General features: G+C 41.7%; 6 protein-coding genes and 1 long non-coding RNA gene across 10 annotated transcripts in view; 5 read left to right on the forward strand and 2 right to left on the reverse strand.

Annotated features, from left to right (window-relative positions):
- Positions 1 to 8,345: 8,345 nt before the first annotated feature.
- Wnt6 (Wnt oncogene analog 6) lies at positions 8,346 to 23,479 on the forward strand. Of its 2 annotated transcripts, XM_070209112.1 has the most exons (5): positions 8,346 to 9,260; positions 9,645 to 9,901; positions 20,051 to 20,271; positions 21,796 to 22,298; positions 22,643 to 23,479. In XM_070209112.1, the coding sequence occupies exons 2-5, from the start codon at positions 9,840 to 9,842 to the stop codon at positions 23,102 to 23,104; spliced, it is 1,248 nt and encodes a 415-aa protein (XP_070065213.1). In that variant the 5' UTR covers positions 8,346 to 9,260; positions 9,645 to 9,839; the 3' UTR covers positions 23,105 to 23,479. The 2 variants fall into 2 exon arrangements, with proteins under 2 accessions (XP_070065213.1, XP_002052573.2); XM_002052537.4 differs by having other exon boundaries at positions 8,346 to 9,901.
- LOC116651618 (uncharacterized) lies at positions 20,100 to 21,091 on the reverse strand. Its single transcript, XR_004304625.2, has 3 exons — positions 20,739 to 21,091; positions 20,314 to 20,619; positions 20,100 to 20,237 (listed from the first exon to the last, which is right to left on the reverse strand). It is a non-coding gene; the product is annotated as an uncharacterized lncRNA (long non-coding RNA).
- Positions 23,480 to 38,380: 14,901 nt separating the features above from the next.
- On the forward strand, positions 38,381 to 54,320 carry Wnt10 (Wnt oncogene analog 10). Its single transcript, XM_002052536.4, is given in 8 exon segments — positions 38,381 to 39,426; positions 39,428 to 39,465; positions 39,468 to 39,585; positions 45,142 to 45,289; positions 45,771 to 45,849; positions 51,284 to 51,666; positions 51,830 to 52,265; positions 53,701 to 54,320. Coding segments are annotated over 8 exon segments (1,440 nt in total). The 5' UTR covers positions 38,381 to 39,376; the 3' UTR covers positions 53,889 to 54,320.
- An 88-nt stretch (positions 54,321 to 54,408) lies between these two features.
- Positions 54,409 to 61,058, forward strand: ninaC (STKc_myosinIII_N_like and MYSc_Myo21 domain-containing protein ninaC). The gene is made up of 14 exons (XM_002052535.4): positions 54,409 to 54,528; positions 54,996 to 55,322; positions 55,385 to 56,248; positions 56,315 to 57,252; positions 57,321 to 57,613; positions 57,693 to 57,964; positions 58,027 to 58,313; positions 58,378 to 58,527; positions 58,591 to 58,688; positions 58,749 to 58,802; positions 59,437 to 59,624; positions 59,680 to 60,095; positions 60,155 to 60,446; positions 60,497 to 61,058. The coding sequence occupies exons 2-14, from the start codon at positions 55,038 to 55,040 to the stop codon at positions 60,872 to 60,874; spliced, it is 4,515 nt and encodes a 1,504-aa protein (XP_002052571.1). The 5' UTR covers positions 54,409 to 54,528; positions 54,996 to 55,037; the 3' UTR covers positions 60,875 to 61,058.
- A 138-nt stretch (positions 61,059 to 61,196) lies between these two features.
- LOC6628628 (MTOR-associated protein MEAK7) lies at positions 61,197 to 63,893 on the reverse strand. Its single transcript, XM_002052534.4, has 8 exons — positions 63,675 to 63,893; positions 62,922 to 63,146; positions 62,548 to 62,863; positions 62,112 to 62,485; positions 62,020 to 62,047; positions 61,876 to 61,954; positions 61,714 to 61,804; positions 61,197 to 61,570 (listed from the first exon to the last, which is right to left on the reverse strand). The coding sequence occupies exons 1-8, from the start codon at positions 63,801 to 63,803 to the stop codon at positions 61,466 to 61,468; spliced, it is 1,347 nt and encodes a 448-aa protein (XP_002052570.1). The 5' UTR covers positions 63,804 to 63,893; the 3' UTR covers positions 61,197 to 61,465.
- Positions 63,894 to 64,419: 526 nt separating this feature from the next.
- Positions 64,420 to 68,930, forward strand: LOC6628704 (probable serine/threonine-protein kinase DDB_G0272254). Its single transcript, XM_015173156.3, has 10 exons — positions 64,420 to 64,819; positions 64,875 to 64,989; positions 65,053 to 65,352; positions 65,755 to 66,188; positions 66,310 to 66,382; positions 66,436 to 66,750; positions 66,806 to 66,985; positions 67,039 to 67,180; positions 67,234 to 67,406; positions 68,870 to 68,930. Exons 2-9 carry the CDS (start codon positions 64,948 to 64,950, stop codon positions 67,383 to 67,385), a joined length of 1,638 nt encoding a protein of 545 aa, XP_015028642.1. The 5' UTR covers positions 64,420 to 64,819; positions 64,875 to 64,947; the 3' UTR covers positions 67,386 to 67,406; positions 68,870 to 68,930.
- Positions 68,871 to 70,583, forward strand: part of LOC26530817 (mitogen-activated protein kinase kinase kinase 7) — a 3,527-nt gene continuing 1,814 nt past the window's right edge. The window contains exons 1-4 of one of the 3 annotated variants that reach the window (XM_015173374.3): positions 68,871 to 68,951; positions 69,234 to 69,421; positions 69,483 to 69,788; positions 69,896 to 70,386. In XM_015173374.3, the coding sequence (XP_015028860.1) occupies positions 69,395 to 69,421; positions 69,483 to 69,788; positions 69,896 to 70,386 (824 nt within the window). In that variant the 5' untranslated portion in view covers positions 68,871 to 68,951; positions 69,234 to 69,394. Of the gene's footprint in view, positions 68,952 to 69,233; positions 69,422 to 69,482; positions 69,789 to 69,892; positions 70,387 to 70,583 lie in introns of those variants that run through there. The other 2 variants (XM_032438414.2, XM_015173373.3) reach the window with 2 other exon arrangements.

The raw sequence follows: 70,583 nt of genomic DNA on the forward strand, positions 1-70,583 counted from the left end.
AGACATCGTTGTCTGTCTGTGCCCTGTCTGTGGCAAAGAGACTTTTGCTCTAGTGGCTGCTGCTGCCGCTGCTGCTGCTGCTGCTGGCAATGGGTATTTAGTGCACTTAATCTACGCCAAAATACCAACTAAGCGAGATAAATAGCTGCGAAATAAGAATCCATAAAACTAAGCCCAGTAAAAAAGAGAGAGAAAGACTGGCGCTCCATTCCACTCGAATCGAGTGGAGTCGATTCCCTCTGCAACTGGGCAACTGGGCAACTGACGGCAACGTTGCCGGCCAGTGAAAATGGCTATAAAATCGGCACGACTTTTCAATAAATGTTGACAACCGGCTACGGCAAATGCAATGCGCCAAGTTTTATGATATCCTGAAGGAAGTGAAATATGATATTATGAATCGCTTGGCCAGCTGACGACAGATTTCCAGATCGTACGCGGGAGGGTTACGTACTTGTAACAAAAACAACTGCGCTTGCGGTTGGCGGCCTGTGGCGGCTCCATCTTCAACTCTTCAACTCTCTCCCCATACCTCCTAAAAGCCACACTCCCCGCTTGTGGCCTGCAACTTTGTGGTTGCTTAACTTGAAACCTGTTGCTCGTTGTTGTTGCCGTTGTTGATGCCGTTGTTGTTGCTCTTGTTGTATGTCGCCAATGTTGTATTATGAGTTTGCGGTTTGTCATGTTAAAGTTAAATGCATGCAGCACATGCCCTGCATTCAGCGACTGAGTGCCATTGACAGGCAGCAGCAACAACAACAATAACAACAGCCACAACGGACAAAAAGTAGGGGGGCTGTCGAAGCTGCCGCAAACAGCACCAGATTGGTTTTTGGTTATTCTGGTGTTAAATCAGGTCACTTAATTCTAAATTAATTACGCATTAAAAACTTCCATCGCATATACTTTAAGCGCAATAGAATTTTAATTTGCAAAATAAGTTGAATGTTGAAAACATCAAGAAGGTAATTCGGGAAAGTAGAGTCCGAGTAATTTAAAAAAAAAAAACTGGTCTGTGAGCTTTGTGAATCATACAAATTGTGAATCACTCAATAATTATTGAGTAAAAGGCGATAATTAGGAAATAAATTGACCAAGGATGATGCGGATGTTGAATAAGTGAGCTTGTCGAGCACTTAGCAAAATTCGAAATAACGAAATGAATTGACAGCAATAAATGAAATGTGAGAGTCAAATTCGGAGAATCATGTGTGGTCAAAAGGATGTTAATTGAGAAACAAGTGAATGGGAAATCAATAAATTATTATTATTAAATAAATATTTAAAAAGTATATTGGAAAGTATTTTTTTAAATCAATATTAAATAATAAAACATGAATTTGTTTCGAAACTACACAAATAAAACTTTATGTTTAATAAGCATGGTCGAATGCTGATAATACAATTATCTATAGCAAACTTTCTACATCTCATAATTTTATTTAGTTAAAGTTTATTACAACAAAAGTGATTTATTGTCTTATATTTATAGAGATAGCATGGGAGGTAGTTTAGATAGTTGGAACTTAAGGACCTAACTTTTTTCCTTTGCAACAATTGTCAATGTATACACAGTTTCCATCTGTTTGTCTACGATCGTCGTATTGTATACATTCTACAATATTAGTCATATGGTTTCTTCTAATTCCATGTGCGCTTCTTCCGGCAACTATATTTGGCCCAGACAAACTCATGACATTCAGTATTGTATGCCAATTCGCAGTTGAATAAAAATACTATCGATTAAGTTGATTTAAGAAGTCGTTAATTAATTAGCAACTAAAAGGCTATAAATAATTAAGCCATTGAATAGCTGACAGGTGACCCATTTGCAGCACGTGACACATTTGAAAAATATGTTGCAATTAGTAAAGTCATAAGCGTGCGAAGATTCAAAATAAAATCCATTCATGGGAGAACTCGGCGCCAAATGTTGGCTTAATTAGCGACATAATAAAATCAGGATCACATGAATGAATTCATATAAAACTCATAGCTTTCGTCTTAAATTCATCAAACAATAAAATATACCAACGGTGATTAGGCAAATCCGCATACCTGGCAACAGTTCGCTGGCCACGCGGCGTATGCGCAATATTTTGGAACACACATACGTGTTTAAGTGTACACATGCACATGGCGCATACGCAATATCAACTTGAGGTACACATAAATTTGTTAACAATTGCCAAGTTCCAAAGTTGCTATAAATTTGTAAGTATTGCTTTTGAAATACCAAATCGAATTGCAACCTCAGCCTCGAGGCGGATCGTAAATTTGCGTTTTAATGAACTTCGCTGCATAAATATTAAAATAAATTTTTTCGGCATTGCCAATACCAACTAAACAGCCAACTAATGCTGCATAAACAAACCGTTAACAATAATTATAATTGCCATTTGGGCCTCATAATTTGTGGGCGCCAGGCAGGAAAAGCGCTGCTCGAACCGAAACAAATTATGAGCTGACAAAATATAAACACAAAATATAACAGCACCCTGTACGAACGAAAGAAATCCAGTGAAATTAGAGGAGAACGAAGCGAAAGTGGAGGGAAAATTTAAAAGAAAGCATATTTTCATATTTATGCAAGACACACAAACATAACCAGACCGGATCCCAAAGGCAATAGGTGTTAGTTAATATTGGAGAAAATTTCTAGAAACTAAGCCAAGTCAAACCTGATGCCAAATATAAATATTGATTTGTTCCTCTTCGGCTAGGTTTTGTTCATAAAAATAAATAAATTTAGATAAAAATTTAATTTCAGTTCATAAATATTATTCATTGCCACTTCCTTTAAGTACAACTAAATATCAGATGAAAAGAGTTTATTTTGTAGGCTGCTCGTCGATAAATCCCAGTAATTAAATGAGGTCTTAAATTTTCCTCAATGCCAGCGACATATTTAAGTTGGACGCCAAGGCAGGCAAATTGTTATTAATTTTATGCTCATCGTCGCTGTGGTGGGTGCAAAAAAGTAATTTGTTTTAATTTGTTTAATCGCTTAATCCGCCAGGCGCAGAGCCTGCCAGCAGAACCTGTTCTGCAAATTAAAAGCAGAAGCCCCCCAGCAGCAGCATATGCCAAGCGAACCGAGTCGCATGAAAGCCGAATGAAATCCGGAATCTCTGGTGGTCCTGCTGCAAAAACCAAGGCAGCGGTCTTTTGTTTTTGATCGCCAGCGTCGGCCATCGAGCACTAAGGCCAATTTATGATGAGCTGTTCCAGAATTTGCGAATATCTGAATTGGCTCGGCTTAATTAAACTTTGGCACTTTTCGTCAGCTTGAAGACTACGCCAGAGAGTTGCGTTAATTTATTGTGGCCAGTAAAAATTATGTCGAAATGCCATTTCATAGAGTTGCGGCCCGAACTTCAGTCCACATTTCCCCTTGCCCCTGCGCCTGCTCCAGCTACTACGATTCTCTCTCCAGATCTGCAGATGAGCCTCGAGTGAGCAGCCGCACACAGCTGACAAAATGAGCATAAATCTCTTTTAGCACGCCGCCTCTGACTGTCCGTTTCAACACGCCTGTCAACACACAGATACACACACACATACGCACACATATACACATGCACGCACACTCACACACACTTAACTTGAGGGGCACCCGAAACGGCCTCTGACGGGGGCTGGCTAGTAAATCAACTGAATCGCTCGTAAAAAGTCGCGCAGTTGTCTCAAATGTTCTTGTTGTTGTTGGGCCTGTTTTTTTATTTTTAATTGTTTAAACAACAATGGGTGCTAAAGAAGCTAAATAAATAATAATAAAAGCGCGGCATAATATATAAACTAAGTTTATATTTTGTATATTTTTTATATTATTATTTTTCTCTGTGTCATTTCCTGCGCACTTTCTACTCGCACCTCACAAAAAACAAATGTGAGTAAAAATCCAATTAAATGAAAAAGCTTTTATTGTGCCATTAAAACAATTGAATTATGAACAGAACATTACGTGAAAACAATTTAAATTGAGGAGAACAATTTACATATTTCTTGTTGCAGCTGCGGCGCAACTTTGTTGATTTCGATTTTATGCGTTTTTAATTACAAACCAACAAGAAAATAAAACAACAGGGCAGAAGCTCTGGGAAAGTTGCCAGACTATTCTTTTCTTTCTGTAAGCCTTTGGAGCTGCTAAGGAGAGAGACGCTTCATAATGTCATGGGACGAAAGTGTTGCATATTTCTGGGATGTCATAGAGCATTTGCTTAAAAATATTATACATAGTATTTGAGGAGAAACTTAAAATTACACAAGTTACACATTTTTATATGCGTTGGACCTAGATTTAGACATCAAATCGTATTCCCAGAATTTGATTCAAAACTCAAATCCCAAACTGGCTACTTTAACTAAACCAAATTGCAAATGAAATTGTTGCAAGCTTTTTACTATGAAAGAAAACCTTAGTACTAATTGCAATCAAAGCAGTTTTTTAAACAAAATTTCCAGACAGGAAATTTCACACAGTTTTTTTCTTGAGAACTTGCCTTATTCCTAGAATGCGATATTTTTATTTTAGGCAACTGATATATAATGTTTTTCTTTGATGATTTTTTTTTTATTATTTTAATTAATTAGTTAAATAATTAATCTTGAACAGTGCTATTATTTTCAAAATATAGTTCGGTTAAGGCTTACGTACGGCTTATTAAACTGATCCAGTTTCTGGTTTGGTTTATAGGGTCAGCCTTCCTATTGAGTAGATCTTCTAATGGAGAATATATTTAAGTTCTCTTTAAGTTTGATCTCCTAGGAGTAGATATGTTCTTATCATCATTAAGTAACTACTTACGGCTCTATGTAACTGTTGTACCCTTAGAATGGCCAAGCACCACGGCTGAGGAAGAAATGGAACAACTCAAATGCGCTCCACTTTGCCCAATGCCATTTTCCAATTACGTTAATTGCTCATAACATGACGTTTTTGTTTGTTGTTCTTCGGTTTGGAGGAGCTGTGTGGCACAATACGAAATCGTTTCTCCGAACACAAACAACAACAGTAACAATGCCCTAATACCAACACACACACCCCCAGAAGCACAAACACACCCACATCCACACACACCCACACACACACACACAGAGATGGACTGTTGAACAGACAAGTGAGGAACAGTTCTCCGTCATGGATCTATGTGGATCGCTTGTGGCGTATTTTAGCTGACTTTAAGTTTATGAAGAATTACGAGGAAGGCACTTAAATGAATTGTTGCTGCGTATATGCTGCGCGTATGTCTGGTCCATAAAAATTTTATGACCCATTGATAGTGCGAACGAATCTACAGAGCAGCACACCAGCCGCCCACCCCTTGGCCACTGCAGCCGTCTACCCTTTGGCCGCCCACCTTGTTGTGGCAGGTGAAGCAAGTTTGACAGTTGATTTTGAATTTGATTGAAGCCAAGTGCAATTGCTGGCCCGATCTTCGGTATGAGTACATTGTTTATGGCATTTCGCAAGCAGCGTTTGGCATCCATTAATCATGACCAGAAATTGCGCCGATGCCTAACCGATTTTTATTGTTTTTTAAGCAACCGACAAGAGGCAACATTTTCAGCTTTTCCTCACAGTTTTTTTTCGCTCTTCCAGGTCCGTCAGTGTCTATTTCCATTTAATAGACATATATTTGCCTGCCTCGGAAAGTTTTGCGCTTTGTTTATTTGTTGAATCAGCGCCGTCAAACCCATAACAACAATAGCACTCACATATCCACGTCAGTTGCTGGTAATGTGTTAACAGAGCAGATAAGTCGAGAGCTGAACGCCCGAGACTTGTGCGCAAACATTTTGACAACTTGTGAACTTTAGAACGCCAGCCAAAAAAAAAAAAATAACGAAAAGGAAATTAATTCCAACAAAAACAAAAACTCTAATTGCCTTAATACGCACAGTGGTACAAGAGCAATCCTCATAAACCATAAATACCGCACAGTAAATAAAAATAAGCAACAACAACAAACACAACGATCACAAAATGATGCCGAAATCTTTAGCCACTCACAGAATTCAACGAAAAATAACTTTGAAATGTTCTGTAAACAAACAAAAAAAGCGCCAAGCAACGATTAGCCCATATACGTAACACTGGAGAGCTGGAGAGCTGGATAGCTGGAGTGCCCATAGAGCTAATCGAGATCATCGTCGAGCCGAGGCACGACTGACTGCACAGGGGTTGCCCAAAGAGTTATCATGAATTGTTTAAGAATAGCGGAAAATTGCTAGATAAAGACGATTATTATTTTATTTTTTTATTACAAACATTCCATTTAAAGTGTTTTCTCGCAATTGAACTTAATAGTATATTCAATTAAAATATTTATAATTAACCAATGTTCTTATTATGTAAACAAAAGCATTTTCATATATGAAAATCAAACAATCAAATTAGACTGTCACTAGTATTAAAGATTGAGGGTGAAGTTGGCTGGAACTTAATTAGTACCCTATTTTTTCAAACTTTTAATTATTCAAATCAACTAAAAAATAAATATTTACATAATACTAAGCTTTTATTAAAATTTAAGTAAGTATTACTTTTAGATGTCAATCGTTTAAATATTATCTTAACAATTTCAGATCTAACGAGGAAAGAGCATACAAAAGTTGTTCTCTGCCCAATAGAATTTCAGTCTTGTCACATTTCGAGATGCGTTTGTGGGACGTGTGTGGCAGGGAGGGGCGGAGGGACGTCCGGGCGGGCGTTTGCTTTGCGGCCGAGGCGCCGTCCGAACGACCGCCAGCAGCACGAGATCAACACGCCATGCTCTAAATTCTGCTGACTGTTGACTGACTAAGCTTGTGGTAGCAAGCTTCTGCTGCTGCTGCTGCTACTGACGTTCGACTGAGCTCTGTGAAATGAAATCTGTTTTATTGTATTTGAGAATGATTAGCCGGCCAGATACGAAGACGAGGCGTTATTACGCGAACGTGTGTGCCCAGCTAAAGATGGAGCTGGAGATCTGAGCCCCCGGAATGGACTCTGTATGCAAACCAACTGGGAAACTGTGCGACTGAGTGGTATACAAAGTGGCACAGTTTTACGAGCCTGCGACTTTTGGGTCGACAGTTTCTTACCTGCTGCCTCGAAGTGGCCTAGCCCAACAACCGGAGCAGCAGCAGACGACATGGCCAGAGACAAAGTCGCTAACCTTTTTTGGGGTTTTATCGCCGGGGCAGAGAAACACATAAAAAACACAACACAGATGACAAGTTTGTCGCGTGTAAACAATTTGCGGCAGCCCAAAAAAAAAAAGGCGGCGCGGGTGGTGGTTCAGCGACACACAGAGAGAGAGAGAGAGAGAGAGAGATAGAGCTGTAGATAGTGAGAAGAAGAGAAGAGCTTGTGGGGAACGTTGCGATATCAGTAAGTCGGATATCAAGAGAAATAATGCCTTAACTAGGTAGGCGTTGTAGGAGTTAACACTGGGCGCTAATATTAAGCGAACAGCTTGAAATGTTGAGGTAGGCGCAAAGAAAATTCGGTGGCATAATTAAAACATAAGCTGAAAAGTCTAACAATAAGAACACAAAAAATAAACTTTAGAAACTGAATCGAACAAAAATAAATAAAATGAAGCAAAGAAAAATCATACTATGTGGAAAGCTGCTCTCCTTGCATTTGTATTATTTCCATTATATTAAAGAAATAAATAATATTCAAATTACAAACAATCAAACAGAGAGTCAGATAGTATTATAAACTCATTAAAAGCATCTTTGCTCTTATAATTCCCAACCATTTCTAGCGCTGGGACTTGCCAATGCTTTGAAAGTTCAATCAAAATATAATAAACTCGATATATGCATTTTGCGTACTTGTAGACGCGTCTTTTACTTGGTACACTTACAATTAGCGGCAACTGTATCTGCTGTGGGCAGAGCACACAGCCGAACGCAGTACCATTCACATATCTACAGATACATTAGAAAATATCTCAAAAAATCAACAAAATAACAGAGACGTCGACGGTGACGGCGACGCTGACTGCGAGCAGCGACGTCGCGACGTCAGCGACGTTGTTGTTGTTGCTTTTGCTGCTGCTGCTGTTGTTGTTATTGTTGTTTTTGTTGCTGTTGTTGTTGTTGTTGAGCGCACAGAACGCGCATGAGTGAAATACATTTTCACGTTTCTAAACAGAGCAGCAATAAGAACAAGAGCAGCAGCAACGGCAGCGGCAGCAGAAGAGACTTTTTGACTACGAAAACAACAACAACAACATTAAGCAGAAGCGATCCGAACGAAACGCGTACGCGTCCGCGTCCGCGTCCATTCATAGCCTAGTGCCCCAGCACATAGCCGGCGTTTGTGCTCCCGATGCCAAACGCAGACGCAGATCAGTCAAGAGTCAGAGCAGAGCCAGCGTCGATCACAGTCGCATTCGCAGTCGCAATCGCAGTCGCAGTCGCATTCGCAGTCCGGACGGAGACGCAGACGTAAACGGGAGACGGACGGAAGGCGATGCCGTAGATTGCGAACCGTTTTTCGCCAAACAAACACGAAAAGTGTGCGCCACTATTTTCAAATCCCGCAGAGCGTCGCGAGCTGTGGCCGGCAACGGAACAGAACGAGAGATTCCCGACAAAATTAAGGCCCAAATTCACAGCAGCAGCAACACCAAACGAAACACAACAACCAAGTAACAACAGCAACAACGAGAAAAAAACAACAACCACAACAGGAACGCGATTGTTGTGTGTTCCAAGCTCGTTCAACGTCGCGAGTTTTTGTTTTGTGCACTTTTTTCGGTCGGGTTCCCAGGGCCGAAGAGCATGGGAAAAACTGGCTAAGGATACGGCCGAAAGGGAAAAAATCGGGCAGAACAACAACAACAAAAACAACAACAACAAGATCAAGAACGAGAGCAACAACAACTAAAACACAAAACGAAAAACTGAAACTGAAACTGGAAGCTGAGCTTCAGCTTTTAGCCTGGGACTGCGCTTTGATTAAAGCGCGCGCGTTTAATTTCATTTTTTACGCTACTCCGCGAAGAAGTTCTGCAACCCTCCCTGACACCCTGAACGCCGCTCGGCCCCGCTGTGGTGCGGCTCCACCCTTCCAACTATTTTTCAACATTTTGCGCTTTAATTCGCTGTTCACATTTTGGGGCCCTGGCCAACTAGCTGGCCGACCGACCGGCCTGGACACGATCCGACGACTCCTGCGCTGGCTGGCTCCTTGGGCGCTGCTCAGTACGCCGGCAGCTTTCTCCGTGTGCGTACCAGACAACGCAGCAGCTGTGCTTTGAGTAAACAAAATATAAAACAAAAATTATAATAAAATTAAAAATAATACATAAAAACATAAAAGTGAAAGAATCCGTGAGCTCAGGCTGCGCGTCATCCATGATGATCATTAACTCTCTGTGAACGTTGTTGGCTCATCGCTGATCACTTGATCGCTGATCACTGATCACTGATCGCTGATCGGTCTTCGCGATGTCGCCCGAGCTCATTGTGTTCAACAAGTGCGCCTGTCTCTCGCCTCCAGCTTCAATTTAAAGCTCACTTCACGCCGCGTCGAACTGAAAGTATCTGAGCGCTTGCCGCTTGATTAATTCGCTCGTCAGAAAGCTGAAACTTAATTTAATATACTTTTTTTTTTGGTACGTTTTGCGAAATATTCAAATAAGCACATCTCGTACTCGCACTCATCGTGGCCGCAATAAAAAGCCTTTAACTACCTGCCCAAATACTGAAATAACTGAAGCAACAACAACAACTGAAAAAACAACTGAAACAACAACAACAACCTAAACATAAACCAACAACAACACTCGAGACTGGGCCACATTTGTTTGTTGCCGCTGTTGCGGCTTCGGAGCGATATGCGGTTATTCATGGTAATTGCAATTTTAATATTTGCAATGCCAATGACGGGATTCGGTTGGTGAGTTCTCAATTTACAATTAACTACAAAAATAATTCCGATTTAAGTGCTCAGCATAACAGTAAATTAAAATGCACACACTTATTACTTCTATGAGAATTTTAAACAGATCAATTAGAATATATGTGCATATATGTTTATAGTAGAAATGTGTATAAATAAAAGCATTCTTTAGTTGGGGTTAATAAGTAATCGGTTTATTAAATCAATTTAAATATTTACACGATTCGTTACTAATTATAGGTTGAACTTATTCTTTTAAAAATAATAGAATATGATAAGAGATCTTTATCGAATTCTTGACTAAAATATTGGTTCCACCGACAACATATATATCTGACTGACTGAGAGCTATGAAGCTGAAATTTTCTATATACTTACGTGATGAAGGTGCACGTTAAAGCGGGGCTTCGATAAATTCCACCCGAATGTGAACCTTTATGTTTTCCAACCGATCGGCCGCAAGACTCATTTTCCAATATCTTTGTTCAAACACATTAGATGGGTGTTTCGCACCTATTGGAAAATCCATCCCTCATTGGTGGAAATGGGAGTCACAGATTTCCCAAAGAAGCCCCACACATACAAACACACACACACACACACTTCTTCAAGAGTTATTAAAAATCGGTGTGGATCGCATCGAAATGCTTAGATATCCCACAATTATATGTAGATAAAACCTAAATCCTATAGAGCTGTGGGTATGGGTAGCCAGCTTATCTAATTGAAATAACATAAATGCTCTGTTATTCGAACCCGTAAACCCCAGTATTATCAGCTTCATCTAGTCTAGATTTTGTGTGTATCTTTAAGATATTTTGATCTTGCTCATCTAGGCAATTATGAAACATATCTTCGTTTTGCTATCGTCAAAAAAATAATTTGATTTAAAATTATATCAGGCTATTCATAGTTACTGTTTGAAGCTGCTTTCCCAGATCTTGCGTTTCGAGATCAGCATTATTTATATAGAAATTGCCAAAGACAAACCCATTGAACCAAAATACATGCATATATGTTGCTGTTGCGTTGCGTTGCGTCAAATTCAATGCCAAAAAACCCATTACAAACGCTGCTCTTCAGCATGTCAAATCTCATCAATACATAAGCTCGAGAGATTGGCGTAACCGTTTCCGGTTTTGGGTATTGGGGTATGGGGCATGGGTTGCTGCTGCCGTTGCTGACGACAACAAAAAAAAAAAGAAAATGCAATACATTGCAATAGGTGGAAATTGTATGCGACATGAGCTCTACGCGCTTTGAGGTGAGTCAAAGCCAAAGCCAAAGCGAAAATTCGGCCAGAGCCAATCGAGCGGACGATGTTGCCAGCGAAAGACCTTCAAAATGTGACGTTTGATTTAGATTTAATTACATGGCAATTTTTCTGGGGACGAAAAACGTGGCCGTAAACAAGTAAAAGTGGTCTGCTCGAAAATGATTGACTAGCAGGTACCCTATAAATTGTAAAGCTAGCTTTAGAAGCTCGACTCGAAAGTTTACATATTCGAAATAAAATATTGTTCATGGTTTTTAGATATTTTCGATTTGGTTGAAATATCATGTAAATAATGAGAATATGGTAATTCAAATTCAAGACTTCTAAGCCATATAAGAGATCATTTTTAAAAATATTTAGGTCAACTAAATATCATGTAAAATATACAAAATCCATCTCAATGTCTGCACCACACTTGCACAGTGCTTCCACGCATACCCTTCTTCAAGCATTTTACGAGGATAGGATACAAGAAAAACCGAAAATGCGAAAAGTGCTGCCAAAATAAATAAAAAAGAAACACTCCTGCCCCTGCCACTGCCCCATTCCGAGCGGGGCCGCATTTGAATTTATGCGCGAAATTACAGGCCAAGATAAATAAAATGAAACAAAATAAATGAAGAACATGATGGGAACAGACATCAAAAAGAATGAAAAGTGTCGCAGAAGAAAGCAGCAGCATAAGGCTGGTGGATGCTGTACGGTGGGTGGTGGGTGGTGGGCGGTGGTGCAAAGGCTATGCACTTTGCCAAAAGCATTTGCCAGCAAAGTGGCATCAATGAATCTAAATCTGCAACTGCATCTGGGCATCCGAGAGTATCTGAGGTAGAAAAATTGTCGCTGTCAGCGGCAACGAAAACTGCAATGTCTCGACTTTTGGCGCAAGCATTTGTCATATTTGTGTGCGCGCTGGGAGGGTGGGGGCTGACGTTTATTGGGGGCGTGGCATGAACGGGTGGCGTAGGCGTCGCGTGGCGTAGACTGCATGACGATCCCAAAGCGAACGTTTGCATTAATTTTATTTGAGTTGTGTGCAACTGGGCGCGGCAGCAGCCACCAAAGGAGGCCACCTGCAACATTAAAGAGTTAACGCTGATCACCAGGAGGTGGTGAGGCGTGGCGGGTATGCGTCAAGCATCTTGTCCATGGGCTTAGCGCTTAGCAAATTTAATTCAATTGAAAACTTTCGCAATAAATTAATTAAATAATTAGAGCTCAAGTTCAGTCGCTGCCTGACAGCGTTTGATGTCGCCCATGAAGATGATGATGACGTTGATGATGATGATGTTGTCGCCACCCCACAAAAGAGTCGAATGCGGCATTTTAACGCTTCATCTGTGCCGCTCAAGGGCACCAGACAAGCCGCAAGTGAGCGGACAACAAGCAGGCCGTGACGACAGACTGGCAAACCCAAGGGGAAAGGGGTGCTAGATATGAAAGTGGAAAAGTGGGAAGATAGTTGAATCTAACATGTTAGGGACAAATGATAAGTGGCCAATTGGCCTTAGGGAAACTAAGAAACTTATATAAGCTAAAATCCTTTACTAAGTAATCAAAGAACATAGATAATTCGATTAATTAAGTTAGTTATTCGATAGTCAAGTAATTCTTCAAATTAAAACATGACAATTTGCCAGTCGTACTTGAATTCATGAGAATCGCAAAGAAATACCGTTTATTTCATTTGCAGTGGTACCTGCTTATATTTTGCACTTAACATGTTTATAGAATAAATGTACTTATAGTAATCTGAGCATGAAAACCTGTAGGCCTTACTTCAATACATGAGTAAGGCACACATTCATACTCGGACATTACTCGGTCCTCCAACATCGTATCGAGACAATTCTTCTCACAAAAATTGTATAGACCTATGTTTACACATTTATATATATATATTTTTCGCGTATCCCTAATGCAACCTCGACATTCAATTATTGCATCCGACCCACACATCGATATCGATAATTATTAAAACTATCGTTGTTTACTTCTATCAATTAGATCTGCACATTTTGCAACAGTTGCAATTCGCATTGGGATCGCTCAAACTCTCTCTCTCTCTCTCACACTCTCTTTGTGTCTGGGTTTATAGACCGACAATCTACTTAGATACTCAGATGCTTGTATGTGTTATTTTCCACCCAAATGCACTAAATCAAACGATCATTGTGTGAGCTATTGAGATGATAATCAATGAGTTGGGGCAGACATATAGCTGGATGTGCCGTTAAATGAATGGAAATTCCATTGGCCAGAGCCGCAGCCGAAACCAATTACAGAGAACTTACAACAAATTGTTGCTGATCGGGCTGATGATGCTATTGCTGGCGTGTCTGGAATTTAATTAAAAACAGAGCAACGAGAGATGCAAATGATGAAAATCTCAAATTTATGAATAACAATTTGATTTCAAATGAAATGAGCTCATTTCCGTTCGTTCGAATCGCTTGACATTTACAGTCAAGCACTGGTTCAATCTATTTTTGGGGCCAGTTTCCTGATTTTCATTCATTCAATCATTCACACACACATACGTGTACTCAATCGAGTACTCATTCATTCAGAGGGTTCATTCATAGCTAGTTTTTGGCACTCACAGCATGCGAAATGGCAATTAAAACCCGCCAGGGCTTTAATGGGTTAAACAGCACTCGCCACACACACACATACATTCTCTCTCACACACACTCACATGTACACACACACACACACACATTCATCGCAATCTCAGTGTGTGGCAGTGGCACTTAGTCTCAAGCTGTGTGTTGCCTGCTTTTGTTGTTCCAACATCGTCGCTCTGGGAGGCAAAATCAACAACATTGCGCATACGCCGCGTGCTCCGTGTCAGTAGAGCAAAGCCATTGAAAATTGGCACACTTTCTTAGATAGCCAAGTATGTTATATAGAATACTAGTACGACGAACACCCCCAACATCTTTAGATTAGGCGTTGGCTAACGAGCGTACAATTCGGCCAATTGCCAAAATTTAATGCAGATGACTTGATTATGATGCCGCGAGGAGAGACAGCCAACTGGCAACTGGGGGAAGGGGAACAGCTTTCGCCAATTGCCTGGCAGTTGAAAGAGAGACGAGAGATGGGATCAGTAGCTAGTTACCCAAGCTGAGTGCTCGTTGCATTTGGCACGGGTTCGGGCCGGTTCTTTGGCTGATTTTTAATTAAAACTCATGCAATTTGTTTATTTTGTTAATTTGTCTCTGCACCTCAGTCACGTTGACAGATGCGTGCCTCGAACGCTGCATCATAATTAAAACGCATGACCGCAGACAAAACCAAAGACAAAGAGAAATACAAGACAGACATGGGTCAAGTTGAAGGACTGACAGGAAAGGGCCTAGGCCCGGCCCAAGGTAACTAGCAAATGTTCTTGTCATGCAGCATGCAGCTGAGGCCAGAGATTTGATGGGGCTGTCAGCTGAGATAATCAGAGCCAGTTCAGGGAATGTTTGGCACTGAGTGTTCCATACGGAAAATGTAATAATATACTTGGTTCAATTAAATTAAGCCACGTCCTAATAAGTAGACTTAAAGACTGAAAAGTTTACAGATGTCGATTTTAATATATACCAAGAAAATTGTTATTATTATTATTATTATTGTCATCCTTTTTGCTACACCATGGAATTGGGCTCCCTGTTGTTGCTTTCATTTGTATAAAAATGTAATTACAGAGTATGTATACATTCACATCACACAACTGATAGAATAGACGAACAGAGCCATCGCCATAAATATAGCCCATTAAATTGAGAATAAGTCACATTAACGCTACATCATAGCGCTTGCACACATTTATCTAATGTCACATAAATTTGTGGCACAGCTTAAAGGAAGTCCAGAGTTTTCTCACAGTTCTGGCCCTTTAACACGTGATTTAGCAAAGTTGCAGCCTGGACATGGTCATGTGCGCGTCTATGTGGCAACGCCTATTTGCGCCATAATTAAGTTAAACGTTGTCGCAATTTGCGCGCGCCAAGCACCAAAAGATTGATGTCGTCTTTGTCTTGGGGCAGCAGCGAGTCGTGGCTGTCAGATCTTTCAGAGCTCTGCTAGGGCTTTAAGCTTGTTAAACGGCTGACAAAGGCCAGTCAAATAGTAAATATGCCTGAATTATTAGCTAGCCTGGCGACAATTGGACATGCGCATGTCCCAGAGCCTGGGAACGAACGAAGCGCATTCCAACAGGATGATTGTCATCGGCAGGCATTGTTTTTTTTTTTTTTTTTGGTTAAAAGGCGGCGCCTGCACACAGTGGTACATGTTAATTTGCTAATTGCCAAATGACAAACATTCTGAAGGTGCCAAAAAGCAGCGCGCGACTAAAACGCCCACACACGTAGAGCCCGCGCCAGAGCCGCGCCCACCAGACCAGACCAGATCTGAGCCGCCTCTAACTCATGTCAACACCTTTTGGTTGCATTGCTGCCTTTGGCAGTAGCCGCTGGCTGGCTAATCAATTGTCAATGCCGCCGCCCACATCAAACGCCAGCCACTCCGCAACCGCTGTCGACTGGCTGCAGCGGCTGCCCCTTTGTCCAGTTGTGTGTGCACAAGAGATCAGCACTTGCGCTGAGGCATTCTGTGGACAAATATTTGTGCGCGTAAATTGAAAACTGACCAGCCACAACAGCACTTGACTTGCCAGTGGCCAACGCGGCCAGCGGCCAAAAAGCGGCCCAAACGATCTGTTGGCCAACTGAACGAGCGGCCAGCCATTCATTCAGTTGTCAACGCTTTGTTTAAATACTTTGCCACTCGCATGTTGACAAGTGGTTTAAGTCGTTGATTTGTTTACACTGCAACGCACTCGGCGCAGTCAGTGGCACCTCCAATCCGCGAGGGTATGCTGCACGGACAACCGCCGGAGATGCCAACTGGCGACGACTGCGACGGCGACAGCGACAGCAACGGCGACGGCGACGGCGACGGCGACTCACGAAAATGAGTCAATCAAACGAAGTTGCATCCATTGTGACTATCTATTTACATAGAAAACAAGAGGGAAAACGATATGACCATGACGAATTTCAAATGCCCTGAAAAGAATTTAAATCTCTACATCCTTAAGTGATTCTAATAACGGCTGTCTTAGAAAGGTAGAAGAAAAAGAACGAAAATGAATTCATGATCAAATGTCTATATATTAGAAATATTAGATTACAGTATCCATTGTGAGGGGAATATTGAGAAAGAGTCTCATTTCCATGCCTTATCTCAATATTTTTATCATTATTATCGGACTACGAGCCAGCTAAACTAAGACTTATTTTTATTAAATATTTTAAATATTATGAAATCTGTTATTGAAAACCAATTTTTGGACATTTTTCAATAATTCGTTTTAGCTGTTTTCAAAGTATTTGTGACAAACAAAGCATGTCAGTTAAAACGCCCTTCAGGTTAGAGTAGAACACAGCTGAGAGAGCGGTGAGCGGTAGATCGGTTTGGCGTGGCATGGGTTGGGTATGGGAAATTTCAACCACTTGTCAGTGGCTACCATCAAACCGGGCACTTTGATCAAAGAAAAAAATCACTGAAAATCCATTGAGGCCTATAACGACACCAACACCAACACCAACAACAACAACAACAGCAGCAACAACAAACTGCAATAGGGGCACACTTGGAGTTGGAATCGCTTCGCTTCTCTCGGTTGTGTGAAAGCAAAATAAAGATACGTCGCGGCCAAGTGTTGCCTGTTGCCAGTTGCCAGTTGCCAGTTGGAAGTTGCCTGGACTGGGACCTGGGACTGGCAGACTGAAGTTGTTTAGTTGTTTCAAGTTGCCGACAGCTGCGCTGCTGGCGTCGCTGCCCGTTGCTGCCGGCTGCTGCTGCTGCCGGCCGCTGCTGCGGCTGCTGCCAAGCAAACTTCAACTTCAAAAACCAAAAAGTGTCGAACGGACGACTGCGAGTCGGCCACATCGGCAGCATCATCCTCATATCGGCCTCGGCTATTTTCCGCTTAACCAAAACTCCCCGTGTTTGTTGTTGTTAGTGTTCAATAGTGTTGTTGTTGTTGTTGTTGTTGTCTGCTGGCACTGGCAACTGGCAACTTGTGTGGTTACGCGCTCTGCACGCTTGAAAGGTGTTTGAGTTTTGAGTTCTTTAGATCTCTCCAGTCATCAGCGCATCGACTTCGAGATCCGAATCATTGCGATCTCATCATCATCGTTTGCCAGCGAACTTCAATTGTTTTAACTCAATGTTGTTCTTGTTATTGTTGTGGTGTTTACAAGCGCGTCTATCATTTATGCTCTTTGCTGCTTGACTTTTGGCGGCCCAGTGCTCAGTTGTTGTTGTTGTGGATCATATTTTTGGTGGTGTGTGCGTGTGTCTGCTCTATTTGTTTTTAAGATTTTGTAGCTATTAAGTTGTCATAATCTCTTGGCTCACATTGAGATCGAGTGATTGCCGCAGGCACACAAAACCTATAGATAGATAAAGATAGATCGTAAGTGCGACAGAGACAAGGGCATGGCCACCACCAGGTGAGCGTTGCGCGATCCAGGTGGGCAAATTGGGGCATCAAACCTGTTCAAGTGCCTTTGAGGCACTATATGGAGAAATGTGCTGAATTAGAAATGGGTAACCACAGGTAGCATTTAGTGGAATATCTATGATAGTACATGTCTAGCCAGCGAAAAGGTTAAGGGGATGCAGTATAAATAGGTGTCAAAATAAATATATATAAATAGATATATATACATTATGCACAAGTTTTCATTATCAACAAGGGTAATTTGCACAGTCTATCAGTTGGCCTAGTCACTGGAAATTATTGTTAAACATAAATTGGCGAACGATAAGCCAAATGCGGAATATCTATGACAAGTTTAAAGGGCTTGGCTTTGGCCATATCAGCTCTTTGTCATCAATGCCTAACTTGAGTGTAGGGGCAGACGAGGGTCTAGCACATTTTGAAGTTGCCGATTTTACTTTTGAAGCAGTGATTTCTTTGGCCCGCTCGGTTGGGCTGAGTCAGCTGGCTGCTCAGCGCTGTGAATTGCCCCATTAATTGCTAAAAATAACGCAAATTCCATGGAAGCAGACGCAAAGAGGGGCGAGATGCGCAGACGGGGGCGGTCAAGACTGACACAAACCAATAGACCGATGGCCGCACATCAATCACAGAGCTGAATCCGTCTCTCAGTAGCTGTTGGCGTGTTGGGTTCCCTATAAAACGCTTCGAATGCCTTTATTTACCCTGCCCCGTAACATAAACTTGCAGCTTAAATTGCGCAAAGTTCACGAGCAAAGCAAATTTCACGCGAATGTGCAATGTGAAGAGCGGAAAAATGAAAACAACAACAGCAGCAGCAGCAGCAGCAGCAGCAACAAAAATGCGAACGAAAAACAATTGAGCTATTAAAAAGTCATAAATCTGAAATGGAAAAACATAAATCAGCGCCAAAGGCGCGCACACAAAAACAATTTAAACGCCGCCGACGCCGCCCAGTGGCTGACACATATATGCACCATATGCGGCAGCCAGTGGGGCAGGTGGTGCGCCAGGGAGGGCACCAGGGGTTGCCAAGTGCACCAACACACCCGAGCCCCTGCCCTAGGCAACTGTTGGCCCTGCAGCGACGCATGCTCAACGGCTGCACCCACATTGTACGCTGCACGTAATTATTAATTTTCCAGCTAAATTAAATTTTAACGCTGCTGCTGCTGCCGCTGCCGCCGCTGCTGCTCCAAATGGCATTCAAAATGAAAACGAAAATTGCATCGATTGAGAAAATTGCTGAAAAAAAATCAAGTGGGTGTTGTGTATACGGCTTTTATGTGTGTGTGCATGTGTGTGTGTGGGGCCACAATTTTATTGAGCGCCGCCGCTTTGCTTATAACAATAAACAAACCAATTGCCAACTGTGTGCCACAGTGCCTATCTGTGTGTATGTGTGTGTGTCTCCTCTCTGCCTGTGTGTGTGTGTGTGTGTGTGTGTGTATAGCTGTAGGGAGTGCACATATGCATATCTATAGCAAACGATGCGCCATATTGCGTATACGCCACATCAGCCGCACTAAAAAGAAATTTAGTTCAACTGCCGAACCATATATACGCCTTGTTTTCCTTATTCTATGCAAATAAACGAAACTGTTTTGCGGCTTTTTAGCAGATCAGCATAAATAAATGCAACTATATTTAATGAACTTCTCAGCCGAATAATGTGAGTGTAACATATCTAGGCGCCACACAACAACTTTAGCAGTTTTGACTGTTAAGAAAATTAAAAATATCAATAGAAAAATGAAACTTTATTATTGTATGCAAGAGCTGAAAGCAGCAAGCTCATCTTATTTTTCATAATTACTTAAATTTGTTTAACAATCGATTGATATATAATCATTTGTTGTGGAAATTATATAATTATGGTCGTTCAATTTTTCTCAGATATATATAAATTTTTGGGTTTTCAATTCTTTTCAGCATTCGTTTATCGAGCCCCAAAAATTATATATATATTTTTTCAAATGCGTTACTAAACTTTCAAGAATTTAAAATGTACTGTCTCTCACTCTAACAGCATTAAACAGTAAGTTCTAAGTTTCGAGCAAACATCATTCCATGATTATTGTTATTAGTATTATTATCATAATTATTTATTGCAACAATATATAATTATTATATAATATAGAGAAATAAATGCAGATTAAATAAAATGATTGGAATTGAATACATATATGCATAGGTACACTCATTAAAATATATCGATATAATACATTAGCCAGTTAATTAATTTACCAAACACTCATTTATTATGACGCATATCGATCTAGCAGACTTGCTTATGCACTTACACATAAATTTGAATAAGGCGTTCTCTAATTTTCCTTTCTTTCAGGGCCGAGGGCACAAACATTTTACTCGATCCAAATCTAATGTGCAAAAAGACACGTCGTCTACGCGGAAAGCTGGCCGAAATCTGCCGGCACGACTCGGCGCTGCTCAAAGAGATCATCAATGGGATTAATCTGGGCTTCCGCGAATGTGAATTTCAATTTCGTAATCGCCGCTGGAACTGCACGGTGCTGCGCAAGAGCATGAGGAAAATCTTAATGCGCGGTAAGTGGCAACTAAATGCAACTACTAGATACAGATACATACACTTAGAGATGCATGCATGGGGCATGCGACAACAAAAGGCCAAACGGCGCTGCTTTATTATGCAGCACAAACTGGCAGCCTGTCAACACTCGCTGACTCGCTGACTGGCTGACTGGCTGACTCAGACTGGAAATCTCTGGTGAAGAGTTGCCCGCAATGCTGCCTAATTACAGCTCCAAGTCGCAGTCTTCGTCTTCGTGTTCGTCTTCGAGGCTGGCAAACTGTCAGGCGGCAGGCGACCGCATCATCCATCAAGTTGCATAATAAAAATGTTGCGCCCGTTGATGAATAGCGCCTGAAATGAGCCTACAAAGCTGTCAATTTTAATAAATTATTGCCCGAAATGGTCAAAAGGCACTCGGGTGCATACCCTGCTCCTTCGGCTGCTGCACTTAATGACAACAATGCGCAAACAAAACACATACCAAATTATCTGCAATAAATTCCACGCCACGCGGATTAAAACTGCGTCCCTGTCAAGCTGTCAGCTATCGAGAAGGAAGACTCTTTTCTCCAAGGCTGCTGCTGTTGCTGTTGCTGTTACTGGCCATGTAATGCCGTTCGGTCGCACCATTTGGGGTGGTGACTGTCCAAAAAGACATATCACCTGTCCACACCGCTCCGCATCCACTATACTTCAATCCACACCACACACACCACTCGGCTCGGTTCGTACTCGCATTACAAGCATATGCAAATCGCTGGGCGATGTGGTGCGATTACAACTGCGATTTCGATTTCATTAAACGTGACTGCACTGCAGTCAATGACAGCGCAGCTCGAGTCACTCTCTGATTTGCATAGAGTAATCAGCGATCGGTTATCGAGGCGGCAATAAATCATTTTGTCACCAAAGCTGACAAATTGACATCAATCATGCGACGATACATGCGGACAGCCCTAATCAGCATTAGCTCGTTGTGCAAATAAACGATTAATTATCGATGTTTGCCATCGAAACTTAAATCGTTTATCGTTATTTAAAACAGCACTTAAATCAATTAAATGACATTTATTGCTTCAGTTTTGTAGGCTAAACACGACCACGGGTAACTGGTTTAGTTGCCCGATAGCAAACAATTATATTCAACTTTAAATTCCATGTTTAGAAAGAGTTTAAAACAAACTATACTTAACAATTGTAACTATTGAGATATAAAATTATCTCAAGCAAGATATTGAAAATACTTTAACTATTAATCCAGTAACGTTCTTTATGATATTCAGGTAATTTCAGAGACATCCACTCGGATTGATGCTTTAAGTGAACTTGAAAATTTTAAGAAAATTTCGTTTTTAAGTTTAGGTGAATAATAGGTAGAGCATTTTTGGCATCGAATTGTGCGTTAGCCCATGGAAATAATTACTGTTTTTATGTGAATATATTTATATACTAACAATGAGAAATATTATTTATAAGAGGTATATATATGATCACTTTGCTTGCCTATTGATTACATCTTCTGGTCTCTTCCTTCACAGACTCGCGTGAGACGGGGTTTGTGAATGCCATAACAGCGGCGGGTGTTACCTACGCGGTGACCAAGGCCTGCACCATGGGCCAGCTGGTGGAGTGCTCCTGCGACAAGTCTCACATGCGCCGCAATGGCGGCCAGCCGCAAATGGTGAATGCGGCCACCGCAGAGGCGGCACTCGAACGGCAACAACAGGCGGCGCTGCTGCGACAACAGTTGCCATTGCAGCAGCGCAGCCACAACAACAACAACATCAGCAATAGCAACAGCATGACGGATATTACACTTGGCAGGCAACGCAACAACCATAGATTGGGCGGCAGGCGAGGACGCCGCAAGTTCTGGGACAACATTAAGTTCCCGCAGGGCGAATGGGAGTGGGGCGGCTGCAGCGACAATGTCAACTTTGGGCTGCGCCATTCGCGCGCCTTCCTGGATGCCAAGCAGCGACAGCGGCGCAGCGATCTGGGCACCCTGGTCAAGCTGCACAACAACAATGCCGGGCGACTGGTAAGCGAAGGAAAAGAGTAATTTAACTAGCTAGGCAAAGGGTTGAAAAATCGACCGATCAGTTTTCAAAATTTATTCATATGAGCTCCGATGAGGTCTAGGCGGATCAGAATTTCAGGCTAAGGTATCAGCTTTATTATTGAAATTAAAATAATACATTTCTCATGCAGCTAATTAAAAGGGATTCGAATCCGTATCCGAATACAATAAAATAGTTAAATATAGACTTTTAGCTTAAAATATCTAAATAGTTAAATATCATAAAATCTAGTTGTAGTTGCCTTTTAAGAAATCAAAGTGTTTAAAATCACGATATTTGCTACCAACTCCTTACACACTTTCAGGCGATTCGCGACGCGATGCGTTTGGAGTGCAAATGCCATGGATTGTCCGGGTCGTGCACAGTGAAGACCTGTTGGTTGAAGATGCCGCCGTTTCGTGAGATATCGGCAAGACTGCGGGATAGATACGATGGGGCGCGCAAGGTGGCGCTACGGAACGACGGCAACAGTTTTATGCCAGAGACGCCGCACACGAAGCCGGCGAACAAATACCAGCTGGTCTATGCGGATGATTCCGCTGACTTTTGCACAGCGAACGCGAAGACCGGAGCGCTGGGCACGCAGGACAGGGAATGCAATGCCACATCGATGGGCCAAGACAGCTGCGATCTGCTGTGCTGCAGTCGGGGCCACAAGCATCGTGTGGTTACCGAGTGGACCAACTGCAACTGCGTCTTCAAATGGTGCTGTGAGGTGACGTGCGAGAAGTGCCTGGAGCATCGCGAGGTCAACACCTGCCTCTAGATGGGGCCCTGGCTTCGCCTAGGGGGGACGGGGTTCGGGTATTTGGGGTTTCGATTTCGGCATAGTCATGAACATATTTGAAAGCTTTCCATTTCGCGTGATAAACAACAGTTTGAAACACACAACGTTTTGCTGCAGTCCACAATTAAGTATTAACTAACACTAGAGAGTAAAAAACACACAGTAAACGAGTTGATTTTAGCCAGGCTCTAGGCCATTCTAGCTGTAAAAATTACTTACGTGTCCTCAATTGCGTGAACCATGTAAGCTTGTAAATAGTCTTAATAAAAAGCAAAAAAAAAAAACTGAAACTAACTTTCTTGCCTACTTTCAACTAGAGATGAGCGCGTGTCGCATTACATTAAATATTACACGAATAAAATAACAAATGAGGCATATCCAAAAAAGAATTTAAAATAAAAAACAATTAATTTTTTTCGTTAAATATTAGCCGAAATAATTTATACCTCAAGGAACTTGATATCTTTTCACATATTGATATTTTAGAAGATTCTTAAGTAAATTTCATTTCAGTTTTAGAAACATAATTAATATATTTATGAATTAAACTTACCACTAACGAGCACGAGAACGTGTAATCGATTACTTCGTGTAAACGTGGTAATTACCTTTACATATTTGAATGTTTAATTTCATTTTACTATTATTCTATAATCCAAAAACGCCTCGTGCTATGTCACGTGAGCTGTTTTCATCTCTAGAGGCAGTCAGTTTAGTAGATTTCAATTAATTGCAACAAATTGAATATCAAAGCAGTTAAATTGAAATAAACTTTGAATTTTACTAAACGGAAATGTATCTCAAATCGCTTTGCCCATTGATTGAAATCTGCATAAATGATTAAACGTAATTTAATGAAGGCAACAGCAAAAACCGACTGAAAAACAAGTTGAGCTTTGATAGCTGTAGCTGTATCTTCATCTGTATCTACAGCTGTATCTGTAGCTGTAGCTGTATCTATCTATCAGCAGGCATTGTCAACTAACAGTAGCGCGTATCTGTATCTGTATCTGTAAGCTACGGATACAGCGCAGACCAATGGCTTTCCCATAAATTAACACAATTTTATTGTTGTCGACACGAGATTAAATCTACAGAATTTGCCTAAACAACACAAAAATCGCATCCGAACAAAACTGAAAATTGATTTGCCATTATGCATAAATTATTGTCCGATTGTTGGATTATTGATTTGAATGCATAATTTCAAAAATCAAATAGATGACGTTATAATGCATGCAATTAAAACATACAGCGATTTTATTAACATTTTCAATGAATATTTTTTGCTTCTTTACAAAACTAAAGAAGCGTACAACAATTCAACTTTTCATTAAAAGTTCAGTGTCAAAAGCTTATGAATGAAAAGATTGAGATAATTATGAATTATTCTATAATCTTAAGATTATTCGCCTTTCAATTTTATAGGAGATCCAAAATCGAAACGGCGGAGGAACTGTCATAAGTTATTCTTAAGAGGATGAGGTAGGGTGTTGGATGAAGTTTTCTTGTTTATTATAAGTACGTATAAGTTAATATATAGATTTATCATTATCTATAATTAATATTAGCCGCCAGCATAAAAGGCGAAAACAAAACAAATTTTTATGTAGAGCAGCTGATTAGTTTTCTCTCGATAAGATGCTACAGCTCATGCATATTGAATGCCTGGCAGTGCTTTCGAAGTACAAACGAACATACACACACCCAAAAGCAATCGCTAAAAAACCGAGCCCAAAACTATTTCCACCGGATAATCTCAGCTTAGCATCCTCGGCAATCTTGGCTTAAGTTTGATATTCAAAGAACGCAATGAGATGCCCCAAGCAGATGCCCAACATGCCCGAATTCCATTCCATTTGCCTACTGACTGGGCCAGGTCAATCTCAGAGAAAACAAGCCCATGCCAGCGATAAGATACAACAAAAGCAACATCAGCAGCCACAAGCATCAGCATCAGCAGCAGCAGCAGCAGCAGCAGCAGCATCTTCGGCTCTACAGCAACAACTAATTAACAATCGCATTCATTTTATTTATCGTACAAATGCAAACCGCTTGACTTCCAAAACTGTATCTGCATGCATTTATAAGGCTCGAATGGGATCTGTTCCGAGTTGAGTCTGCGGCTCTGTGGGTCTGAGCCAATGCCACCGATGGGACAGACGGACAAATGGACAGATCGACGATCGACGATCGCATCGGGCCCGTACACTTGACTGAACAAAATGTATGGTGAGATACTCGTCCCTGGGGCCCGCTGCAGATACACAGATTCAGTGGCTTTATCTTGGGCGCGTTAATGAGATTTGCTTGTATCTGGAGCCATTCGGTAGATGCATATCAGTGGGTTTCAATTAATTGTGGCGACGCTTATTAGTCATCCATCTAACAAACTAAACTGGCGCTGGCGCTGGCGCTCTGAAAATCTCACCAGCTCTCTATATATTTATATATATGCATATATATGTTTCTCAGTCAGCTAGTGTTATGCCATTGACCCCAAAACTGACCTTGGCCAGTTGGTAAATGGTCCCTTTGACACGCTCTCTTCAGTTGCTCCTGCTCAGCTGGCTTATAAATGTGCATTTTATGTTAATAAAAAATGCATTTTTATGTTGTTTCGTAGATCAAAGTTATTTTTGGCGGCCTTTTTGTTTCAAGTGGCGCTTAAAATGGCGCCAGATTTAACCAAAATATAGCCAAAACTTTCCCATAATGGCTTAATTTGTAAACTGTTACACCTACTGCATTGATGCGGAGGACTGACTGCCTATGTCCAGCTATCAGAGACGCTGATCACTGCAAACAATTTTAGCCAAATTGCAGTCAAAGTCCACTGGGACAGAGAGAGAGAGAGAGAGAGAGAGAGAGAGAGAGAGAGACGAGATCTTCAGACGGGGCGCTTAAAGAACAACTATTAAGACCGCTCGAGCGACGTCTCCCGTTTCGGGGCCGGAGAAACAAAACCTGAAACATGAAATTCCTGCGTAATTTGTAAGGAAAGGCGTGAAGAACACCAACGAAGGCAACACCTTAATTAATGTTATTAAAATGGAACGAACAGCCGACGGACCAGCGATTGGACCTGGACCTCAAACTCCAACTGAAACTCAAACGCAAACTAAAATCGAGCTCCAGACCTGCGACTGAAAACCCAATGGACTGCAGGTCCAGGCGCAGAAAAAAAGAAGGAAATATAAAAAAGAAGGCAGACACACATTTACACACACACAGAGAAGAATGTGGCAAAAGGGAAAAAGGTTCGGACCGGGTACGCTTAATCGGTTCTTTTTGGGTTGGTTGGCTTCTCTGCTCGCTCATTCCTCAATCGCTTTGGCCATGCACGTTCCGGTCGGTCGGTCGGAATGGGTATGGGAAATGACCTGTTGTCTTTATTTGGGGCTTGGCCTGGACTAAACGTTTGGTAAAAGTTTATTGGGAAGGGGCCAAAACTGTTGCATTTGCCCAGCCCACTTGCAGTTATAATTTCTTAGTTATTACAGAACTCTCGCGTAATAATTAGGCAAATTGAAAGTAAAACGAATGCCAATACAATACAATTAAGTTGAAACCTCATTTCAAATTAGTCTTCTTTAAGAATAATTTATTATAGCCTGAACCCATTAAAAATGGGTATAAGGGTATGTTGTTGTATTTGTGCAAAATCCAAATGTATGTAACAGGCAGAAGGAAGCATCTCCGACCCCATAAAGTATATATATTCTTGATAAGCATCAATAGCCGAGTCGTTCTAGCCATGTCCGTCTGTCTGTCCGTCCGTCCGCCCGTCCGTCCGTATGTATGAACGCAAGGATCTCAGAACCTATAAGAGCTAGAGACTTGAAATTTTAGATGTAGATGCTCCTAGTTCCCGCGCAGATCGATAATCGATAGCTTACTCCGTTTCCAAGCAATCGATAAAAATCGATGTCGATACCGACCATGTAAAAAATATGTTTTAAATATTGGTATTTGGCTTAACGTCAACCATAAAAATAGATCAAGTATTTGTTCCCATCTTTTTCAAAGATCCTCTTACAAAGCCATTTCCTTTTAATAATTATTGTCCTGATTATTAGTTCCTGTATGTTGCTGAATGACAATTTGATTTTTTCATAAATCAAATACTGCTGTTTTGGAGATTTCTTTTATTTGGGTCTCTCAACAGAAGCTTAGTTTGTGCTTATATATAAGTGCTGATAATTTCGGAATACAAATATTCACTCTGTAGCATACATCAGACACGCTTCAAGAGGCAATCGCATATGTTTCCTGTGAGCTGCTGCTGTTGCTTGCCAGCATTCTAAGCCGCCAACCGATTTATCATTGGGCACAGAGCGTTGAGCGCTGACTACTTGACATATTCATTAAATTTGCCACATTGTTGCAGGGACAGACAGGACAGAACGGAGCCCAAAGAGTCTGGAGAGATGGTCATCATTTTGACACCTTAATGCGGTAATTAGGGTTTTCTCAGCATTAAGTCAGACAGCGGTAACACCCGGGCCATGCCCTCGCCTTCGCCCTCGTCCCGGCAGCGGACCATCCTTAAAAGCCGATCATCATGAGCAAATATTAACACAGCGCAAAGACCAAAGGCGATAGCATCGACAAAAAAAAAAAAAAACAGAATCCAAAACATAGGAGCGCAATGGGCTATGGCCCATGGCCAGTGGGCAATGTCCAATGGGCTCTGGACAAATGGACAACGCCTGTGTTGTGCCGTTAACGGTTTACGCCGAATTGGCTTAAATTATTAAAAGATTACAGCCAAAGATCATCAACGCCAGCTTGCCCGGCGATCTCTCAGCCATGAGATCCTTGCGATTTGGGTGTGAAGATTATGACACAGCACAAAATAAAACACCAGCTCGCAATGCGGCAAGGGCGTCAAAGGCCCGGGTCAGAGCCGGGTCCCGCAGGGCGTGGGGCTGGAACATCGTTGGGACAGGGGCAGGGACAGGGGCAAGAGGCAATGGCTCCGATGAGCAGCAGGCGCTGCAATTAATTTCAAATTTTTTAAGATCTCACAATGCGCACGAATAAAGAAACAAGCGCAGCAGCAGTCGACGCAGACAGCTGGGCAAGCGAAAGAGATCCAAACAGTGCGAGAAGCAGACAGAGAGAGAGAGAGGGAGAGAGAGAAAGAAAAACGGAGATTGAGGGAGGGAGAGGCAGAGAATTGAAGAGAGAAATTGCAGACAAATTAAGATAAATGAATTGTTTAATTGTTGCATGTGGTTTTCATCTTATTGTGGAGCTGCTAATTTACCTTGTAAGGGTAAATGCGAAAAGACTTACAGAAAAAAACACTTGCGAATTTTATGTTTATATATATACATATATATATCTATATATATTTGTGATATGCATTATCTTATACTAAACGTAGAACAGGGTTATTTTCCCGTTGCGCTACTAGTTTATAAGAAACGTCATTTTATAGTCTGTTCTACTGTGCGATTCTCCCGAATTCATTAAAAGCGTGATGATTATAATAAATATCAGTGTTTTATGTCTTATATGTTTATGTAGGCATGTACAAGTATGAGTTTTCTTATGTATGTATTAATGTTTGTGCTTCCAAGCCAAGCCTCGTGCAAATCTGATGAGATTTGACCAAGTTATGGGGTTGGCAAATTTTAACCAATGTCTATGTATTTATATGGGTGTGAATGTGTGTGTGTATGTGTGTGTGCATGTGCGTATGTGTGTGTGTGTATGTATGTGCGTAGATATGTATGTATGTATGCATATAAATTGTCTTATAAGATACCAATTGTCTTGTTGCTCGGCAAATTTAAATAAGAAAGCGTATTTATTAAAGCTGCCTTCCTCCTCGATTCTCAAAAATTTAAGTAAGGCCCGCTGGCTTCACCTAGAAATTAGGCCCAGGCGGCTTCGACGCTGGATGCTGACGAGCCGGAGGACCAGGAGGAGGAGCACTAAGGGGGCGGTGAAGGAGGTATGTAGGTATGTAGGTATGTAGGTATGTAGGTATGTAGGTATGTAGGTATGTAGGTATGTAGGTATGTATGTACGTATGTACGTATGTATGTATGTATGTATGTATGTATGTATGTATGTATGTATGTATGTATGTATGTATGTATGTATGTATGTATGTATGTATGTATGTATGTATGTATGTATGTATGTATGTATGTATGTATGTATGTATGTATGTATGTATGTATGTATGTATGTATGTATGTATGTATGTATGTATGTATGTATGTATGTATGTATGTATGTATGTATGTATGTATGTATGTATGTATGTATGTATGTATGTATGTATGTATGTATGTATGTATGTATGCGTGTATGTATGTATGTATGTATGCGTGTATGTATGTATGTATGTATGTATGTATTTATGTATGTATGTATGTATGTATGTATATGTGTGTGTATGTATGTATGTATGTATGTATGTATGTATGTATGTATGTATGTATGTATGTATGTATGTATGTATGTATGTATGCGTGTGTATGTGTCTATTTTCACGTAAATTTTAAGAGGAATTAATGGCCATGCCATGGCCATGTCACGTTTGAAATAAATTATTTTCAAGATCTTCGGAAATTAGTTTTTTGTTACTTTCTTGCTACTGCCACTACTCTCTGTCTGCTTCGTCGATTCTTTTGTGGCAAAACTAAAAGGATAGGTTAAGCCAATTCCGATCAACTAAACCATAATAATAAGGGCAAATGTTTAAGATTTTGTCAAAAATAACAATGCTGATGCGTGTGCAGTGTTGCCCATCAACTAGGCGTTTGTCTGTTAGCCATACTAAGAGGAAGGCTTACAATTAATTTGCGCTCATCTTGAAATGCTATTAGGTGCGCATTAACACCCATATATATATGTATATACAATATATATACTGCTAAGACTTACTCATCAATCAATGTCCTGATGTCTAAATAATGCAACACAAACACAAAAGGCAACGTCTGTCTGTCTGGCATGCCACAAACGACTACCGCACTAATTAATACTGCCGCCCTGGCTGACTGATTCGTGAGCAGCCACACACGCGCATACATACATACAGGCAGAAGAAGAACCAGAACACCATTCTAAGCTAAATAAAGTTATTAAGCTGCCAAGGGCCACAAGGGAAATGTTGCCAAAAAAAAACCAAAAAAAAAAAAAAAGAAATACGCAAAAGAGGCAAAACAAAAAATGAAATGAAACAAAACGAAAGGGCCCAAAACGCAGCATGTGTTAAAATTATATAGAGAGTGCGTGTGCGCAGCGGACCCCCCTAATGGAGGACGCAGACCCACAGGGATGGGCACACGGACACGAGCAGTTCGCCAGAGTTAATAAAAAACACATAATTGCGTATGTTTGGACCAGCCACATACGTTTCGTGCCGACCGCAAGCACCAGATTCCCCCTACCCCTCCCGTTCAAGATACACGATTCCGCTACGTTACTGCCCACACTCCAACTGCTCTGCTGTATCCGACCCGCGTCCTGCGTCAATCCCAGCATCCTCCAGCCCGCCGCGTGCTCAAGTGCGAAGTTCTGCGCAAACGCCAAGCGCCTGTGAAAATATGATTTTTGTTGCCATTTCGTGTTTTGCCACTTTGGAGGTCTTCATCATTTTTTCGTTGCCCCTCTCTCTCTCTCTCACTATCTGTATTTTTATTTTTTTTTTGTGTTTCCATAAAACTGACCCCATGGGCAGTGAAATTAAGTTGATTTTTAATGCAGTCTTGGTGGGTAGCCAGCAAGGTGGTTCCGCGGAGCTTACAAGACAGCCAAACTTTTCAGTTTGTGAAATGTACAACCAAAAATGGGCTGTGATCAGAAAAAGGTTATTTTAAGGGCTGGCTGCAAGCCCAGCAAACGATTCGTTGGATCGGTTCGGTTTTCCACTTCTGTGCTCCTAAGTTCTGTTTTGAGACTTGATTCTTCAATCTTTTCTCAACTTTTAAGAGAAATTCTAAGTATAATTAAAAGTTATGCAAATATAAAAAAGGAGCGAAAAATATGTTCGCTTAAGGTTCATCACTTCTTTATCCAGCTAATCCGACTTTTAGTACTTTAAAATTTGTCTCAAATAAATGATATTCTATAGAGCTCAATTTCTATTTCTATAGCTAAAGGCTATTTGATCTACCTGATAATCCAAGAGCAAGGTGCAATGTTGAATTATTACTGGAACTTATTTGCATAGAGGCACTTTATATTTTATTTATTTACATTTTGTTTAGCACTATTAATCAATTTAGTGAAAATATAACTTCTTTAATTTGTCGAAAAACCAAATTTTCTCTGGACTGAAAGTCATAGTTATGATATTATCAACCTATATATAAATATTATCAACCTATTTTAAAGTTGGATTAAATTCTATTTATATTGAAGGCAGCTCCTCCTTTATGATCTAGTATTATTAGTTGAAATGCCTTTCAAATATGCCCGAACCCACACGGTTGCATAGCGGCTGCTCATCTCTTGTCCAAAACTATCCAATACTTCCGCGCTTGCTCGCTGCCCACGTACCCAGAACGTTGCCATAATAAATTTCAACTTGTCTACACCTATTTTTACAAACATTTAAAAATTATTACACTGACTTTTTCATTATGCTGCGAAAGAGACCAGGCCAGAGCAAAGCAGAGCAGGGCAGAGCAGACCGGGCCATTCCAGGCCAGACCGGAGACCCGTTGTCCAGACTCGGACCTCGCCCCGGCCAGCCTGATGACCTTAAATTAAATGTGCAGCACATGAATTATGTAAGCTGTTTAATAAAGTGATTCCATTTGCATGCAAGAGCCCCGCACGCATGCGCAGCGGGCAGTCCCCCAGTGCCGATGGACCCGCCGTTGGACCCGGGCCCAACAACTTACTAACAGAACTGGGCCCCGAGGAGCGAAGGCAGGACGCAGCGCGCGCTGATTGTCGCTTAATAAAAATGGTTATTGTGTTTCTTTGGGCTTTGGCCAGAAGTAAGAGCAGAGGAGCACGTGGACGCGAATGGGTCGGCAGTGAGCGGGGCCAGCTGTGCAGATTGGCTGTACAGCGGCTATTTATGTGTGGCTTTTGTAAGAATTATTAATGTAAATCTTTCATAATTTTCTTAAGCTGTGCGCGTGCGCATCCCATGAAGGGGACGTTTGTGGCTGCGGGGTTGCGGGGAGAACGCACAGGGCCCGGGGAACTGGACGACGGCATTTACAATGATTTATGGCGCCATCTGGCATGACTGTGTGGCATCCTGTGCGCAAAGCTTGAAAGCTCTGGCGGCAACACGTGCACAGCTTTAAGCTTAAAGCTCACGCATGCTCTGTCTCTTTCGCACACGGGCGTTCATTTAATGTTTTTGGCTCCACCCACACAAAGCGCGTTCATTTTGTGTTTGCTGACGCATGCGCCGTGCCCAAAAGGGGGATGCGAACAAAATGAAGTTCCAAGGAAGCCAAAGTGCACACAAATGCGTGTGTGTAAGAGTGTGAGTGTGTGTGTGTGTGTGCGATTACAACAACAATTGCCGCAGGCAAAAACATACACACAACTGATTGCAGCTGACAGCAAATCAAAGCCACTGCCACGTTGCTGGGCCGCGAGGCAAGTTGACGTTGCTGCCACAACAACGGGCGCCATATGGTGGGGCAGCCCAATTGCTCCAATGAGAACGGGTCAGAGGAGAGCTCCTTGTCGTCAGGGCAATGGCAATGGCCATGGCAATGGCATGCCAAAATGTGCACCAACTGTTGCCGCCAGCTGCAACTTGTTGGTGGCTCTCTGCCTGCTGCATTCGTCATCTGCAGCAACGCCACATCAACGTCATAAACAACGAGCCACAGCAAACAGCAGCAGCAACAACAACGGCAAAGCTACAACTCCATCTGCAGCTCCTGACTCCACTTCTTCTGGTTGGCTGGCAGCCACCAAAAGCCCAAGATGGCCGCTTGAGCCAACGACTGCTGTGCAGTTGACTTTCATTTTGACGATGATGTGCACCTCACACATAGGGTTGCAAGCTTAACTGTGATTTTTCACAGTACTGTGACTTTAGACAATTGATAGACTGTATATGTATGGAAGTGTAAAGAATACATAATGTAAAATAATTGATTGAATATAGGAACATTTAATTTGCCTTGAAATTGTGAGAAAGAGAGTAGATGTAGTAAACCAGTGAATGATGCAATCGTGTTGTCATAATTTGGATTCTAAGGAAATTTCTGAGCTGTTATAATTATATGCTAAATTAATCTAAAGTGCTATGCTTTTGCAGTCAACAGATTTTATTAAAAATACAGCAAATCGCAAAATGATATTCTCTTCTATGTTGATGATTCACCAAGAAATGTTTCGAAAACTTGTAATTGTACTTACACAATTTTTCAGTAGCCCATCTGTTTTGAGTAAAACATTTCAGGCAGCAGTATTATGATTCACTTTCACTTATAGCAAAGTAAATAATAGTTTGATGAACGCCATTTGAAATACAGGTATGACACATTTTCATCAAATACTAAGATGATTCAAAAAATTCAAAGTAATTCGTCGATTGTTCATCTACCTTATGTTTACCCAACTTATCTCTCAGGAATTATGAAGCTGAAAAAAAATGGGGGGAGAGCTTGCAAATGAAATGAATTAAATAGAAAGCAATTAAATTCCGTGAAAAGTTCGTGTTGACTATCACAAATTCACAGTTGGCAGTGCAGAAAATGTTTTGTCCAGCCCTCAAATGTTTTAGAGTTCTTTGCAGAATTTTACGTTTGCGCTATGTGCGTGCTGTGGTTTGTAAACCACTTGAAACAATTTTTAATTGTAATTTGCGCAAAGCAACGCCCTAACCAGCACCCACCGCCGCCCCAAAACTTGCCAGAGATAGCCGAGTGAGCTGGGCTGGAGTGCTGCTTGCATAGTTTAGACCGGAGGCATTGCTGGGATGCCAGCCGCGGCTGCGACGTTGCCTGGAATTTTCATAGAATGGCGCGACCGGCATGCAGACGCTTTGTGCCAACAGCTGGGCGAGATTTGTAGGTGGGCCAACGGCAAAACGGCGACGACTCAAGGCAGCAGCAGCCGCAGCATCAGAAGCCTCTTTAATGCACAGGCGCAGACGCTTTAAATTTTGGCCAGCCAGTTAGCCAGTTAGCCAGCGAGGCTGAACAGCCGTTCAAGCGACTTGGCCAAAGTGCAATTAAAAATGAAAAATTTTCCCACACATTCGGTCAACTGTTGACTGGTCAGCGACGATAAGAGGACAGAGACAGTGAAAGAGACAGAGAGGCAGAGTGCGCCCTGCCCCAGCCCGATCCGAGACCATGCCAAACAACCCATACTAACATATAGCATCCCAGGGCAGTACGAACGTTGCACTGATTTCTTTTTCATGTCAGAGCAATGCAAACTGCGTGCACTGATTGGAGGCCAACGGAATTTTTCCCATACACACACACAAGGCAGCGGAACGGCGCTCGAATCGGGCCTCGAATCGGGCCTGGTAGCCCTTTAGCTTTAAGTTTGGCTTTAACTTTGGCCTTACCTTGTGCCACTTTGGCCAGTGGAATGCGTCGAGTTATGTTTGTTATGTCGTATGTCGGTTGTGTTGGGCTCAAGCGGTGGCAAGAGCGGGGAGGGGCCTCTCCTCGGAAATTACTTTGATTAATTTTCGCTTAATTTTTATTTTTATTTTTATTTCTTACTTGCGCAAAATATTTCAGCGCAAAATTTGCGTCATTTTGAAATGTTTGTCGGGATTTATGAACGTCGTCTCTGAGTTAATTAAATTCAACAGCAGCAGCAACAACAAAAAACCGAAAATTAACTAAATAATGGGGTCTCTATCTGTCTCCCTCTCTCTCTCTCTCGCTCCATATACATTGCTCTGTCTCACTCTGGCTGGCTTTCCTTTTCAATGTGTGTAACCCTGGGCAACGCCATTAAAATTTTGTTTTTTTCTTGAATTTTTCCTTTTAATGAGCACAAATTGTTTTGGACTCGAAGGCGCAGCTGCAAATATCATTGCAAGAGCTTTAAAAACTATGAAAATCAATGAAAATCTATGCTAAATTGTGGTAAAAATCATGTCTGTACGGGCGTGGGAATTGACATATAATGAAAATCATTAAGACAAATCTTTTGTAATATCTATCAACTAATGGGCACAACAAGGCCAGGCAACCCTCAACCCCTGGCACTAATTGCATGTACAATAAAAAATAAATGTCATGTGGTAGTCGATTGTACAAATACCCAAACTCAGGAGTAGAACTAACTGTCTCTATGAATGTGTTTAAGAATAATTTACATAGAAAAGATAGGACACCTCCATTTCAAATAGGTTAGTTTTTCTTAAATTACAATCTTAAGATAATTAAAATAGTTATTTTCAATTATGCGCCTATAGCTAATATACCCTGAAATACCCTTTTGGGCGCGGGCATAAACACAGCTGAAACAAAAGCAACCCCCAATTGTTAGGGACTTAAACCAACTGAGATATCAACACTTGCCCTGCGCAAAAATATGTTAATATCTGTGAAATTGATCTGATTTTAATTTCAATGGCAACCCCTTACCCCTGAGCTAACCGAGAGCTGGGAATCCCTTACAGTTCACTGAACATTTTTCATGCCCAGCAATAACAAGGGCAACCCCTTTGCGATTACAGTTCCAATGCCAGTTCCATTTTCAGCTGTCTGGGCTTGTTGTTGGTTAATCCTTTTGGTAATTTATGCGCACTCCTCTTGCTGCCACTTACCAAACTAATCATCATGTTGCTGTCTACTCCTCCCGCCATGTCACGTGGCCGTGTCCGTCCCTTCTATCCGCTATCATTATTCCTGTGGTTGTTGTTCCTCCTGCTGCTGCTGCTGCTGCTGCCGCTGCTGCTTGTCGTGGTTGTATTGTTTATTGTGACAATTCTTGTCAACAGCGCAGCAAATGTCAACGGCACATTGATGGATGTGCCGCCAGCCAGAGCCAGTAGAGAACCTCAAGCTGAAGCCCCTGCCTCAGCCTCAGCCGCAGGCACAGCCACAGCCGCAGCCAGGTGATGGTGATTCATGGCAATTGCATGCGGTAAAGAGATGCTCAAATTTGTTGTTGTTGCGGTTGCTGTTGTTGTGGTCAGCGCAGCTCAGAGAGTGTGGGCCTCTGTCAGTGTCTGGGAAACGAATATGGTTTCATTCGTTAACGGATGTGTTTAATGAGAGCTAACTGGCCAAAATATGATATGAAGTCTACCATTTATTGCGAAATTATGTTCTTCTACAAACTGGCAATCTGATTAATAATAATGCTGCTTAATTAATTGAATTACAATAAATTGGCAACATTATTGTATACCTTTCTGTTAAGTGTAAGTTAACATATTAACAGCAAAGTATATGACTTTCCTGTTAGAACAGAAGAATTCCCCAGTCCACTGTTATTGAAGTTTAATTTAATTTCTAATTCAATTGATAATACATAATTAAAAGTTCCATGCGAAGCATATAAGTTAATCAAGCTTGAGTACGCATGTTAACATACCATGTTAAATTTCATGTTAAGATATGTTAACATAAAAGCAACAATTGCTCTTATTGTATGTAACAAAAGGTAGGTGCCATGTGCACTTAACGATAAGCAACACATATGTTATGCTGCAGGAGATGTTGCATGGCATGCTGCCACAATTTGTAGAGCAACCAGCTGGCAACAAGTGTTACTTGGCCGCAGTCGCATCCTTTGAAGTGTAACAAGTAGCAAGTGAAAAGTCAAAGAGGGTTAAGTTCAGACACTCGCCGTCATACACACACACATGCACACACGCGACCCACATTCGAGGTCCTTTCGCTACTTAGCGTTTGCCCTGAGAAACTAGGAAGTAGACGCGAATCAATTGCCTTATTCTCGACACTTTGTCGTTGTAAGGTCAACCCTCTCTTCCAACCACCCACGCCCCCTGCTCGACCCATTGTCAGCCACTCCCACACAAATTAGCATATTTCAAAGACAACAACAACAAAGGCAACGAATGCAATAATTGGAGTCCTTGAGCAGAATATGAAAGCGACTGCTGCGCCAGTTTTCACTTTTGTTGTTGCAGTCGCTTTAATCCTTTGATGTTCAGCAGAAGTGGTACTCGGCCGTGTGTCCTTGTATCCTTGCCCCCGCAACAACAATGCCACTTAATCAGTTTTCCTTTTTTTTAAGGCTCTTTAAGCTAGCGCCTTAAACAAACGAAACGGGGTTCAGCAGGTGTCAAGGGTGACAAGGGGTTGGGTGCGGCGACTAAGTCCTTAATCATCGGATTGCATTTTGGGTTAATTAGGCCGCAAGTGCAACAAAAACAAAAAGTCAATGGAGCATTATCTGAGTTGTTGTGGGTGGGGGTTCAATTGCGAATCGGCGAGTCTCGCATGCGATAAATTCACGAGGCGACTGGCAAAATCGCTTCGGCTGGCAGCCCTGCCTCAATGTGGCTGGCTGTGTGTGCCCTTTGATGTATTGTACTTTCGCCAGCCAGTCGCTGCGCAGCCAGCAGGAGCACGACAGGAGCAGCCACCCCAAGGACGGGCGCACGTCAGTCAAGGCACGCGCATAACGGCAACATCTTCATCTCCATCAACAGCATCAGCATCAGCATCATCATCATCAACATCAACTTCATTATCAAACTTGCCACACGACGCAGGCGATGTCGTTGCAAGGATAACAAGCAACACGCACACTGCGACGCACAGGACGAGGCAGGACGCTGCTTCAAGCGTTTCTGTTTCAATTTTTGATTTTAATTTGCATTTAGAGCCTGTCGCACTCGGTTCTCCTCTCATAGTCGTGCGGCGCGTTTCGGTGACAGGATGTCTTGGTCCTGAGTCTTGTGCGTGGCATTCGTCAAATTAACGAACAAATATTATATTACTGTGCAATAAATAGAAAAATAAATTAAAAATAAATCAATCAAAGAAATATATTATTGCAAAAAAGTTATTTTATTTTAAATTCTAATAAAATAAAGCATTGTGAAAATCTTTTATACATTTTCAACACGCTCAAATATTATCGCAAACTTAAATAAAGATGTTAGATAAATAAAAAAGAAAGCAGAAAACAAGCAAAAATGTAATGTGGATTTAATTTCAATATAATTAAAAATTACATAATATTTTATTAAACATAATTAAATATGTTTATTAAAAGTAAATTTTAATTCAAATAAAAACAATACATTAAAATTAAAATATTAGTAAAACTTGAATAATTAGAAATGCAAATTGCGAACCTGAATCTGAATCTATATATATTTATCTTTTTGCTGTCGGGTGCAACTAGTAAAAATAAATAAAACAGTTATCAAAGTGAAATAAATAATTACGCCAGCCGAAAAGGACTTTAAGGACTTTAATAAAACAACAAAATAGTGAACGTAAAATTCCGTTTGAAAGAATGCCTACAATAAATAAATATTAAAATTCACACGCATTATTAAAGCATAAACAACAATTTAAATATCATAAAACCCACACAAATAATTGCCAGCAAAACGAACAAAAAACCACAAGCGCCAACACAAAAAGTGCAGCGAATCAAACTCAATTCTCAGACCTATGAAAGAAAAGCCACCCAGAAGCAAAGTTCGTGTAACGTAAAAAGAAAAATGAAAAGAATAAAAAAACTGCAACGCGCAGTGCAGACCAATCAGACCAGCTCGAGCGGCAAAGCGCAGTAAATAAACATAAGAAAAAATAAAATAAAATAAAATAAAAACAAAAAGAAGGTAACAAACAAATATTACAAGAAAAAAAGGTGTTCCAGCTAGCCAGTAGCCGGAGAGCTGAGCGCAGAGCCAAAGCCGAACGATCAATGTTTATTGGCGCTTTGGTCACGATCGGCGGTTCGGAATTCAAGCTGAAAATGTGGCTGTAAAAAATTGCAAGCAGAAATGTTCAACGTGGTCCGAAATTGTGCACAATATGTGAAAAATTGAAAGCAAATAAAAAATTATTAAAAAAAAAAAAAACAAAAAATATTTACATAATTTGAATAGGCAAAAATATTGTTTAAACTATGCTACGAATATGTAAAGTGGCAAGCAAGCCGAGCTGCAGTGTTGCTTCAATGTGTACTACAAAATGTTTGCTGTTGCATGGCTGCGGCAAGCCAGCTCAACAACAACAACAACAACAACAGCAACAGCAACAACTAAGCAACTAACTTGTGTGTCCAGCAACAACAAAAGCAACAAAAATGTGCTGCCACTAGAATTTTGGCTTCAATTGTATGAAAATTTATGCAAATCAAAGCCGAGCGATGACTGCGTGGCAAGCAACAACAACAGCAACAGCGACAGCAGCAACAACGGCAACAGCAACGGCAACAACAACGTGCAACAACAACGGAGGAAACAACTTTGTTGCCGCACAGCCGCCGTCGCGTCATTGCCATTTGCATTTAATTGTTGTGATTATCTTGGCCTGCTGCACACGCTGGTAAGTGCGAGTATCTTGTAGATACATCCTCACTTCTCATACGTATCTATAGCTGTCCAGCGTATCCATCAACACCTTGGCGCGTATGTAAAGCAAAACTCAAATGTGTAAATGGGCTGTCAACAAATTAACCCAAGCATTACACAAGCGCGGCCTCTGGCTCTTGTTGTTGTTGTTGTTGTTACTGTTGCTGCTGTTGCTGTTGTCGGTGGCAAGTTAATTAATTAAACGACAACCACAACAGCAACAACACAGCAGCAGCAGCACAGCCAACAGCACTTTATGTTGCTGAGTCAACAGATTAATCAATGCGAGTCTTACACGTCTGTTGACCGCTCCGGAAAACTGTCAAGCAAAGGTGTTGGCATAATTAATATTGATCTAGCCATAAGAGCGAACCGTTCAGCTACCTGCTTAATTACCAGCAGTTGTTGCTGTGCTCAGTTCAAAGTGAAACAATTATGCGAACTTTGTTAAGCTGCGCTTTAACTCTAAGCAGATCTCACGCATTGAAGTCAACTAATTTTAACTGTTTAAGAAATCGTTACCCTTATAAGGCTTACGGTTAAATTTTTTTTGAATATTTATTTCTTCACACGCTCTTTTTATGTAGCATATATTCATTTTATTTAGCTATGAGTGCATCTAGATCAGATTTCATTTATTTTGAATGAAACAATATTGGGACTTCCCTTTTATTTCAGCGCTTAGCTGAACTTCAAATATGTTAAACCTTAACAGGGATTTTACCTATTTCCGAGATTTCCCAATATTATTTTACTAAGCAATTTTCTCTTTTTTTTATATAATTTATATTGATGAATTTTGCAGGATGTTAATCTGTGGTAAGCAATTCTTTAGTAATAATGAAAACATTTCTTAAATAATAACAATAGTTATGAAAATATTCTTAGATAATAATGGCAATTATTATGTGCTAAGTCCCTTAGCTCAGATACCTCGTTTAAGCCCTCAACTGATTCCTGGCAGCACCATGCAGCCATTGCTATGCTCTGCTATTTTGCTTGACCAAACAACGAATACTTTGCCAAAGAGTCAACGCCATTTTGAATGGTTCATGGCCACTACTGAACGAGGTATCCACCCAGGGAACATAGCCAACTGGCAACTGGCGAATTCTCAGCTCCCAGCACCCAGCTCCCTTTTTGCTGCTGTTGCTGCTGTGCTCGTTGTCTTTGGTTCTCGTCCTCGCATCAACTGCGACCAGCCTACACACAATTGAGTTGATTTCAATTGCAGGGTGGTCCGTGGCACTCAGGCCTTATAATGCGCCAGGCGCTGTCAATCCGTCTCCGACTCCGGTGTGTGCTGTGCGCAATCAGGCGGACGAGAGGCAGTGTCTGTCCAGGTTCCAGGTGCGGCTGGCTGGCTGGCTGGCTGACTGACTGGTTGCCTCGCCTAGTAGTTGCAGCTTGTTAATCTCGTCGCTGTTGTTTTTGTTTTTGTTGTTGTTGTTGTTGTTGTTGCATGGGGTTGTCAACATACTTTTTTGCTTGTTGACAAGACAGCAACAACAGCAACAACAGCAACAACAACAACAACAACAGCAACAATAACAAGAACGAACAGTTGCAGTCAACTCGAGACTGCAGCAATGCAGGCTGAAGAGCAGCTTGCAATTCGTTGTCTTCCTCGTAGTTGCAACGTCATAATTGCAGCGCATAATGAGGCACACACACACAGACACACACGCTCGCACAGCTGCAAGTGCAACTGCATCTGCAGCCACAATTGCCACAATTTTCGTTTGAAATGCAAATGAAGCACACACGGCCACGCCCCCCAATGATGACAGTGCAAGTGCAATGCATAATGTGCAGCAACCCAATCCTAATTGGGTGCATCACACACACACACACACGTACACACATATGCACAACCTCAAGTGTCCTCGCCTGCACCACATGGCGTATGCGCAACGCAGCGACTTGAGTTTGGGTTATTTATGAGCCGCTGCTACTTTGGCAGCCTCAGGTCTTGGGCCTTATAAGCGCGCCTGGCACCACATTTAATTGCTTGTTAAATTTGTTGCATTTTCTTATCGCTCGTCAGCGCGATAAACTCACCTCAATTGGTAGCCAAGTGATCCTCGGCTCGGCAGTTGCCGATCCGCGAGAAAGTTGCCCCCAGCAAACATTTCCATTCTTTGCTCAAATTTACAGCCCATTTTCAGCTGCAATATGTTAGATAAAACTTGATAAAGGCGCTGATAAATGTTAACCATTATCTAAGCTGAAAGGTTGGCAAAAATAAAACTAAAGATTGTTAATATCCAATAAGATTGAATCTATGATTCACTCAAAAGGTCGAAAATCGAAGAACAATCTAACCCCAAGCCGGGGTTTTATAACTCAGCAAGTGTGAACAAATTGTAGATCGGAGATTAGCTTTTACCAAATGGATAATCGTATCACCTCTTGTTAATTCTTACACAGACACGAAATAAGCCTTTAATTAAGCATAAATATTCTAATAACTTTAGGCAGACATAATTCCTCTAATATTATTGGATAATCATCCTTCCTTTAATAGACTTCAGTCCTCTTACTACCCATTGAATGGGACACGTTGAAGCTGCTCTATCACCGACTGCAAATCAAGCAAACAAAACTGCAATTTAAAGAGCGAAAACTTAAAAAAAAAAAATAAAATAAAATAAAAGATTCTTGGCAAAATGCAATTTAATTGGTTGCCAGATATGCAATGCAGAGCATCTTACAGAGCCATCTGCCAGACGTCTCCCAGATAAAGAATTTAAACTGATGCACATTTTGTTAACAGCTTTATAAAGCGTATGGCTTTTAGTCGCCGTCAACGTTGCTGTTGTTGTTGGGTTTGCCATTGCTGACTTTGCCAGTGAATTCAATAAAACTGATAAGGCAACAAAGTCAAGGAACCGACGCTGACTCATGCCGCATCCAGCGCTCGCAGATCTGCGGCAATCCGATCCGATGTCGATCCGATGTGGATGTGGATGTCGACGCGTATTTCACGCGATGCGATAGCAGCGCAATTGATTCGCTTATAAAATTTATCGATCTGTTAGCCGTGGCCTGAAATTGTTGCCAAGTCGCTTAATTTAAGTTTAAGGACGAGTATGTTGCTTATCAGCCGTGTAAAGTGTTGCCACGATAACAACAAAAAAAAAAAAAGAAACCAAACTGAAATTCAGCCAATATAATATACATATACATAAGTATATACTTACGACTGACGGCAGCAAAAAAAATCATTTTCATAATTTCAGTTTCTCACGCTCTCCAGCCAAGAGAACGAGTCCAAGCTTCAGAGTTCTATTGAAATGCCATAAAAAGATTGAAATGTGTGGCAAGGCTTTAATAGGCGCCGCCAAAAGTCTTTAGTTGAGCTGCGTTTTGGCCGTTTCGTCTGTCAAACGGTAGCCCGTTGCATAAATCAAGGATTTTTCGTCGCTTTATGCCCCTCCTCCACAAACTATATCAAATCAGCTAGCTATCTAAGCCAGTTAGGCATAAACATTGTTTCCCACACATAAGCACACACGCACACACACATACACACACCAACACCCAGGCAGACTCAAGTCAAGGCAGACTCAGGCGGGCAGATAACTTTGCCCCGGTCGAGACGAGACATTCCAGGCAGCCTGGCTGCCGGATCCACGGCAACAGCTAGGAATGCTTTTGATCTCGGGCGACTATTCAAATACAGGGTGCCCCACTGTCAGTCAGTCGAAGCATTTCATTTCCATAGCTCTACGCTAGCTGCCACTGTAATTAAACGAATTTATCACATTTTTTTACGTTTAACTCATGAAATGTGCAAAAGTTTTTTTGACTGAGCCAAAAACGAAAGCTTCAACAATTGATTTGCAGCTGGCACGAAAGGAAATGCCTCGAAATTAATCAAATATTGCGCTTTAAAATAATTGCTTAAAAAGGTCTGCCAACTTAGATTTGATAATTACATCAATTACAACATTTATTTGCTTCAGTGCCCAATGTTTCACTTTCAGCTTTCAGTTTTCAAATATTAACTGTCTTGTGAACTTCATTTTCTTCGGAGAACATGTGTCAATTTCTGTTTAATTTCAATTTTTGATTAATTTCAACTTCTCCCTTAACAGCTGTCTTTCAACAAATTGCTTTATTCAGCACCAGAGGTGTTAACAGTTTGGGAGCCTCTTGTGGTTTATCTAAGTCAATGAAACCAGCTTTAGTAAATTTACTTATGAAACCTGCCGTCTTAACTTAAATTTCTTAATCATATGTCTACATTTATGAATCTACACAAAGTAAGCCCACGCAAAACTTGCACCTAATTAACATGGTTAAACTGTGTCGCAACGTCGCGTACTCCATCTGCATCCGCACAGATTGGGGCCTTCCTGGGTCGAGACAATGGCAACTGCTAAACGGCGTGCAGCTCAATAGTTGGAGCAAGTGAGGCGCAGGCTCTGCTCTGCGGAGAGCATCGTGAATGGCATACCAAATGATGGTAGATCCTCAGATCGGTTGCAGTTGGGTACGTGTGTGAAAATGGCACGTTTCAACATTTGAGTATTTTTTACATGCGCTACGTGCTACAATTAATCCAACCCTCCTCCCTCGCCCTTCCCCAGTCGAGTGACTGGCGTGCGCAAGAAACTACATTGAAGACGCCATCATCGAGCGCATCACGTATACGGCTGGTATGCCAGCCTGTAGCAACTGCGACTGCGCTCTGCGTGTCGTAGATCAACGCGATGCGATGCCGATGACGATGGCGTTGTGTGGATCTGGCAGTGTTTGTGGTTATGCCAATGGCCCGATGAAGTTGTCCAACGTCAACTGGCACTCGCATTCTGCGTATCTGTGTCTGTATCTGTATCTGTATCTGTGGCGCAAGATCAGAACACCTCTCCGCTGACCTTGAATGCCATGGCGCGCATTAAATGAGTTCAATGAGAGCCACGGCTTGGAGCTATTGGGTAGCCCCTCAACTTGTCCCGCGCCAAGCCAAGCTTCTGTTCTGTGTGAGTCATAGACCAAAGATTTGACTGGAGATTTATAACATCGCTGGAATTTAATTTAGCTACTGTCCGTCTATTTTTTTTTTCGAGCTTTGTCTTTGCGCGTTTGCTGATTAAATCTGCTACAAAGTCAAATTAAATTTCACATAAACAAATAAAATGAAATTAAATTAAATTTGCCGGCCAGCAAATTTATACATTTTATTTGGGACGTTTGCGGTTTCTGGCGCTCAAGGTTAATGGCAAAATTCGTCTGCGGTCTGTGTGGGCTTGGGCTGTGATTTGTGTTGGCTCTGAAGTTTGACTTGGGTTGGGGATTGCTCGTTAATTGCCAGCTGCGGTGGTTGTAATCCAATTGCCACTCAAGCAGAAACACAAACACAAATCAAAACTGATATGAAAAAATGTAACGCTTACATAAAATCGATCTATTTTAGCAAGTAAATAAATGTAGGAAAGTAGTCTTCGAAGGACTTCGATAGTGTCATCCAGTCACTTAGTAATCCGTCTTTTCTTTCTTTTTTCCTTTTTATTATATATTCTAGGTTGTATGGCTTGCCGGACGGACGTGCCACGTGCCGCTCGGTTCCAGGTCTGACCAAGGATCAGCTGGAGCTATGCTACAAGGCAAGTGATGTAACAGCTGCTGCTCTGGAGGGCCTGGATATGGCTATACGGGAATGCCAAATACAGGTATTTCATTACATATATTATTATTTTCTAAATCGTTTTGAGAATTTGAAAAAAACACATTCAACAATAATAATACAAAAATAATACGTTCACAAATTAGTTATAGGACTTTTTTATCATTTTATGTTCTGTTTTTCAAACGACTTTATATTATTTGCTTAACTTTCATATTTTAAAATATAATCTAACAAAAAATATGGAAACTTTGCAACCCTAACTTAACTGTCATCAACGAGAAATTTTTTAAATACTTGGTTTTATTTCTGACATAAATGGTTAACCTAAATAACTTGATGGATATGACTTCTAAATGTAGAAGAGATTTGATATGTTGGACTCAAACAAAAGTTTATCCGACGCACAGAAATAGTCATAAACTTTATTAGCTTAGCAGAATTTTGCAGATTTTTGTGTTTTTGATATTTTTATTTATTTTGGTATCTGGGCTGCATCATTAGCTAATCATTTTATGTGAATGTAGTTTCAGTGGCATCGCTGGAACTGCTCGTCTCTGAGCACGAAGAGCCGCAATCCGCATGCCTCCAATCTGCTCAAGAAAGGTGAGTGTTGAGTTGGCTGGGGCTACCAAGTAGCCTGGCCGGCCAAAAAGCCATTAAGCTGACACTAAAATGCGCCGTAAGTGTGGCTCAGCTTTCACGCAAACAAAATCGCTTTATGACCGGCAAACGACAACAACGGCAACGACAAACTGTCAACGGGTTTGCGGTTATGCATAGAGCAACGGCCCACACGCAAGCCGCTAGGCAAAAAATATAAACACATGGACAAAGGTGCTCCAGTCGGGAGTGCTTGACTGGTAGATACCGCGTAACCAGCACCGAGTACCTATAACAAACATGCGAGAGGGGTTCTCCCATTACTAAAGTGTTTATCAATGGAATTTAACTCCTTTTGTTTTAGATTGTCCTTTAAAAACTATATCTCAAATCTATAATTATACATGTCATGGAAATGGAAAAAACTAAAGGAAAAAACAATGACCCTTCCGACGGACAGTCGTAGCCAGATTCGATCAGCTCAATGTTCTGATCAAGAGAGTATATATGGGAGAATGATTCCGTCTCAATGTTAGAAACATTTGCACAAAACCATCACGCCTTTTTCTTTGGATCTAGGGTATGAAAAGAGTCTAATTAAAAGTGCCCAGCAGTGGTCCCTGGTCCACTGTCCGATGCTATTAGCCGTCGCATTATTAGACATGCCATGGCACAAAACCACAGCAGTCGGAGCTGGCGCTGCAGCTGAAGTTGGCTCTCTAATGCCCCGGCTCAGTTGGTCAGCGAATAACAAGATCATGTTTCTAAGTTTTCCACCTAGTAAGAGTGTCGCTTGGGGCTTGTTCTGGGCGCACCTTTTGTCGCGGCCTAGTGCATCCCGGCAGCGGCAGTGCGAACTTTGACTTTGATATCTTAATCTGTCGGCCAGGCATTATATTACACACACAAGATCCCCGACTACGGCGTGTGCCTTATGATCATCTTGATAATGATGACGTTTAACTGACCATCTACAAAGTGTCGCCGCTTTCTTAGACGCTTTTGTTAGCCAAGTAGCAAATAGAGTTAAGTTTATGATCACAAGCGCCGATCGCAAAGCACCAACTGTATCAACTAACTACTGTTATGACTCACATGGGTAGCATATCAGGTTCTGTATAAAGCGGGCACCACCCAAAAGCTCTGAAAAGCTGTTGGCTTTAGTGTTAATGAGTTCCATGAATACCAAAATTTCGTACAATTTCTAACAAAAATGGCAAAACTATGTATTTGTTTACCAACACTGAGCGTTAAATTCCAGTGAAGTTATTTAATTAATTATTAAATGCTAACTGTACATCAGTTTAAAGTCAAAAGTTTTGCAGTCAAAGAGATTTATTTCAAAGAATATGTCTTGTACAATAAAATGAATAAGATTTGAAACTAGAATCAGTAGCTTATATTTCATTGACTTGGCATACATTTAATATTTGTTGCTCTTTAAGATCAAATTATCCTTAACTATAACGAGAAGTGTAAGGCAAAAATAATTAGGACTCAAGAAGAAAAATATACGTATAATAAGAATCAGCTCCCTTTCTCGCTTCGTTTAGTTAGTTTATCATATATTTTATAAATTTCAAAGAAAACAATTCCCTTCTGTGTTTTTTATTGCGCGTTGTTCTGAAAATATTGCTAACTGTAAATATTTTCATACACAAGTTGCGCGCTAGATTTGATTTTTACCCAAAATTTTAAACCTAGCAAATATGGTTAGGTAAACCCAATGATTGAGGCTAAAGTTATTCATAATTCTACATCAAAAGTATTATTATTTTAAACCAAAAAGGATAGTTTTTGGTTTCGTATTGGGTGTTCTTTGGGCAATTAGTGTGGGATTCAGATTCAGTAAAGTATCTTCGCAACACAATGCCAGATCTAAAGGAATGGAATTATCTTTAACAAATGACAATTGCCCAGGTGACAATCAGGCTAGTTAGTTGAAAAATCTTTTGGCAGCCCTTCAGGAATGTTTCAAGTGCGTTCCCAAGCGCTTCATTAGTTAAATTATGCGTCATACGATTGCTGTAAAAATGCCAAAACAATGGGGCGAATGGTCAATGATCAAAATGGCGGCATGCAATGCAGATGCAAACGATATACTCCCAGTAGCAAGGCTGAAAAGATTTCTCACAAATTTCAATGCAGCTTAAAAGACAAAAAAAAAAAAGGAGAAATAAACAAAAAATAAGAAACAAGCTGCAAGAAGAGTTGGCTGGGAGACCGACGAGTAAAAGGGAAAGGCCCACAGCCAAGTCGAGTGGAGACGACTCTGACTTGACTCCGAGTCCGGCGTAATTTATTTGCATTCATCGTATAAATTATATTGTAAGCAAACCACTTCATTCAATTTCAATTTAAAAAATTGTTATCTCTGTTGACGGATGCTGCCGCGGCCACTGACAACGTACAGCAAAACGACAGCCAGACATTTCAAGAGACAAACGAACCAGCAAACGAACCAACCAACGAATGAACGGCATGGGAGCGGACATGGACTTGGACATGGATCTGGTTGTGCCACTGGATCTGGATGTGAATTTGGTAATGGGCATGGTCATGCTGAGCAGTCACAAATAGCAACAACATTTGTTGTGATCAAGAGCATAAACCATTCGGTGTAGTTCGCATATTTTCGAACAAACTCCGAATTGTAATCAGCTTCATAGACCATTAGATGGAATATGGGTGTAGAATGATTTAATAGTTTATGAAGAACATATTAGAGCATTACAATTGTCTGCTTCCGATTGTAAAATACTCTATTCAAACGGGCATTAAAAGCAAGAGATTCAGTGGAAAGATCATGAAATTAAATGCACTTTTCCAAAGCTGATAGGAAGGTAGAGTGGGAGATGAGCTAGGTTTCTAACTGATGATATCTAAATGAGAATTCAGTTACAGATATAAGATATAATGTGCTATGCCATAAATATAAAAGTAAGTTTGCAGAAAAACTATTGGGAAATATAGAAAAACTTAACATGAATAATCTTGTCTTGTTGTGTAATCTCATATCAATATTAGAGAACTTATGTCTGAACATTTTTGGGAGATCAATATAAATATATAATTTATTTTATATGCAACAACAGAATTCAGCTAAAGATATTGAACCTTAAATAAGTAAATTTTACCGAATGATCCGTTCGGCTTAGGGGTAAGCTACTTAGTAGTTCTCAACGCCGTAGCAAAGTATATGGGGGTTTAGTAATTCCGACAAAGCGCAAAACAATGTCATTACAGCATATCTACATATAATTTGCATTTAGCCATAATCTTGGGACTGGCATCAAGTGCACAAAACTTGATCGGGCCAAATACCAAAATGAGCCGGGTTAAAGTTAACAACACTGCCCAATATAACAATGCCGAACCATAAATCTCCAAATGCATGCCACACCAGCCGCAGCAGCAGCAGCTGGAGCAACCGGAGCAGGCGGAGCAGCACTTCCAAGTAACTCTCGACTAGCCTTCAACGGGGCGCGCAGCGTACGAATATGGTAAACCCAAGCTTATGTCAGTGACATGTCTGCCGATCTGGCCGGCCGGCTGTCTGTCTGGCTGTCTGGCTGTCCGATTGTCTGTTTGTCAAGCGGCCCGTTCGTGTGTCCATTAAATAAGGAAGGAAACACCGAACTGAACTGCACATAACGAGAGTCAATATTGACAGGCAACAGCAACGCGTGCAACGATTGCGACTGGGAGACTTATAAGGGCAGAGGCATAGGCCAGGCCAGGCAAAAAGGCAACCAGGCAACCTGAGCAGCCCCAAGCAGCGAGGGATCGTCGATCGGCCAAGTGAAACGAAACAAATCAAGTCGGAGAGGCACAATGACTGACAATCGAACGGCGCACGGACAGGTCAACTATTTTGCATACATCTACTATAACTTATGGAACTGGCCGATCGTTGATCGTCGTCGTCGCAGTTTGCAGCGGCTGCTGCTGCTGCTGTTGCTGCTGCTGCTGCTGCTACTTCGCCATGCATTATTGTCAATCAAGTGAGGCTGGAACTGGGGACTGGGGAGTGGGGACTCAGAAGTGGGGCTGCGACTGTTGCGGCAGCAGGCATGTACAAAAGTAGTAAAAGGATTACGTACGATCGTCGACGACGATCGACCTTTATCTTGGTCTCGGTTCAGCCAAATGCATGTGACAACAAGCGAGCGACGTATGTCGCAAACAATTACTTGGGATTGCAACATAAGAGACAGAGACAGAGACAGGGACAGGGACAGGTCGTTGTTTGGGGCCAGTGCAGCTCGCCTGGCTCGAACGCTGCTTGCCAATTTATGCGCAGTAAGAAGCACGTCAGCGGCCCCAAGGCATTGTCAAATGCAACTCGCTGGCAATGATGTGATTTGGATTTGCAAATGGCCTAAGAGGGGGAACAAAGCGTGCATAAATCAAGACCCAATCGACCGATCAGCGATCAACGATCAACGATCAACGATCACACAGATCACCTGAGTGAGAGAGTGAGAGAGGGAGAGAAGTGGCGGTAGATGGAGCTGCTATGCTGCGGCTACTGTGCGCATTGATGCATTGATTGATGGCGTCTTAATCGTCAATCAAATGCGCGCTACACTTTTGCATTACACCATTGACATTGGATCGAATCGAACGCTCGATCGCCGAATCGCTGGATCACTCGTTCGCATTGGCTGTACGACAACGACAACTTGTCACAACATTGACATTTGCATTCGTGCGCATCCTGAGTGACAGACGGACTCTGAATCTCTTGCCAGCGAACGGCTTGACCATCTGACTGATTGTTTGACAGCTGTGTCCCCCCTCACCAGTTACCTGTTAGCAGGTACCATCTTCTGCTTGATGCACGCCTGTCACATTGACATATGTACTGTCGCCGGCGCATTGGATTTGGCTTTTGGTTTGTCTTATGCAAAGTGGCGCTGACAATTTGCATGTCAATCGATTGACAAATGTTGCCAACTTTGGCCCGCTCAATGACGTTACATGTCGGTCATGATTAACGTCAATTTTGACAGCCGTTTGACAGCTGTTGCATAAGCCGTCAACTAACCGCCTGGGTGGGTGTGCTCTGACTGTGACTGTGGCCGGGGCTGTGGCTCGGACTGTGCCCACAATTTTGCATCATTAAAACTTGTCTGATCGATCGCTGGAATCAATTGAATTGGCCAGGCTCTGGCTGGCGGCATTTGGGGCTTGGCGGCAAAACTTGAACGCTTGTCCGGCTCATGTCAAAGCCAAATGCCGCACAATTCCCTGGGCGATCGCAAAGACAGCGACAACAACTGCTTGGGCATTCAGTGTTAAAAATAACGCCGCATATTTTGCGATAGTGTGCAATGAATCCCAGGTGACACACTCCGACTCCGACTCCGACTCCGACTCCACTGCAGTTCCAATTCCAAATCCAATCCTGAAGTCTCAACAATCTTCTCAACAGGCTATCGGGAGAGCGCATTTGCCTTTGCCATTTCAGCGGCCGGGGTGGCCCACAGTGTGGCTCGCGCCTGCAGCCAAGGTCGTTTGATGTCCTGCGGCTGTGATCCGACCATTAATCGGAAGACACTCAACAAAAATCTGCGCCAGTCGCTCGACAAGGAGAAGAAACAATTTCTCCAATATCTGGAGACGAATCAAATCCTAACGCCCGAGGAAGAAAAGAAATACGAACGCTCCAAAATCGCCAGTCGCTGGAAATGGGGCGGCTGCTCTCACAACATGGACTTTGGTGTGGAATATTCCAAGCTATTTCTTGATTGTCGCGAAAAGGCCGGCGATATACAATCCAAAATTAATCTGCACAACAATAATGCGGGCCGCATGGTAAGTAAAACATTTATTACATTTTCAATATTATTTATTATTTTTCAATATATCTATTTATAAAAATTAAATGCCAAAATGTAGCTTTTAAGTCTTCAGGAGTTATAAATTTACAATTCTACCCTATTATTCGATATGTCCAATATACCCTTCTAATTTGTAGGCCGTATCAAACAATATGGAGTTCCGCTGTAAGTGTCACGGCATGTCCGGTAGCTGCCAGCTAAAGACCTGCTGGAAATCGGCACCCGATTTCCATATCGTGGGCAAAGTGCTGAAGCATCAGTTTCGCAAGGCCATTCTGGTGGATCAATCGAATCTTGGCAATGGTGAGCCGGTTGTGGTACTAAATCGAGCACGCAATAAGAAATCAAACGGAGGCAACGGCGCCGGTGGCTCCTCGGATATGGCTGGCGCCGATGCGTCTGGCACGATGGCGGGTCACGGGATCCAGCGCGACTTGGACGCCGAACAAGGCACACGCCAGCCCAAAGGTGATAAGAACGCGGCCCGCATGGCACGCAAGCTGGAGACGTCGCTCTTCTATTATCAGCGCTCGCCCAACTTTTGTGAGCGCGACCTGGGCGCAGATATTCAGGGTAAGTGTTAGATTCATATATTATAGTAGTATCCTTAAGAATAAGTAATAATCAATAAGGGATTTTTTAAGCAATCGTACAGCCAGCGTAATATTACAAAAGTATTTCCAACAAATCCTGCTAGAACAATCATTTATTTATGGCTAAAATATTTACTAATGCACAAATTTGTTGATAAATCAAAATAGCTTATAATCAAAATTTGAATGTATTTGTTTCTAATTTAACGCTCAAAAGAAAAGTTGCTGAGCTATTCTTAATCCAAAAAAAAAACAATCAGAACACATAAATAATATTGCACAACCCGTCTTTGGTCTACTTGTAACGCTTCGAATCGATATTCAAAAAAATGATAAGAGTAAATACCATAAAAATTTGCAGATTGTCTCAAAAATAAAAAAAAAAAAAAAAAAAAAGGAAATGTCAAAAATTCGGTTGCACTCAGGCAACGGGCAACTAATTAAAAATGATTTATTAGCATTCGCTTAAGCGATAAATTTGATTTGCCTCTAATAAATAAATCACAAATGCAAATTAACAGCAGCCGGGTAACAGAAACAACAACAGCAACAACAACAACAACAACTGCACAAAAAAATAACCATTTATTAACGGAGCTACCAAGCATGCCACATAACTCAAAATGCGCCAACACAAAGTCGAGAGCTGCGCATGCGCACGGCACGTACTCGGCCAACAACCGGCAACAACAACAACAACCGGCAAATAACAACAACAACAGCAACTGCACAACAACAACAACAACAACAACAACTAACTGCCACTTGCAATTTTCGTTAGCCATTTTGTGGCTGCTGCTGTTATTGTTGTTGTTGTTGCTGCTGTTGACACATTTGCAAATTATCAAAAGCGACTGCGGGCCAGTTTAAAGTGTTAATTACGACGCAAATTTATAATTAATCGTTGACTACCGCTGGCCGAGGGGGGCCGGGGGTGCCCGGGGTCTACCGGGGTTGGTTTCTGCATCCGTCCAACCCGAAGCCCGCCAAAGCCCAAACTCGTCGCCCCATTGAACAGGCGCTTGATTCATGTGCCGTGTCTAGCCAAATGATGGCAATTAACGTTGGCAATTAACATCCAACAATTATGATACTTTGCTTAGCGTTGCACTTAATTGTTTATTTATCGCTTTTTAATGGCTCCGATGTGAACTGAGCACTACGGAAAATGTCACCATTCAAAGCAATTTATCGTTAAAGCAAACCATTGACTAATTTATATTTTAATTCTTGAAAGCTTATCGACAGCTTTAATTATTCAAATATATTGTTTTGTTTTTTTAGTTAATCTTATTATTAATCTTCTTAAATGTTTAACTTACTATATAATAATGCCCAAAAAATGCATCGACTATCTGAAATGTTCTTAAATTTAAAACTTGAATTATTAGCTTATTTCTTTGCTTACATTTTAGGCACAGCTGGTCGAAAATGTAATCGCAATTCCACGACCAGCGACGGCTGCGCCTCCCTCTGCTGTGGGCGTGGTCACAGCCAAGTTAAGGAACGACGCGCCGAACGCTGTCGATGTAAATTTCAATGGTGCTGTAGCGTCGAGTGCGATGAGTGTCACGTGGAGGAGTGGATAAGTGTGTGCAATTGAGCAGCGGAGGCAATGAGAACTGATAAAAGACTTCTCTTCAATTAGCGGCAGCAACTAAAATAACAACAATATCGAAATACATTTATTTATGCAAACAGAAACATATTTCTAGATTAAAACACTTAATATTGGACAACTATAGGACTACCATCGATGGATCCATTATGTGAATGTGTATATTTAATGTTTAGCTTAGCGGTCGATCCCATTTACGAATACTTGTAAATACAAATAATAAGATGCACGATTAGAGTCTGTCAATCAGCTGACTTCTATTCAATTCTATCTCTCTGTCTCTTAATCCCCCAGTTTTTCCGCGTTTCTCTTGTTGCACGTGAATGTCGCGCTGCCTGCGACTGGGCTTCTAATTCAATTAGTTGGCTAAATAGTTGCCCAAGGTACAGGGATGGGTGGTCTTACCAATTCAGCGTGAATTGGAATAGGCAATTGGCCAACATGCCATGACGCTGTTGCGGGGCTTCTTGGGCTCAGTAAAAAGCCGAGGAATCCGTTTGCACAACTTTCAGTTGGCTTTTTGCAGCGCATCGTGCTGCAAGCGTTCGGTCGGTTCGGGAATTCACCAACAGAAACAAAGGATACCATCAACGTTCGTGCCGTGGCAAATAACTACTAAGCAAAGGTCTGTCTATAAGGATACTCGACTCTTAATGCTGCAAGGTGTATTATCTGAAAATAGCTAAAGCTTTGAAAGAAACTGTATCAAAACTGATTATTAATAGACAAGTTTTCGTAGTGAACAATGAGGATTAGGCTTCAAGTCCCATAGTTACGGATCTTAACATTATGTGATATATATAACTTGGTTTAACCGTTTGTTAAAAGTTTCCTTTTATCCTGTGAGGATCTTAAACATTCTGGATAACTGCTTTCATAAAAAAGAAACCAATATCTTATTGTCCTAGGCTTACTTTTCTTAGTTGTGTTACAACTGCCACAACTAAACCCTTTCCAATTTTTGTCGATGGGGGCTCCAATCCTAAGCAAAAACCCATCTGCTCACTGGTAATCGGGTGAAACCTTTCAAATTACTAATGCGATTTACAATTATTATTCTCTGCGTTACCTAATCACCATAAAACACCTTAGTAACTATTATATCCTGTGAGTATCCTGATCAAGTGGGACAAAATGTATTTGCCGTATACGCAATTGCCGGATCCGACCGATAAATTCGAAATCTATGAGGAGATTGCGCAGGGTGTCAATGCGAAGGTTTTTCGCGCCAAGGAACTGGACACTGATCGCATCGTTGCACTGAAGATACAGCACTATGACGAGGAGCACCAGGTGTCCATTGAGGAGGAATATCGCACACTGCGCGACTACTGTGCACATCCAAATCTGCCCGAGTTCTACGGCGTCTACAAGCTGTCGAAACCCAATGGACCCGATGAGATTTGGTTTGTCATGGAGGTCAGTGTACAGCCGAAAGGTGCAAACGTATTCCAATCCAGCTAAATTTCAATCGTTTACAGTACTGCGCCGGTGGCACCGCCGTGGACATGGTCAATAAGTTGCTAAAGTTGGACCGTCGCATGCGAGAGGAGCACATCGCCTACATCATCAGGGAAACCTGTCGCGCAGCCATCGAGCTGAATCGCAATCATGTTCTTCATCGGGACATACGGGGCGACAACATACTTTTAACCAAAAACGGATGCGTTAAGCTGTGTGACTTTGGGCTGTCGCGTCAGGTGGACTCGACGTTAGGCAAACGGGGCACCTGCATTGGTTCGCCCTGCTGGATGGCACCCGAGGTGGTGGCAGCTATGGAAGCCCGTGAGCCGGACATTACAGTGCGGGCCGACGTCTGGGCTCTGGGCATAACCACCATTGAGCTGGCCGATGGTAAGCCTCCGTTTGCAGACATGCATCCAACAAGGGCCATGTTTGCAATTGTGCGCAACCCACCGCCCACATTGACGCGTCCGACAAACTGGTCGCAGCAGATCAATGACTTTATTGCCGAGTGCCTGGAGAAGAATGCTGAGAACCGGCCCATGATGGTGGAAATGGTGGAGCACCCTTTTCTCACCGAACTCATTGAGAATGAGGAGGAAATGCGTTCCGATCTGGCCGAAATGCTGGAGCTGGCAAGCGATGTTAAGACGTTGTACAAGGAGCCAGAACTCTTTGTGGACCGGGGCTACATCAAGCGCTTCGATGAGAAACCGGAACGTATGTATCCCGAGGATCTGGCGGCCCTTGAAAATCCGGTGGATGAGAGCATACTCGACTCGCTGCGCAATCGTATGGAAATGGGCGAGTCCTACAGCTTTATTGGCGATATTTTGCTTTCACTGAACTCCAATGAGCTCAAGCAGGAGTTCAGCCCTGAGGTGGGTCTCTCATAAAGCCAACTGCTCGGCCTAAATAGAAAACGTAATTGTTGGTTCTTTTTATAGTTCCATGCCAAATACAAATGCAAGTCACGTTCGGAGAATCAGCCACATATCTTTTCCGTGGCGGATATAGCCTATCAGGATATGCTGCACCACCGCGAACCGCAGCACATTGTGTTCTCCGGCGAAAGCTTTTCGGGCAAGTCTACGAATGCCCGTCTGCTAATCAAGCATCTCTGCTATCTGGGTTCTGGCAATCGTGGCGCCACGGGACGCGTCGAGAACTCCATTAAGGTCATACTCATGTTGGTAAATGCTGGCACACCGGTTAACAACGACTCCACACGGTGTGTCCTGCAGTATTGCCTGACCTTTGGCAAGACGGGCAAGATGAGCGGCGCCGTCTACAATATGTACATGCTGGAGAAGTTGCGCGTGGCCACCACCGATGGCAGCCAGCACAACTTTCACATCTTTTACTATTTCTATGACTTTATGAATCAACAGAATCACCTGAAGGACTACAATCTCAAGTCGGATCGCAACTATCGCTATCTGCGCATACCGCCAGATGGGCCACCGTCCAAGCTCAAGTATCGTCGCGATGATCCTGAGGGCAATGTGGAGCGCTTTCGGGAGTTCGAGAGCATTCTACACGACTTGGACTTTAGCCACAAGCAGCTGGAAACGGTACGAAAAGTACTAGCTGCCATTTTGAATATTGGCAACATACGCTTCCGTCCGTCGGGCAAATACGCCGAGGTGGAGAACACCGACATAGTCTCCCGCATTTCGGAGCTGTTGCGCGTCGATGAGAAGAAGTTCATGTGGTCGCTGACCAACTTCATCATGGTCAAGGGCGGCATTGCCGAGCGGCGACAGTATACAGCGGAGGAGGCACGGGATGCACGGGATGCGGTCGCCTCCACCCTTTACTCGCGTCTAGTTGATTTTATCATCAACAGAATCAACATGAACATGTCCTTTCCACGCGCCGTCTTGTGAGTATTGGTGATGTGCCGATGTGCCATACCCCCATTGGATTATATTTGGTTTCCTGCCTTTACAGCGGCGACACGAATGCGATAATCGTGCATGATATGTACGGCTTTGAGTGCTTCCATCGGAATGGCCTGGAGCAGCTGATCATCAATACACTGAACGAGCAAATGCAGTATCATTACAATCAGCGCATCTTCATTAGCGAAATGTTGGAAATGGAAGCGGAGGATATTGACACCATAAATCTTAACTTTTACGATAACAAGACAGCGCTAGATAATCTGCTTACCAAGCCCGATGGACTTTTCTACATCATAGACGATGCATCGCGCTCCTGTCAGGACCAGGACTTGATTATGGGTAGGTCCAGTGCTCTTCCTCATTTTCTCTTTCTCTCGACAGCTCCGTATTGACATTATCTTTGTGGTGTTTCGTTTAGACCGCGTGTCGGAAAAGCACAGCCAGTTCGTGAAGAAACACACTGCCACTGAGCTATCCGTGGCCCATTATACGGGCCGCATCATTTACGATACGCGCGCCTTCACCGACATCAATCGCGACTTTGTGCCGCCCGAGATGATCGAAACGTTCCGCTCCTCGCTGGACGAGAGCATCATGCTCATGTTTACCAATCAGCTAACCAAAGCTGGCAATCTAACCATGCCGTTTGAAGCCGTACAGCATAAGGATGAAACTGAACGCAAATCATACGTGAGTTGCATGTACGCCTGGCACATATTGAAGCCTCTCAATCAACATTTGATCCATTGCAGAATCTCAACACGCTCAGCGCTGGCTGCATCTCACAAGTGAATAACCTGCGCACCATGGCGGCCAATTTCCGCTACACCTGCCTGACTCTGCTCCGAATGCTCAGCCAGAATGCGAATCTGGGCGTGCACTTTGTGCGTTGCATACGCGCCGATCTCGAGTACAAGCCGCGTGCCTTCCACTCGGACGTCGTGCAGCAGCAGATGAAGGCGCTCGGCGTTCTGGACACGGTTATTGCACGACAGCGCGGCTACTCCACGCGCCTGCCCTTCGAGGAGTTCCTCAAGCGGTAGGCTGGGACTTTGACTTTGTGCTCCCAATGCACTAACCTCTCCTTTTGAATGATTCTGCAGCTATCAATTCTTGGCCTTTGACTTTGATGAGACCGTTGAGATGACCAAGGACAATTGCAGGCTGTTGTTTTTGCGCCTCAAAATGGAGGGCTGGGTTCTGGGCAAGACCAAGGTCTTCTTACGCTACTACAACGACGAGTTTCTGGCCAGGTGAGCTCCATATCGAAATCGATATCGCCTCAGACTAACCACTTAGCTACGCATCTCTTGCAGGCAATATGAGCTGCAGGTGAAGAAGGTTATCAAGGTGCAGTCCATGATGCGCGCCCTGCTCGCCCGCAAGCGCGTCAAAGGAGGCAAGGTCTTCAAATGTAAGTGGCGCACATGTACTTAGCCACGGCAAGTCCTTAACTCTCTGTCTCCTTACACAGTGGGCAAAAAGGGGCCAGGCCAGCATGATGAGGCCGCCAGCAAGATACAAAAAGGTAAAAAAACTCAAGTTGATAAACTTAAAGATTTCGATGAGGAGCATATCGACATAAGCGAGACTCCATCGGAGGCCGATGAACTGTTTCTGGAAGCGCGTAAAGACGAGGCTCTCGCCGCAGTGTGCATCTCCAAAATCGAGCAGGCCTCAGTCGATGAATAGATCTCACACCAATAACCTAATCAAGCAAGGCCCATGTGGGCAATATACTAACTCGTGGGGGTAGCCTTACCAATGCCACATACCAAATACTACATACTACTCTGCATGCATATAATAAAATATCAAAGTAACCAAGCCACAAGTTTACATTAGTGTTAGTCTAGGGTGTCCGGCTGTTGGACAATTTAAGCCGCTTAGTGCCAACATCTTTGGTATCCACCTTTGGCTACCAGCCCCAAGCCACCCTCACTGATGCAACCAATCGGCTTACCGCAGCACAAACAGAAATGAATTATAAGTGTTGTATAGAAAATAAATGAAAATTTAATTAAATTAAGGTGACTCCCCGCCCATTGACCGCATTTTTAACTGGCCACTAACCCGCTCTCTCTCTCTCTCTCTCTCTTTCTTTCTCCTCAACATCTCTCTTTCCCACTCCCTCTCTCTTTATCTTTTGTTTTCTTGAACAGCATTTCGGGGCTTCCGCGACCGTGTCCGCTTTCCTCCGCTGGTGAACGAGAAGTCCGGACAGCTCAATGAGAACACGGCGGATTTCATTCGCCCGTTTGCCAAGAAGTGGCGTACAAAGTCTATATTCCAGGTGCTGCTACATTATCGCGCCGCCCGCTTCCAGGATTTCGTCAACCTGTCACAGCAGGTAAGCGCTTACATTGAACATTGATCCTGAGCTCTAATCGAGCCACCGGCAACAGGTGCACATATACAACCAGCGCATGGTGGCCGGTCTCAATAAATGCACTCGGGCAGTGCCATTTGAGCGGATTAATATGCGTGAGGTGAACTCCTCGCAGCTGGGACCACTGCCCGTGCCCATCAGCAAGATGCCATTCCGCTTGGATCAGATACCTTTCTACGATACACAATATATGGTGGATCCGGCCAATTCGATTTCACGGCAAACCTTCCCCAATCACTTGTTGCTGCAACAGTTGGAGGAAGACGAGCCCTGGGACAGTCCGTTGCAGCGCAATCCTTCGATGACCTCGTGCTTGCTCACCTACAATGCGTATAAGAAGGAGCAGGCCTGTCAGACCAACTGGGATCGCATGGGCGAGAGTGACAATATCTACAACCAGGGCTACTTTCGGGATCCACAGCAGCTGAGAAGGTAAGCCGAATGCACTCAATCTCAATGGGTTCTCGTGCTGATCAGGGTATGCTCGTCAGGAATCAAATGCAAAAGAATATGAATGCCTACAACAATGCCTACAACAACTACAACAACAGCAACTATCAGAGTAACAACATGAGTGGCAATTGGGGAGTTCATCGGTCGGGCTCACGTCGCAATTCCTTGAAGGGCTATGCGGCGCCCCCTCCACCACCGCCCATGCCCTCCTCCAACCAGTATCGCAATAATCCCAATCAGCAACAGCGCAACTATCAGCAACGCTCCTCCTATCCACCCGCCGATCCAGTGCGAGAGCTACAGAATATGGCACGCAGAAATGAGGACGATGTAAGTAATAAACAGTTTTACGGGATAGAATTGAGATTCCCGCTTTGCAGAACTCGGAGGAGCCACCATTCAATTTTAAGGCCATGCTGCGGAAAACAAACTATCCGCGCGGATCCGAGACGAACACCTACGATTTTCACAATCGTCATGACTCGGACCATGAGCAGCAGCACACATTCCAGGCGCCAAAGCTGCGTTCCACGGGACGACGCTACGATGACGAGGGCCAAAACTCCAACTATAATGCCGGCAAATATGGTGTGGCACGCAATTTTGGCCAGCGTGCCCCGCCGCTGCGCCAGACACCAGCGAGCGTAGGACGCAGCTTTGAGGATAGCAATGCACGCTCCTTCGAGGAGGCGGGCTCATACGTGGAAGAGGAGATTGCACCTGGCGTGACACTCTCGGGTTATGCTGTTGACATATAAAATGCATTAAATATCTATTTAGTATATTGTCGCTTGCGAGGCAGTGGCTAAGTGGCTTCAATTAAAAGCTTTGTAATTTAATATTTCAAATTATAGTACCCACCATGAGTACTATAGAAGCCATCTATTTTCCAAAGAATTTAATGATTTAAGCAATAAATTTGAGTTCGGCAAATAATTTGCGATTTATTTAAACACAGAAAAAGAGGTTTACGACGATATTACATTGCTTTTGAACGATTCATTTCACTTGTAGTCCTAAAACGCAACAACAATACTTTCAGTATTACATAGACACTATGCATAATACATTGTTTATACGTATACATATATATATATATATATATATATATATATATATATATAGCTATATTATATTAATACATTATTGCATTAACAAAAGTTTAAAGGAATGGAAAGAACAAACACTTTCTTGTATACAGGATTTGTTTTAAAGTGTGTAGGAAGGTTTTTATGGCTAAAGTAAATATGTAAAGGTTTTAACCGCACACCCAAAAAAGATATAGTGCTATAAATTCTTGAACGTGTTAAAACCGAACATTTACTTAATGCCTTGAACTGCGACCGCCATCAATCATCCATGCCCGGTTCACGAAGACCATCCGAGTGCATTTGCTTGCCAGCAATTTCCAGCATGGCACGATCCTCCAGATTGCTGTCCAGCACAGAACGTTTCTAAAAATAAACCAGCAAAGGTAATTATAATTCTTAGTTTAATAGGCGCTAACTAATAACTAATTGAAGATTTTAACCTTTCTTTCGAAAATGTTTAAAAATATTTGTAATATTTTGTATTTTCTAGTGCGTAGAGTGTTTACCTGACCATCCCCGCCCTCGTCTTCATCCTTGACGGGCAAATCCCCGACAGCCCAAACCTCCAGGTTACGTATTTTAAATTGCTTGCGTTTGCTGTAAAATATTGTATTGTTGTGCTGTTAGTAATGCGCATCAAAAAGAGTATAGGAATTCAAATAGCGCACCTGAGCTGCACATAGTCGCTATATGTGGTACAGCTCTCCACACTCTGACCCTCGCCAAACATGCAGTCTAACCAGAGGCCTGCAAAATAGTAGTTAATGTATAAATTGATTCTAATTATAAGCCTTAAGTGATATTGGTCTTACCCCAGAAATCAAACTGCCCGCCCATGCCCTGTACAGAGAGTTAAGGTTAAAATGCTAATCGATACACATTTTTAGAGGGCACAAGTACTCACCAGCCCATTGGGCATTGTGTGCTGATTCAAGTTAAGATACTGATAATGGTCATTGTAGCCAGTGGAGCTGAAACAGCGCATGGCTGGACTGAGCGTATAGAGCAAAGAGGTATCGTCGCCACCAAACTGAGGCTTAAGGGACCATGATTCTGGTGCATAGCCGCCAAATATGTATTGATCCTCGTCTTCAATGAAGAACAACGTGGGCCCCTTGTCCATCATCTTGCCAATCATGGTCGAGAAACTCTCACCGTGTACTTTCGATGAAAATAGGAAACGCCATTTGTGACGCATCTCGCGCGGCAGCTGTGCATTTATATACAGCACATGTGGCAGCTCGATGATGGGCCTGTAGTGACTGCTGTGCGGGGCATCTGTATGCGCGAATGTGATTTACGATTGTCATGATTGAGGCGTACAATAGAACATTACATACCGCACAGTTGAGGCAGAATGGAAATTTCCACATCTTTGATGATTGTGCGCTTGCTGCCACCATGGCGTGTGTAAAGCTGCACGAAAACCTCGCGCCACAATTGCAGAAACTGCGGCGTGACATGCAGCCAACGCTCCAGTGCCTCATTGTGCAAGGTGTGCTCTAAATCTTTGCTTAGGTTACGCATCAGACCCTTGGCAAAGCTGCAGACCGAACGTTCGGTTGTGAGAAAGCCCAAATCCTGCCATTCCTTAATGATGGATCCCTTCGAGGTGCTCTCCAGATGCACATAGCTCTTAATGACCGAGTGTATATACTGGCAAGCAGGAACATTTGTTAATTAACTTATTTATATTTCATTATTTAAGCTTCACCTGTTCAAGCTGTTTGCTGTTGTAGCTGTCGTTGGCGCCGCGTTGCAGCGACGCCAGCATCATTTGCATCTTCATCTCAATGCTGCCACGTTCCATAATGTAGTAGGGTTCGCCAAATTTCCTTAAGGGTATATTAATGCAATGCTGTCCAGGTTTCGTTGGCATAAACAGAAACTGAGCCGTGCCCTCGGCTAGCGAATGCTCGATCGTTTGAGACCATGCTTCCTGTTTGAAACACAAAACAAACCGAATTAAATTCAAATTTACAAAAAATAATAAACAAATTCTTGCGATCGTAGCCAAACTCGGCCACTGTGGAGGGGACAAGCTGTTAACGCTGAAATTGGCTGCATTCGTCGCGTCTATTGTTTATTATTAATTCAATTTCGTTGCCATAATTATGTGCGCCAATCCCCCTTTGGATTCACTACTAATTCGTTGGCAAGCAAATTAGACAAAGGCAAAGCAAACACAAAATCAGTCGCAAACGCGAAAAGCAAACAAATTGAATAAACCAAAGAGACACGTTCGGCCTATACAACAAATGCGAAGTGTTATTGATAACGCCGATGGTGACAATGACGACAGCTTTCGCCTCACATAATATATCATTTGTGGTGTCGCATGACACGAGACGCACAACTGACTGTTGCAGTGAACCTTGAACTTGTGACCGGAACAGCCACTGCAGGCAGGCAACTGCAGTCATTGATTTTTGGCTAGCCCAAGTGCAACGACCCACTGTGCACCTACCACGAGTCGATCTTGTGTTAATTTCTCTAATGCACCGCCGGATGCGTTGCGGTACGCCGTTTCTAGAAAGCGCAGCTCCTCGGCTGTGTATAGATTGTCCGATTCTCGTTTGCCACTTGTGTTACCCATCGTTATGTGATCGTATTTTATAGAAAGTAAACACGCTACTGATGCTTGGTTTTTAAATTGAAAAAGAAAAACACAACAAAGACGTAGCACAGCTGTTGTGCAGTGTGACCGCAGGCTTGTGGCAAAAAAATACTGCGCGCTCAATTCGCCGCACCGCAGCCGCAGTAACCGGTGTTACCATTGCCGCGTAGCTTGTTTTGGCGCGCTCGTCATACTCATTCGGTATGTTTTGAATCGAATCAATTGCCGTTAATTTAAAATTAGTTTATAGCACATAATTGTGCATGATGTGTGTTTTAAATATGATTATTATTTGAATGCACACATATAATGATACTTTAAACTGATTTGAATGTACACATATAATGATACTTTAAAATGAGATGTAAGTTGCTTTTCCCGCTTTAACGATAAGAAAGTTATTATCGGTGATTATACGGCAATCAAAATTTAAACAAATTCCAGAAAGGTATTGTTATCGTTTCTATTAAATTGGCATTTATCGATCCCCTTAAAAATGGGTAGTATAAGGTATAATGGTTTTCATATGTTTTTTGATGGGACACTTGCACAAAAACATTATACGCTTTACACCCATTTTTAATGGCTGCACGGTTTAAAAAGGAAATAACTTAAAGAGGTTGACTGCTGTCAGTACTCGTTGAGCGATGTCTGCGCGTTAGACTTGCTTTTTATACCCGTTTTATACTTAATAGAAAAGAAGGTATACTTCTTAAATATTGTTGTGGTCAGTCTAAATAAGTTAGAATTTGTGTACGCACGCGAGCAGCTATCAACTTTTTAAACTAAATGCTTGGTTCTCGGAAATTTTGACTCACGATTATTATCAGTGCTCACACGGCTATCAAACTGTAAACATTTTATACTTTTTTAGCAGAAAAAAAAATAATTGGTTATAAAATTTGTATATCAAACGATAACGACAAGCATATTAAAAATATAATCTTGGTCAAAGGCAGCGTCCCCTAAGAGTCAAGGCTGCCTAACGAATGTCTGTAAGGTCGCCTTTTATTATAATGACACCGATCTGATCTGTTTTTTATGAACTAGCCACAGAAATTAACGGTCAATCGTTGACTTTTGTAAGAAAACTCTAATCCACAAGCTGCTTTTGCGATTGAACATGGATGACAATTTTAGTTTAAACGACATCGATCTAAAGGAGGTAATGATTTCTTACTATACCTGGCTTATGACAAAACAAAACAAATTATTGTTTATCTTAAAGGTAATCGGGAGAGGCTATTTTTCTACAGTATACAAATCATTTTGGCTTCAACATCAAGTTGCGGTTAAAACACATCGCAAATTTAATTACGAATGGGCCAGAAATAAATACGCACAGCTATTAAGCATTGACCATAAGAACATACTGAAATTTTATGGGATTGCAGTCTCTCCAGCCAAAGAATTGTACGTAGTTATGGAATACGCAGACTGCGGATCGCTGGCTTACCATATATACGGGTCAGATGTCCCAAGCTATTCTACGGAGGATGCACTCAAATGGATGCTCCAGTGTGCCGAGGTATGTTTCATTCCCCTCTATTCTTCATTTTCTATTCTTATACTTAGTTATAAGAAACTTAATATAGCCCAAAGAAAGCATCTCCGATCCCACGAACTAGATATATATTCTGGGTCAGCCCGTCGGTCAAAAGCCGAGTCGATCCAGCAATGTCTGTCTGTCCAACCGTCCGTATGTATGAAATTGTTTAATAAAGCTTCAAAGTGCTTGTAACGAATATAAATTGAATTGATTTGGCCATGTCCATCTGTCTGTACGTCTATATATAGTGTCGATCTCGGACATGTCAACTTTTTGCTGTATGTGTGTGTATGCTGAGATAACACAGCGATGGGTTCAGGGCATCTCCTAGTCGGGCACGCTCGACAAAATCACTGTTACCTGTTTATTCTCAATTTGCAGGGTCTTGCATTTTTACATGGACTGACGCCTAAGCCCATATTTCATGGCAACCTGAAGCCGGAGAATTTGTTTTTAGTCGATAACTGTCGCTGCTTGAAGATCGGCGAAGTAGCCGCTCGAGGATACGCCGTATCAAATCATTATATACCACCATCTAACAAAGAAGTATATGCCGAAAAAACCGACGTATATAGCTTTGGGATAGTGCTTTGGGAAGTGCTTTGCCGCAGGAAACCATTTTGTGAAAATGAACCATCTGCCTTTCCCGTCTTAAAATATATTTTTCTCGCTGGACGTCAACCACCCTTGAGTTGTATCCCGGATGGGTCGGGCTCTACCAATTTAAAATCGTTAATTAGCAGGTGTTGGCACAGCGACCAAAATATGCGGCCCATTGTGAAAACTGTGCTATTGAACCTTAGCATAATTATCAGGTACTTTTTTAATACATTTCGTTATTCAATTTAAGTTAATTTTATAGAAATATATTTCAACTTGTCTTAAGTTGTAATCAGAGCTTTTTTTGTAAATGGTATTTACTAACTTTTGCTCTAGGCTATATTTTGGCAACGTCCCAACCTTAGAAACACAAGCCACAGATCATATCGGAGATGTAAAATTGGAAGAGGTAATGTTCGCCTATTTTTGAATTTCTTAAATAAGTTAATAAATTTATTTTAGGAAATTGGCAGAGGCAGCTTTGGCGCTGTCCACAAGGCTAAGATGTATGACATTCAATTGGCGCTGAAACGAATTTTTGTAAATGATGCGGATGCCAAAAAGGGCATTGAAAGAGAAGTGAAGTATCTATCCAGCGCCTATCATGAGAATATAATCAAATTTTATTGTACTATGGAAGATAAAGAGTGCAACACGTTGATCTTGATGGAATACGCAGACTGCGGATCACTCCACAATTACATGTATCGTGATAGTAAAGAAGAACGAAACTACACACACGTGGCTGCCCTCAATTGGATGCAACAATTGGCTAAGGTAAACACAAATCGTGTTCTTCGTGCAACTAATAAAACCTGCATTTTCTTTCTAGGGTGTTGCTTACTTACATGCCATGAAACCAAAACCCGTAATTCATCGCGATCTGAAGCCACACAACTTGCTACTTGCGAACAACTTCCGCACCTTAAAGATAGCCGACTTTGGAACAGTCACGGAACAGGCTACTTTGATGACGATGATAATTGGCACTCCCGGCTATATGTCGCCAGAGGTTTGTATTCCTTGCAATGGAAAGGAGAAGGTTCAAGAATGTTCATTAATTAGGTTATCAATGCCCAAAAGTACACGGAGAAAAGTGATGTATTTAGCTTTGGCATTGTGTTTTGGGAGGTAATGGCACATAAAAAGCCCTTCTATCACTTGGAAAATAATGAACCAGTCGCGATGTTGGTTCAAGTTAGTAAGGGTAAGTGAACATGCAAATTAACAAATCATTTTTCAATTCATCTTTCGCTACAGGTAAGCATCCTCCTCTAAAAGATGTGGAAAACTGCCAAAATGCGGAGAAATTAAAAAAACTATTGAAACGTTGTTGGAATATTCTTCCGAAAAGCCGACCAACTATGGACTTGTTGAAAGAAAAGCTGAACAAGCTATATTTACAGAGCTAATATTCCACAAACTACTTTAAGGTAAAACAGCTGGAAATTACGTTTTTGGATAAAATAAAACAAAACGAATAATACAAAATCGGTGGAAGATTGGAGCCAACGATTTTTTGTGCGATTTTTCAACGGTTTTCAACGATTTTGCAAATTCCACAAAATAATAGAAAGAAAGGTATTTTGCCATCCGAAAGTCTTATGAACGAGCGTAATCTCTTTGTGACAGATAAGTCTATGAAAGAGTTTGCCTGTTGCAATTCGAATACAAATTGTTATATCTTATTACTGTTTTTGTACTTTATAAGCAATTTCCAAAAACGCAAAAAGTAACTTTTTAAATTGTGACTTCACTTCCTTTATGCAATTCACTCGAGCGCAACTACTTTGACATTATCAAGGTCAAAACTTCTACACTTATCAAAGATAATAGAGTAATCAAACTTTTGACAAATCACAGGAAGTTGATTGTTATCATATTTTCTGAGTTGGTATTGCAATACGGTGAACAGAATGAGTTTAAAGGGTATATAGGTTTTGTGCCAATCATTGTGTCAGTTAGTAAAAGGCTACTCCGATTCCATACCCTAGCTGCTACTTCTTTGGCTTGCTCTACATTATGGCAAATAAGATCGGTGCTGATTGTCTGATTTTGGGGGCATAGAGGAGGTATCCAAAAAATAAATGATGTTTAATATGAATATACTATATAAGAAGTTACACAACAACTATGGAGTATTTAGCTCTTATGATATTTAAGCTATGCTTCAAAAAACATCTCTCAAAACTATATACCCCTTTTCCCCATTTTCAAAGGCATGAGGTCATTAAAGTGCCATCGACTTAAATTAAGTTGACTACTGTCAGTACTAATCGAATACCTGGCGATAAGTTACCTTTTTTTTTACCCTGTCAAAGATAATTTTATTTCTCCTTCACCGGAATAAGTTGGAATTATTTTAGTTATTCGTGCACAAGTGAGCTGAACAGACCAATTATTCTGTTTTGTATTAATTTTCTACTCGTGAATTCTAACGCATGATCTTTTTTGATATTTTTGATTGTTAGACGTATTAGAATTGTCATTAAGTATAACGCCTAAAAAAACCAGACTAAAGGCTCGAAATTTAAAATATAAAGTCTCTCATACCAATTCCAAGAGAAACTCATAATTCATTTTGCGATATTACGTCTCATTTTCAAAAAAACGGATCATAGTCGCTTTTGATCAAGCCAAATTTGTTACTTTGGCTTTCGTATGGTAAAAAAATATAAAAACCTCATTAGTTTTGAAAAAGTCGAGAACACTTTATATAAGTTTGCATGTAAATTATGAACAATTTAATTTATATATTTTTGAGTTGAATTGGGTAAAAATGATATTACAGGACATCCTACGGCACGCACTGAATAGAATAGAAACCTAAATGCAGGTGTTCTCCCTTGCCGTTATTGATTCTGTCGGAAGTAAACCGTTTTTTTTTTTTTTGCAGAAAACCAGAAAGTGTGGACCAAAATTTACGAACTCTGGAAAATAGTAAATGCCGAGGCAAGATATCTTGATAAACAAAAAAGGTTTTTAATCAAACACCTAGCTTTCGGACACATGACGGACATATGACGTCGAAAAAACGACATAACTGATGGCGAGATTATGTCGATTTGAAGCGATATAGTTCCGCATATCTCCGCACAGAGATTATGTTGTTAGATAACAACTCTCGGGTAAAAAAGTCTGATTTTCGTTTTTAAAGCGGCGGAGATACGTCGTTTCAAAACGACATATTTTGCCAAAATTTAGATTTTCACCTTTTTAACCTAAACAACTTAATTTTCAACCGATCGTTCCTATGGCAGATATATGATATAGTAGTCATAGATATCTCATATAGGACATCCTATGGCATGCACAGATCAAATTGAAGAAGCATCAGGGTACCTGTAAGGTGATAACTTCCGGCTGAAAAACTCTTTACATTTGTTCTGCTATCTGGCATTCGATAAGCCAGCATTGAACCATGGCTGACTTTGTTGAACTGAAGGAGGTAAATGATTCGTAATAGAACAATAACTCAATTAACAAACAAATAACCTTTTATATTTAAGATAATCAAGAAAGGCAATTTTTCTACAGTGTACAAAGCATTTTGGAATCATAAGCAAATTGCTGTAAAAAAATATCATAAAAATGTTGAAGATTTTGAATGGGTCAGGAATAGATACGCCCGCCTGTTGAGCACTGACCATGAGAATATTCTGAAGTTTTATGAGGTTTCAGAGTCATCAAACAAAGAACTGTACTTGTTTTTGGAATACGCACAATGCCAATCCCTGGATACCCATATTCATGGGCCAGAAAGCCAAAAATATTCTATAAACATTGCGCTCCATTGGATGATCCAGTGTGCCGAGGTATGTCTCATTTATATTATCATCATTTTAGAGTGCATTTCATATATTTGTTGTCAAGCACATTCGACTACATTTATTGAGGAACTTTTTCATTCTCGCTCCCGCAGGGTCTTTCATTTTTACATGGACTAGCGCCGACGCCCATATTCCATGGCAACCTACAACCAAAGAATTTGTTTTTAACCGATAACGCTCGCTGCTTGAAGATCGGTGAGTTAGCAAGTGGCAATGACAATGTACCAAAACAGTATATACCACCTGAGGCAAGATCATATATCGACCATGAGGGATTCGATGATATGAACAGATACACAATAAAATATTACAGCGAGAAGATCGATGCATATAGCTTTGGAATAGTGCTTTGGGAAGTGCTTTCCCGCTGTAAACCATTTTGTGAAAATGAACTGTCTTCATTTCCTGGCCTTCAGAATGTCAAAATTAAGCTTGGTTTTAAGCTTCAACCACCTCTAAGCTATGTTGCAGATGTCTTGGGCTCTAGCTATATAAAATCGCTCATTGCCATGTGCTGGGAGAGTGACCAATATAAGGGGTCTGTTATGAAGACTGCTTCATTGAGCCTCAGCAAAATTATCAGGTGCTTTTTCTATCAACTTATTTATTACATTTAATTTTTGTACCCTGAATTTAGGTAAAGTATATAATGGTTTCGTGTAAATGTATGTAAAAGGCGGAAGGAAACATTTTCAACATCATAAAGTATATACTTATTATAGATCAGTCCATCTAGCCATGTTCGTCTGACTGTCCGTATGTATAAACGCGTCGATTAAA

Source organism: Drosophila virilis, chromosome 4, assembly GCF_030788295.1.
Source record: "Drosophila virilis strain 15010-1051.87 chromosome 4, Dvir_AGI_RSII-ME, whole genome shotgun sequence".
In the NCBI taxonomy this organism is placed as follows: domain Eukaryota; kingdom Metazoa; phylum Arthropoda; class Insecta; order Diptera; family Drosophilidae; genus Drosophila; species Drosophila virilis.

What these genes read in the sequence shown, in the direction of transcription:
- ninaC (XM_002052535.4), top strand. Translation starts at nt 55,038, where the DNA reads ATGTATTTGCCGTATACGCAATTGCCGGATCCGACCGATAAATTCGAA. An exon ending in GGACCAGGACTTGATTATGG is followed by an intron (nt 57,614 to 57,692) that starts GTAGGTCCAGTG and finishes TGTTTCGTTTAG; the next exon opens with ACCGCGTGTCGGAAAAGCAC. An exon ending in GATCCACAGCAGCTGAGAAG is followed by an intron (nt 60,096 to 60,154) that starts GTAAGCCGAATG and finishes TATGCTCGTCAG; the next exon opens with GAATCAAATGCAAAAGAATA.
- LOC6628704 (XM_015173156.3), top strand. Translation starts at nt 64,948, where the DNA reads ATGGATGACAATTTTAGTTTAAACGACATCGATCTAAAGGAG. An exon ending in ACGACATCGATCTAAAGGAG is followed by an intron (nt 64,990 to 65,052) that starts GTAATGATTTCT and finishes TTTATCTTAAAG; the next exon opens with GTAATCGGGAGAGGCTATTT. An exon ending in CCGGCTATATGTCGCCAGAG is followed by an intron (nt 66,986 to 67,038) that starts GTTTGTATTCCT and finishes TTCATTAATTAG; the next exon opens with GTTATCAATGCCCAAAAGTA.
- Wnt6 (XM_002052537.4), top strand. Translation starts at nt 9,840, where the DNA reads ATGCGGTTATTCATGGTAATTGCAATTTTAATATTTGCAATGCCAATG. An exon ending in GAGGAAAATCTTAATGCGCG is followed by an intron (nt 20,272 to 21,795) that starts GTAAGTGGCAAC and finishes CTTCCTTCACAG; the next exon opens with ACTCGCGTGAGACGGGGTTT. An exon ending in ACAACAATGCCGGGCGACTG is followed by an intron (nt 22,299 to 22,642) that starts GTAAGCGAAGGA and finishes ACACACTTTCAG; the next exon opens with GCGATTCGCGACGCGATGCG.
- LOC6628628 (XM_002052534.4), bottom strand. Translation starts at nt 63,803, where the DNA reads ATGGGTAACACAAGTGGCAAACGAGAATCGGACAATCTATACACAGCC. An exon ending in ACAGCAAACAGCTTGAACAG is followed by an intron (nt 62,864 to 62,921) that starts GTGAAGCTTAAA and finishes CCTGCTTGCCAG; the next exon opens with TATATACACTCGGTCATTAA. An exon ending in ACACAATGCCCAATGGGCTG is followed by an intron (nt 62,048 to 62,111) that starts GTGAGTACTTGT and finishes CTCTCTGTACAG; the next exon opens with GGCATGGGCGGGCAGTTTGA.